The sequence below is a fragment of the Schistocerca americana genome, chromosome 2, assembly GCF_021461395.2.
Source record: "Schistocerca americana isolate TAMUIC-IGC-003095 chromosome 2, iqSchAmer2.1, whole genome shotgun sequence".
Taxonomy (NCBI): Eukaryota; Metazoa; Arthropoda; class Insecta; order Orthoptera; family Acrididae; genus Schistocerca; species Schistocerca americana.
The window spans coordinates 900,534,889-900,595,836 of NC_060120.1; the positions used below are offsets into that span (position 1 = coordinate 900,534,889).

The 60,948-nt window shown below is 41.9% G+C and overlaps 1 protein-coding gene across 1 annotated transcript; it reads left to right on the forward strand.

Moving 5' to 3' along the window:
• The first annotated feature begins 19,303 nt into the window (after window positions 1–19,303).
• Window positions 19,304–59,076, forward strand: LOC124594533 (farnesol dehydrogenase-like). Its single transcript, XM_047132906.1, has 5 exons — window positions 19,304–19,456; window positions 30,103–30,265; window positions 43,092–43,221; window positions 54,381–54,510; window positions 58,855–59,076. The coding sequence occupies exons 1-5, from the start codon at window positions 19,325–19,327 to the stop codon at window positions 59,074–59,076; spliced, it is 777 nt and encodes a 258-aa protein (XP_046988862.1). The 5' UTR covers window positions 19,304–19,324.
• Window positions 59,077–60,948: the final 1,872 nt, after the last annotated feature.

Sequence of the window (60,948 nt, forward strand, 5' to 3'; positions counted from 1 at the left end):
TATGCCTCTACAGCTATTGAAATTTTTAGTCGATCTGTGAACGAAAGGGGAGTGTGTTACACTAAGTCTTAGGTGATAGAGACTCAAGAGCATATAGCAGTGTGGTAGCCGCTCAGCCTTATGGTGAGAAGATTATCACAAAACTGGAATGTGTTGGTCATGTCCAGAAGAGCATGGGCACCAGGTTGAGGAAGTTGAAACAAAGTTTGAGAGACAAGAAACTTTCTGAAGTTAAAACCATAAGAGGCAGGCTGACAGACAGCAGCATTATGGGACGGCCAATACAAATAATACTGAGGATTTGTTGAAAATGAAGTAGACAGTATGGGCCACCTTCTTCCACAGACTGTCAACTGATGAAAAACCAGTACACCACCTTTGCCCTCCTGTACCTTATTCATGGTGCAATTACCGCAATGCGCAGTACTCAAACAGTTCATACAGCCATAAAAATTCCATCCCAGCAGCGGTCAAGGATATAATAAAACCTATTTACAGAGACCTGGCAAATGCTGAATTACTGAAAAAGTGTTTGCATGGTCAGACTCAGAATCCCAATGAGTGGTTCAGTAATCTTATAAGGACTCGCTTACCAAAAATGTTTTTGATGGAATGAAGACACTAAAGTGGCGGGGGGGGGGGGGGGTCAATGATACTGTTATTACTTTTAATGATGGCAACATTGATAGGGTGAAAGTGCTAAAGCATATGGGAATTAATCCTGGAACAAATTGCATTAGAGAACTTGAACGGATGGACAAGGTTCGCACTGATAAAGCAGAGTATGCAGCACAGTTGGCCACTAAGGAGTCCAGAAAGAAGAAAAGAAGAAAAAACTTGGAAAAAGATCAAGAGGACGATATGCAGTATGGTGCAGGGTGCTCTTGAGTGACCAAAAATAAAAAAAATTAAGCATATATTAAGTGAGTTACAGTCTCTTGAAACTTCAGAAGCCGTTCCTGAAAATTAACACTTTCGGTTGCATTTTTCCCCAAATCTCAGAAACCACTTTGAGTAGAGTATTCACATTTTCAGGGAGTAATAACATACGAGGGTCTCTCCAAAAGAAATGGTTCAAATGGCTCGGAGCACTATGGGACTTAACTGCTGAGGTCATCAGTCCCCTAGAACTTAAACCTAACTAACCTAAGGACATCACACACATCCATGCCCGAGGCAGCCCAAAAGAAATGCACACTATCTTTGTAAAAATACAGTTTTCGTTCTACATGTGTGAAAGTTTTACAGTGTCTGGATACATCCTTCCCACTTGTTGTCAAATTTAGTTCAACCTGATCCCGTGAGTAGCATGTCTGCTACACTTGACGTTCGTCAGAAGCAACGTGCTGTCATAGAATTCCTGTGCTGTGAAAACGAGACAGTGGGAAACATCCACAAGAGGTTGAAAAAGGTGTACGGAGATGCTACTGTCGGTCGCAGTACGGTTAGTTGGTCGGCAAACAGGTTACGTGATGAAAGGGAGCTCGGCAATATTGAGGATTGTCCTCGCAGTGGCAGGCCTCGTTCTGCACACACTCCAGACAATGTGCAGAGAGTTAACAAATTGGTGACTGCTGACAGGCGCATCACAGTGAACGAATTGTCACGCAACATTAGGATAGGGGAAGGAAGTGTTTGCAGAATACTGAAAGTGTTGGCGTTAAAAAAAGGTTTGTGCCAGGTGGGTTCCCAGGATATTGACAGTGGCTCACAAAGAAACGAGGAAAACGGTATGCAGCGAACTTTTGGAACAGTACGAGAATGGTGTAGATGAATTTCTTGGAAGAATTGTGACAGGTGATGAAACATGCATTCATCATTTTTCACCAGAGACCAAGAGGCAATCAATGGAGTGGCATCATGCAAATTCACCGAAGGAAAAAATTCAAAACCATACCTTCTGCTGGAAAAGTTATGGCTACGGTGTTTTTCGATTCCGAAGGACTCTTGCTTGTGGACATCATGCCAAGTGGAAGCGCCATAAATTCTGATGCATATATGACGACACTGACGAAATTTCAAGCTCGACTGAGTCGTGTTCGACCACATCGGCAAAAGCAGGATGTTTTGCTGTTGCACGACAATGAACGGCCACATGTCAGCCAAAAAACCATGGAACCGATCACAAAACTCGGATGGACAACACTGAAACACCCGCTTTACAGTCATGACCTGGCTCCATGTGACTATCATCTCTTTGGGGAACTGAAAGACTCTCTTCGTGGGACAAGGTTTGAAGATGATGACTCCCTTGTGCACACTGTCAAACAGTGGCTCCAACAGGTTGGTCCAGAATTTTACCGTGCGGGTATACAGGCGCTGGTTCCAAGATGGCGTAAGGCAGTTGAGAGGGATGGAAATTATGTGGAGAAATGAAAATATTGTTCCTAAAGGATGTATCTACACACTGTAAAACTTTCAAACATGTAGAATAAAAGATTGATTTTAAAAAAATAGTGTGCATTTCTTTTGGAGTGACCCTCGTACATATCCTGAGTCTTCTGAACTAAAAGAAGAATATAATGTTATGTATAATTAAAATTATTTCGGATAACGTACAAAAAAGTACACAACATTTTAACAGTGTGATTAAAAAATTTTATTTCTGTAAGCAGTGCCTGAAATGCAATTATTGTAGTTCAGTAGACTCAGAACATACAGATTAATGTCCTGTAAAAGTTTCATGTCAATGATTACAGTGGTTCTTGAAATACAGGGAAGGCGAGTCACTGAATTTAACATCGTCGGGATAGTGCTTCCCAACTCCCCTTAAGCTCTGTCGCGGCCGGGAGGCGCTCTGGAAGTCACGGGCGGTTGAGCGGTGTGTTTGACAGCGACTAGAGTAAACGCCGTGACGTCTTGGCTGACAATATGCTTGGACTGCTGCTATAAGTTGGCGTTTTCGGTCACTGTGGGTTCGCTGGGACTGAGTGTCGCCTGAGGACGTGAAGATTGCTCCTTGAAAAAGCTATCGCTGCGCGATGCACGTAACCCGACTTGTTCTCAGCATTTGAATTTGCAAGAAGCCTGTGTCCACTGTAGTGCCGGGTTTGGTTCCTGTCTGCCAGTTTTAAGAACCGGGTGCAGGGGCATCTGGCGGATAGCATCTGTTGGTTCATGATTCTTAGCGAACTCGCCATAACACCTACTTGATGGCACTTGGTGGCACTTGATGGCAGCCCTTGATCGGGAATTTGTCAACTTGCTCTTCGATCTGCGAGAAAGTATGGTGGCAGCTTCAACTCGCCATCCTGGTTATCCATCGTGACACGTAAACACCTTCTTTACGGATACTTCAAATGATCTCACTCAAGTCACGTTTCTTTGAATGTGTGTGACTAAACTAGTGGTGCTACGACTGTTTGAATAAGTTTGGTCGCACCTACAATAAAAATTTGTTTAAAAAAATGTTTATTTTGTAATCAGGTGCTTCATGCGCAACGTTCGCCTCTTTCAGATGTATTTATAGTGTCTGCTTGTGTTGTGAATCCAAATTGTTAATTAGTGGTTCATGGTTCGTATGTTAGATGATAGCTTGATGTATCTGTTGTTTATATTGTGGGTGCAGCTAAAGGGGCCTGGGTACGATAGACGCGTTTACTGAGACTGTCTGTCTCTCTAGTGGCGTTCGCCATCCACACTTAAATGAAGAATGAAGTATTGTTAAGCTCTGCAACTCCCGCTTATGTCGTACTTTGAACTTAAAGTTGTCAGGTTTCTCCGCTTTCTTGGAACCAGCGGTCTTCCTTCTATCTGCATACAGTCACGTGGTAGTAGACGTCTGACATTAATGACATGTTAGCTATTTTCAATGTGTTTTTGAAATTTGTGATGTCGTATATGCAAGTTAATTTTATAGTCCTGTGACCTGAGTAGACCCTGTGGTAAGAATCTATCAGTCTTTTCAAACTTAACTGTTGTTCTCAACAAATATTTTGTTTTTTAAGTTTTGAAACGTCCCCTTTGAACAATTATACATGACTGTGCTTAAACTGACATACAATATTTTTAGCGCAACGCAATCTGACTTTCAGAAATCCCTACAAAAGAATGGCCCTGACTAACATTAACCTATGCGTTTCACAAATCGCTTACCTCACAAAAATCTTGGTTACTCGAACTACTGCAATACAGCGAGCGCCACTACTGCCAGCTAAATAAAAGATTCAAACTACGGAAGGCACTAACTACTGATAGGCATAGTTAGCAAAATGAAAGATTTTAATAGAGAACAAACAATGTATTTACCTTAATAGTCATAATATATATAGCAGTTCATGACAAATTACAAAACTCCGCCATCTCTCTCCCCACATCCACCACTGCTGGCGGCTCACCCCCAACTGCGCAACGCTACGCGCTGTTCACATCCAGCTGCCGCTGCCCAACACTACAATGGCAGACAACAATGCAAACTAAACACAGACTGCACACAGCACAGCCAGTGATTTTTATACAGAGGTGGCGTTACCAATAAAAAAACCTAAACAGCCTACTTACATAGCCCCCATGCTCCCCACAAAAAATTTTACAAATTGTTTTGGTAAGTGGCCAATAATGATTTGATAAAATTTTTCATAATTACAATAACAAAGAAATCAAAGGCACACACTTATTGATGCAATGTTGGTCAAAAGCTAAAATTTTCTCACAGTCCATAAAGATAGTCCTGATCATTCGTCATAATAGTAATTACAGTTTTTTTACAAAGTCTCATTAGTAAAAGAAATTGCACACAGAAGTAGTGGATTTCCATGCAGTCTTGAAGAAGTAGTTTTGTCCTTCCAACGGAAAGACAGTGCTGACTCTTGACATGCAGACAGGTAATAGGCCACAACAGAGCAAACCCACCGCAGAGTCAGTCTAAGTTTTGAAGAATATTGGTAGGTAGGTCATCACAGAGCAGACCCACTGTAGTCCTGGTAGAGATTACAGTACTGGTGGGCCACCAGAGGTGCAGACCCACTGCAGTCCTTGTAGAAATAATGGTACTGGTGAGTCATCAAAGATGAAGACCCACTGTAGTCCTTGTAGAGATGGCCAGCAGCCATCTGTTGTGACTGTGCAGGTGCACAATCACCATCGAAGAGTCTTGCGGACAATATAGCAAGTCCATAACCACCACTTGTGCACTCACAAAGTTTTTGGAATTGTCCTTAGAACCAGCAATTCTGTTATCCTGTCCCTTGCTGAATTATTAACACACGTGCAAACACTAACAGTCCCTACTTCTCACATGTTGTCCATATACTATGACCAACAGAAACATGTGCAGTGAAATGACTTACAAGTTAATAATATGATGAACTGGTGTCAATTACAATTTTATAACATAAGAATACAATTACAAAGGTACAAAATACATCATTGAAGAACATAACAATACAGATAACATTTGTAGTAATACAGGCTTTACAAAAGAATCGAAATAACATATACAACAGTGTTACAGGAATTATGACATAAGTACATACATAAAAGATCAGAATAACTTTTGAAACATCAACTTCACACATGAGCATTAAAACAAAACAGAATAAATAATGTCTAAACATCTTTACAAAGAAAATAACATATTATAAATGCAAATTATATTTGAGGATAACAGTATTCCTCATCATAGTGAATGAAGCTTAGTACTAGAACAGAAAAAAATTTCTATGAAACAGTACACATAGACAGGAAGAAAAGAAATACACAAGGGTACACAAACACATAGTGGGATAACACAAGGAAAGGACAGGATTTGTTTTACTGCAGTATTTTGCAAACAAAACTTTCTTTACTTCTCAGAGATCTCCCTTCGTTCTTCATTATTTCCAAAACTCCTATCTATACCTGCTTTCCGTACTTTTCTCGTATAGCCTGTCAGTGCATTTCTTCAAATTCATCGCAACTCATTCTCTTATAGGCTACCCCCTCTTAAGCTAACTTAAATCTACTGAGCTCAGATGCTAAACTAAGGGACGAGGCAATGCAGCAGTACAAAACAATTAACAGAAACAGCAATGACAAAATATTCAAATTGGCCAAGCAAGCAGCAATATTACAACTAATATAACGCAATGAGCAGCAAACAAGAAAAATAAATCAGTAGTAAAACTGGCTTAACAGAGTAATGTAAAGTGAAATTTAATAACACTATGCCTGGCAAACAATAGCAGAAAATGAAATAACTTATACCTAAACATGAAAAAGCTCAAGCAGAAAAAATAGTACACTAAAAATGGCCATGTCTAATACCTATGTCACATCTTAACACTAGAGTGATGCATCACGAGAACTTACACTAGCAGATAAGTTACCAAATCGTAAAGAAATTATTTATGCAATTCCTGTGAAGGGAAATGTCTATTTATGTGCCCTCGTTTTCTTGGAAGTAGATCATTAATTTCGTATTGACTGGATCTGTAGGCATAAAATAACTGTATTAGTACATCTATAAAATTTTATTTTAACCAATGCTGCAGTGCAGCTAGAAACTAGATATTAAACAAAATGAGCAATTATGTGCAAAGGAAGGCATGAAACATCATTCATTAGCCATATGGCATTTCATAAGGTAGTACAGAAAATCTCTCAATTAGAAAGACAGTAGTCATAATCAGGTGTATAGACATAAAATATTTCTCGTCATTTCATTAGACATTTCAGTAAATACAATAAATTAAGAGCGCCACAGTGTTATCATACGTTTTCTAGTTTGAGCGTGACGTATTTGCGATGCTTTCGACAAAAAAATGTCAATAGCGAGGATAATGGCTTCTTTTTTTTTTTTTTTTGCACCTAATGGCTTTCTTTTGTCAGACGACTACCTCTCAGCTGGGCGTCCAAAACGCATTATGTCAAGGTCGCTTACCTTTCTTACTGAAATATTTATGACAGTAGTTTCCGCTACTGCGGCAGTCTCATATAAAAATATTTCACAGGTCAAGAATTTGGGTTACACATCTGTAGAAACAAAATCCTATATATATAACAGCGTCCAAAAAATTTTCGCCAGCATTGTGATACATTCACGCATATACACACATTTCGTAACTCTTAAAGTACGATTCTTGGTTTCCAACAACCTTTTTCACAAACCAGAGTCCCTAACCACTACTCATTATTCCTTACCTTATTCGTCGACACTTCTTCAATATTTCATCATAACAGATATGTAGCATAATCAAATAACTCATATAGCATCAGCTTATTGATCATAAACATACCTCAACAGCATAATACACATCGTCATCGTAAAACAACATCATAACACCTCAGTCAACTCTCAAAATCGTCGTAGCTTCCTCCAATAATTTCAAAACCTAAAAAATTCTCTGCTCATGTCAAAAGTGTCAGCTGCCTCAAACGTACTTTAAAAATCATAATCCCATACCAAATACATCATTCAAAGCTCTCATAGTATCACAATGGTTCCAAAAAAATATGAACAGTTCACAAAATACAGACGAAATACAATTTTATAAGTGTGAAGTTATCCAACTGTGTAATTACGTAAACATGTGTCACTGATGTAGTAAAAAAAATGTTTATCTCTCAGTTAAATGATCAAATAGCTGTGTAATTTGTGTGTTAGAGAAATATGGTACCGATGTGTAAAGTTGTATAAGCAAATACCATATTAGCTAGGGTTCCTTGTGCTTGCCAAACACATGGTACACAAAGTAGGCGTGTACTCCCTTGAGGATAAATGTAATTATATCCTCAAGTGTTACAGATTACAGCAATGGAATGAAATGTATCACGGAAAACTTTCTTTGTAATTCAAAAATCTTGAAAAATAAATGGTTTAAGTACAAAATTGATCACTCAAATGCGTGTCCTGTAGCGCTAAATGTGCGTCTTGCTGTAAGATAATTCTGTGGAAGTGTCGTAGTTATCGTCCTCTGTAAGCAAAGTTCTGCTGAAGTCAATGTACTTACCTCATCAAAAACGAAAGTGAAATGCTTTGCGAATAGATATCGTAGTTATTATGTTTATTGGCGTGATGAAGAAAGTACTGTACAATAACGTATTGTTGTGCCACGAAAAAGGCTGTCTCATTGTTGCTATACCACAAAAGTTACTACTAAAACATGTTTTACTTTCCAGAATAATTCAGAAAAACTGTGCAGATATAAAACAGAAACACCGCAAAAGCAACATTGTAAATTGTCACTCATTAGTAGCGTCGTGATAAAATCGTGTAGCTGTCACATAAACTAACCACTGTGTCATCTGGTATCTCACAGAAAGTACTTTAAATCTAGAATGTATTTTCAAGTAAACCAAAATGTTGCATTAAAATCTCATTAGCAGTACTGGTAAATGTTCTAAGTATGTGAGCCTTATAGTCGTTACGTAATTGTGCAACTAACAAGCAAGAATGTACACACACAATAACACTGTGTCGTCTGTTCGAAATAACAATGCATTCGTAATTTCTGTTTAAACAAGTTCTCTTGGTTCTTGACTGGATATTTAACTTCAAACATTGTTGCATTGTAACAGATTCTAAGTCTGACAAAGCATATTAGCAATGTAAAGTGAAAAGTTTTATACCAAAGACTAAGTTAAGAAGCAGATTATCTTTCAATAAACGGTTTTACATGTGAAATGTGGTGCAATCCTTTACTCTTCCTAGTACGTAGAGTTTCAACTGAAAAGCAATTGTCATGTTTTATACGTCGGTAAGGAATGTTAAATCTTTTCTCAAGGTTAGCGTCTGTCTTATTTTCCTCTAAGCCAGCCGGCGCAGGTGGCTGCCTGCGGTGCGAGTCATTGTCTGTTCCTTTGTTGGCGCGCGTCGTTATTGGGATTAGGAGACCTAGCTTCTACAAATTCACCGTGACGAGAGGGCCCTGCCCTGTTTAAATCCTGCCAGTTCTGATGCAATTCAGGTCTGTCGTTACGATCACATCGTCTGTCGTCATGTCGGTAGTTCCTGTAGTTTCTTTCTTGTCGGTTAAGTGGTGGAGAATTTCTCCCTGAATCGTAACTGCGCGCTGGACCGTTGCGTCTAAAGTTATTTTGTCTCCCTTGATAATAATTATTTTGGTTCCCAAATTGTCTGTTTCTCTGATTGTCTCTGTGATAGTCACTACCACGGAGAGGTGATCTTTCCCAGTAATTATTACTACTCTGCCAACGGTTGTCATACGGGTGGTGTCTGTTTTGGTCACGATATGTGTTGTGAGAATAGCCTTGTCGTGTCCAGTTATTATTTCTGTCGTCATGAAATTGTGACAGATGTGACCTGTAATTGTTGTGCTCATGTTTCCGCGTTCCCCGATTGTCAGTGTCAATTTCCAGTTCTTGTAACAGTCCCTGAAAAGCCTCAATGTCTTCTTTGCAACGTCCTGCTAAAATAATATGCCGTAAATGTTCAGGTAATTTGATTAAGCAAATGCGGATGAGTTCTGAGGGGCTGTATGGGTTTCAAAGATACTGATTCTTATGCAACATGTCTTCGAAATATTTCACAAGACTGGAAAATTCAGATTGTTCGAAATGTTTCATCATTATGATGCCATGTTTTACTCGGTCTTGTGTGGCTTGAGACCAATATGCTGAGAGGAAGGCATGGTAAAACTCTCCTTCACTGTGGCAATCGTGAATGATCGATCGCATTCTTACAGCTGGTTCATTCTCTAAGTAGCCACACATAAATTCTAATCTGTGCTCTAATGACCAGTTGGGAGGAAAACAATGAGAGAATTGATGGAGCCACGCTTGTGGATGAATGTCGTTGCCAGAATTCTTAAATGTTTTGAATTTACGTGTAGTAATGAACAGCTTATAGTCAAAGTCATCATGTCGGCGAGTCGCATATCGGTCATTGTTACGTCGTTTCGGCGGTTCCATTTCAAAATTCGTAGCATCTTGCCAATTTCTTTCATAATTTCCGAAATGCGCTGTGTTATTATTTTGTGGCTGTTCCGTATTTCTATGTCCCTCTTCCTGTATTGGGGCGCGAGTGTCCTCTGAAATATGTAATTCTTGTATTACCTGTGTCAGCTGATCTTGTACTTCCCGGATTTCTCTTTGGTGTTGCGTATTAATTAGATTCTGATTTTGTTTGAATTTCCTAATTTGTTCATACTCTTCTGTGTCAGTGAAGGCTACAGGTCTTGTGTCATTCAGATCATCATCTACCTTTGTAGATAAGTTAGTGACCTGATCCGAAAGTTCAACTACTTTCTCTGATAATGTACTAATTTCCTCCATGTGTCTTTCTACTGTGTCCTTTAAGTTTTCCTGAGTTTTTGCAAGTTGTGTAACCGAATCGGTAGATGCAACTGAGTCAATTTTAGCTTGCAAGGTCTCATGATTTTCATGAACAATAATTTGCAGTTCTTTTATGGCTGCTTCGTGATTCTGTAATGCATTTTCATGCCGCGAAAAAATAGGTTGAAAATGCTCACAAATTTGTGTTTTTACGTCGTTACAGACTTTTTGACATTTCGATTCGATTTTATGTAACTCAGTAGTCAAATCTTCACGTGTTTGTTCAAGCGTGGTGTGAAGATTTTGTTCCATTGCGTCTAATTTTTTAAGATTTTGTTCCACTGTGTCTAACTTTTTAAGATTTTGTTCCACTGTGTCTAACTTTTGAAGCTTATGCTGCTTTTGTCTCTGATTCTGTTCCATCGTGTCTAACTTTTGAAGATTTTGTTCCATTGTGTCTAACTTTTGCTGTGTTTGTCTCTGATTTTGTTCCATTGTGTCTAACTTTTGAAGATTTTGTTCCATTGTGTCTAATTTTTGTAGCCTTTGTCCCATTTGTTGCATTAACTGTAATAACAATGCACTGGTGTCTGAAACATGTTCCTCAGTGCTTTTCGGCAGTGAAGTTGCACCGGCAACATTCACATTTTGACAAGCAGAAAATGTTTCTTCACTCATTTGAGAAAACGGTGAGAACCCAAAACCTGAGTGTACAGTATTTGCAATATTGTGTTCTGTCATTCCCGATTCCTGAGGCGAGCTGTTGCCAACCGATCGATCGATAATGCTTCCCTGTTCACTACCTGTTTCACTGTCTACACCATTATTTGACGCCGCTCCATTTCCCTATGCACAGTTACCAAATTACTACTTTGAATGTCTGTTAATTCATTACACAGTGGTGCTGGTAAGCTACACTCGTCGTCACTATTATTTATCAGTTTACTTTGGAGCCTAGTGTTACGTTTTTCACACGCCATTATTGTCACAATATTTCACAGAAAAGCACAATTTGAAGAGCAGAAATAAGAGAACACATTAACATAGCACTGAAAATAATATGTAGTTAATTGCAAGCGCAGCTGCGAAATACTTGTTGCAAATCTACATGCATACCACAACTGTTTTACTGTACAACAATGAAAGACTGCAACTACAAAGGAGATTCTCTCTACAATTACGCGCTAGCAATAAACAATAGCTACACTAATTACACAAACTACAAGAAAAAAATCAGAAGATTCCAGTGAGGTATCTTCGGCTAAGGGTCGACATATGAAACGTCCCCTTTGAAAAATTGTACATGACTGAGCTTAAACTGACATACAATATTTTTAGCGCAACGCAATCTGACTTTCAGAAATCCCTACAAAAGAATGGCCCTGACTAACATTAACCTATGCGTTTCACAAATCGCTTACCTCACAAAAATCTTGGTTACTCGAACTACTGCAATACAGCGAGCGCCACTACTGCCAGCTAAATAAAAGATTCAAACTACGGAAGGCACTAACTACTGATAGGTATAGTTAGCAAAATGAAAGATTTTAATAGAGAACAAACAATGTATTTACCTTAATAGTCATAATATATATAGCAGTTCATGACAAATTGCAAAACTCCGCCATCTCTCTCCCCACATCCACCACTGCTGGCGGCTCACCTCCAACTGCGCAACGCTACGCGCTGTTCACATCCAGCTGCCGCTGCCCAACACTACAATGGCAGACAACAATGCAAACTAGACACAGACTGCACACAGCACAGCCAGTGATTTTTATACAGAGGTGGCGTTACCAATAAAAAAACCTAAACAGCCTACTTACAATTTTACTTAGTTATTCTGAAAGTAATGCAATATATACCAACAGTTGTGTTATCGAAATTAATTTGATTAATTCTGGCGGTAGCTGCTCAGATTATCTTGTATAATTTTCTGTGTTTCAATAAATTGGTTTCTGTTTTTAGTAAGTACGATAGTTAATTTGTGACCCAATATCCTTCCACTCAACACCATCTCCCTACCACATTGAAACATCCCAATATTTCCAGACTTTTCAATTAAAGTTTAGTTTCCCCGCTTGCCATTCCATTATTCACACTCTATCGAATTCTCGTTCGGGACAACGATTTCTATATTAGAACACCACTGGTAAGGATATCAGTAGCCACGCAGATTTTTATGAAGAAAGAAAGAGTACCTTTCTCATGGATGACGGTGAACTCAAAACGAGGAGATGGATATCTTTGAAGAAGAGATGATTAAAAATTAATGTCAGCAATACTGTTTTATTATACCCAACTCGATTACAAAAGCTATGGATGGAAGATAAAAATGATCGCTGGTGCAATATTATTTTACTGCAACATTGAGGAGATTTGGAATTGTTAGCAAAGTATCATATAAGTAAAGAGATAGTCCCATTAGTGAGCACAGAGTCAGAGAATGTCCTGTCACCATCCATTGATATTGTATGAGGGGCTTTGCGCTAAAGGAAAGAGTTGGTATGAAACTGTGCAAATTAATCAGCTATAGGGTCGCTACCAAACAATTCTATTTGGTTAATTACTGAAATATATTAGCATTTATTTGCATCTAATAAAAATGGAATGTGGTTACCTCCAGTCAAATAAGGGAAACGAATAGTTAATGATCAGTCCAATACGTGCCTCTTTTACTTCAATCCACACACTTTACACCTGCATTGATTCCAGAATCCGGCTTTCCATAGTCCGACTTCCCAATACCACTTGTCGTTGCTCACGTAAACACTCAATATCGATTCTGGAAACGTGGGAGTGATTGCCGGGTTATAGCTTCTAATATCGATTTTCAGTCCATGTCAGAGTTGACATATGAGTCGCGACTGGGTTGGCTGTCAGCTAATCGGTTTTTAAGAGATTGGTTAATGCGAAAATTGTCTGCTGTTATTCTACTTCTTTTTTTCAGTAATCAGACCTCTGACTCCTTTGATGCATCCCTCCACGAATTTCTCTCCTGTATCAATCTTTTCATCTCAAAGTAGCACTTGTAACATACTTCCTCGATTATTCGCTGGATGCATTCCAATCTCTGTCTTCCTCTACAGTTTTTGCCCTCTACAGCTCGCTCTAGTACCATGGAAGCTACTGTCCGATGTCTTGGAAGACGTCTTATATCCTGTCCCTTATTCTTATCATTCTTTTCCATATACTCCTTTCCTCGCTGATTCGGCAGAGAACTTCCTTATTTCGTACCTTATGAGTCCACCTGATTTTCAACATTCGTCTGTAGAACCACATCTCAAATGTTTCGATTCTCTTCTGTTCCGGTTTTCCCATAGTCCATGTCTCACTACCATACAATGCTGTGCTCCAAACATACATTCTCAGTAATTTCCTCCGCAAGTTAACACTCATGTTTGATACTAGAAGACTTCCCTTAGCTAGGAATGCCCTTTTTCCGGTGCTAGTTTTTTTTATGTCCTCCTTTCTCCGTCCCTCAGCTGCTATTTTGCTGTTTACGTAGCAGAATTCCTTAACTTCATCTACGAGGGCTGTTCAATAATGAACGATCATAATTTTTTTACAACATACCTTTACTCATCCTCATAATTTTGATGGTCCTTCTCAATGTAGTCTCCCATGAATGCGATGCAGTTGTCCCAGCGTTTCTGCCAGTCTTCAAATACATGCTGGAAACCATTTTTTGAGAGGTCCTACAAATCGCCTCCAGAGCCTTCACCACTACTTCTGATGAGTCATATAGGGCTCCCTGTAGTATTGTCCAGTTACTGATGTGTGTACAGGTAGGTACAAGATGCTGATAAACCATTCCATGAATATCAAAGAATGAGATGACCATAACTTTCCCAGCAGAAGCAACCACTTTTGTTTTTTTGGGGGTTGGTGATGAAGGATATTTCCACACTGAGCTTTGCTGTTTTCTCTCGGGATCAAAATGATGTAGCCAAGATTCTTCAGGAGTGATTACATTTGGAAGAAACTCCGGATCCTCTTCTATCTTCAACTTTAACTGCATGCAGACCTGCATGCGAATGTGGTTTTGTTCTGGAATCGACAGCCTTGGAACCCATCGCGCACAAACACGTGTCATGTGTAATTTTTCTGTCACTAACACGTGGGTGGCACCCAATGAAATTTTCAGTATTTCAGAAAGTGATCTTAAGGTAATTCGTCGATTTTCTCTTACAATGACAGCAGCAGTGTTGACGTTTTCTTCCGTAAGAGCAGCTACTGGAGCACTGGTCCACCTTCCTTTGAAATTGATTGTCTCCCCTCTTTAAACATTTTAACCACCTTCGAGATATACTGTAGGGAAGAACAGACTCTTCATAGGCCTTCTGTAAGTTTCAGCTGAAGCTTTGTTGAGACGAAAACAGAATTTCAAAGCCGCATATTGTTCCTCGCTTGTTACCTCAATTGCATCGATAGGCGATACTAGACTTGGCCACTGTTTCTATGTTTCGATACAGTGTATCGATACCTGGAACTGTTTCAGTGTTTCGGAACGGCTATGGTTCACTGTTTCGAAACAGTGGTGTTTCATTCCGCCCCTGTCTCGGATCTCGAGCCAGACACAGAAACTGTATCGTTGTTTCAAAATAAGACTGTTTCAGTCCACCTGTGCCTGGAACGGACTAATTGTATCGAAACAGTGATGTTTCATTCCGCTCTGTGTCGGACGAGATTCGGGCTCGGCACAGGTACTGAAACACAACATACCACTTCATGAAACACTTTCAAGAGTGTCGAAATCTTTTGACAAGCAATAGCATGAAGCTTAAGATATCCGAAAATAAAGCTTCGTTTCTAGCTGACTGTTCTATTCCGAAATGGCGTAACATCTGCTTTATAAACATTAACCAAACAATAAAACAACGCATACTATTCACATTCAAAATAATAAATATGTGAAAATCATTCAGTTAAATTACACTTTTTTTATAACATACGCTTCTCTGGTCATGTACAGAAATCGTATTAAGAAACGCAAGTAAGACTACAACATTTTAAATAAAAAAAGACGTAGAGTGACAGTTATTAGACGTGTACATAAATTTGATGTAGGTATAATTGCAAGCAATCTGTTTGATGATGATTATGATGATTATTAGTGTTTTAGGGCGCACAACAGCGGGGAATCTGTTTGACATATCACTGATAGTGTAATGGTGAACAGGAAGCATCGTAAATTTATAGTAACGGTTCGAAACACCTTGAAACACAAAAAAATTTTTCTGTTATATTTTGTTATTTATTCGAATTATTTGATGTTATTTGTGAGTCCATAGTCACTGTGTCTATTATCCACAATGATTCCCTTTGTGTGCATGGAAATTAGTAGGATGGGTATATTAGCCATACTAATGGAATGTGGGAATCCCAGTAGCATATCCGTTGTTTCTGCAGTTTGCTCCCACCTCCAGTTCCGTTCGTGGTGGTTCTTCTGTCTTCAGCTATGGCTGTCCTCAGCCAATTGAAAAGTATGAAAGTCACACGACACGAAAGCAGCGCATTTGCTGAAGGAAATACGAAACTGCCAAGACGCCTAAGTGATAGTTTCATACTTTCTACGATATGATTAGCGCTCTCGCACCTCATTTATGTTTATGTGGACATACTTATACAGTAGACATTCAAGATGATAAAATGTGTAGATTTATTAGATTACAAAACACAAACTGTTTCACTGTTTCGAAACAGTGTATCGAAACATTACATCGTACTGTTTCATTAGTTTCGAAACAGTTACGTGTTTCAGTTTGTCCATCTCTAGGCGATACTGAAAATATCTGACCTTGCTTGCCTCTCACAGGCGGGAACCAGGAGTCCCAACAATGAAACTATTACGGCGTGTTTGTTGCAAAATGTTCAAATGTTTGTGACTTCCTAAGGGACCAGACTGCTGAGGTCATCGGTCCCTAGTCTCAAACACTACTTTGACTAACCTATGCTAAGGACAACACACACACACATGCCCGAGGGAGGACTCGAACCTCCGGCGGGAGGAGCCGCGCGGTCAGTGACATGGCGCCTCTAACCTCGCGGCCACTCCACGCGGCGCGTTTGTTGCACATTAAGCTTACAGAATATCGTAAGATTAAATTTTAGGGCGAGAAATTATGACCATTAAAAAAAAATGATCATTCTTTATTCAATAGCCCTAGTACTCTGTGATCACCAATGCTAATGTTAAGAATCTCGCTGCTCTCATTTCTCCTACTTCTCGCAACTTTCGTATTTCTTTGTTTTTTCTCAATCCATATTCTGTACTCATAAGGCTTTTCATTTCGCTCAACGGATCCTGTAATTCTTCTTCACTTTCGCTGAGGATAGCAAAGTCATTGGCGAATCTTTTCATTGTTATCCGTTTACCTATGATTTTATTACCACTCTTAAACCTTTCCTTTATTTCCGTCATTGCTTCTTTCATGTATATATTGAACAGTACGAGCGAAAGACTACATTCATGCCTCACACCCTTTTAAATCCGAGCACTTCTTTCTAGGTCTTCCACTCTTATCGTTCCCACTTGGTTCTTGTGCATATTGTACATTACCCGTCTTTCCCTGTAAGTTACCCTATTTTTCTCAGAATTTCGTAGATCTTAAACCATTTCACATTGTCAAACTCTTTTTACATGCCGACAAATTCCATAAATGTGTCTTGATTTTTCTTCAGTCTTGGATTCCCAAAAGGATTACCAGGTAACGGACCCCAATTCATGCGAACGGCTTTCGAACGATTCTGCGCTTCAAACAGCATCAAACATCTATTGAACCGATGCGTTCTGTGACGATGGGCTTTCGCAAGACACTCAACGAAGGGGTGTCCCTACGTTACCAAGCTTAACGGCTGAGATCACGTCAGACACTCATCTACAGTCTGGACACAATCCGAACACCACTGAAATGATAGCCAGACACCCTGCTCCGGCGTGACCCAGTTTCAGCGACTCAAATAATCTCAATTACGCCAACAACAAGCGCATATATGACGAAGCTTAGGAAAATAAAGAGAATCCAAGTACTCTGCACTTAGCAAAGGTTGATGAAGTATTCTGATTCTATCAGTCGAAAGAAAAAAACTACAGTAGACGGGTGTGTGTTGTCCTTAGCATAAGTTGCTTTAAGTTAGTTAAGGTAGTGTGTAAGTCTAGGGACCGATGACCCCAGCAGTTTGGTTCCTTAGGAATTCACACACACATTTATGCTACGTACGTAAATAAGTTCATGAAGTTTACAGGAACATAATATGTTTGATTTGGTTTGCTTTACTGTTGTGTATTTCCTCGTGCAACTATAAATCATGTTGCAGGTCTCAGGAACCGTTTTAGAAAATAATTGTGGGGATACAACTACACTAAATTTGGGGTCCTCGTAACTTTATCCAGTGATTGGAAATCGTAATGTAGCTAACGTCCCTCCTCTAAACTAACAGCTTCTCTCATGACTATATGTTTTTCGTCAAATTTGGTTTGAGGAAGTTGGACACATCCGAAAAGAATATTTTATAGTCATTCTTAAGTAATTCCGAAAATAATCAGCTGCCAGTTTCTTAAGTAACAGAGCGTGGATGAATGTGTTTCTTTGTTTTGACCATTTCTCTCAACTTTCTTTGGCCTTGTTAGTTGTAAAAAAGCCAAAGCAAATCAAAACTTCTGTGTCCGTGTAACACCAAGCAGGATCTCGTAGAACACGCCCTCAATAGATGTAAGATGAACAAATCACAACCAGTGATAGGAACAGTGCGGCGCCGTAATGGCTGAGTGCAGTCAGTCGGGACGTGTCCAGTCTGGCACGAAATTAGTCGGTTGGTCGGCTGATAAATTTGTACGTCTGTAGGCCCCTTAAGGAGCTACATTTCAAAAAATAAGTTTGATCAAAGGCAACATTTGAGAGAAGTTCCTTTTTTTTCTTTACTGTGATTTTAATACCCGTATAAAAACAGGTAGGCTGGCAGCAGCACAATACGCCGCTCTTCAGCCAAAGATATTACAACGGTAAAACAGAGAAGACACATGAGTTGGAACAAAACGGCGGGGAAAAAACAATAGACACATGAACATAAAAAAGATGAAGCCGTTCACACTCGATGACAATCCACACTACAAACTGTTGACACGACGCACAAACACTGAAGATGTCGATGGCACTGGTGAATGATGGAGTGTGACGGTGAACACTAAACACGACGGCATACATGAGACACTAATGGCGATGATCCCCGGCGCGCGAATGTCCACGTAGCGTGTGTGAGTGCGGGGACCTGCCAAGAGGGGAAGAAGGGAAGGGGGGGGGGGAGAGGGGAGAGCAAAGATGCCAATGGCTGAGGAGATGGGAGGAGAAGTAGAGGGACAGGGGAGGGGAAGCCTGGGGGAGGAGTAGGGAGAAATGGAGGAGGGTGGGAAGGGGGAGAGAAGGGAGGGAGGGTGCCCAAAGGAGCAAACACAGGAAGAGGGTGGTAGGATCAAAGTTTGTAGGAAGGGTAGATGGAGGGGAGGAGGGCATCATCAGGGAGGGGGAGCTGGCGGAAGCCATCTTGGGAGAGGGTAAGGAGGGTGGAGATATGGAGACCGGGTGGGACGTGGGAAGAGAAGTTCCCTATTACATTACATCAAATATATCTGACAAATAAACTTTGTCAGAGAAATTTAATGTACTAAAGAACCCTAAAAACGCACCAAACGACCGACTGACTAATTTCGTGTGCACGTTCCTACCGACTTGACTCAGTGATTACATTGGCACAGTGACAAAAGACGAACTTCTGTCGAGCGGCTGGCACGACTGCCCTACAAACGGCACAATTTGTTGCGAGGAGTGGAAGGGGGGCCGGCTGTCGGGCTGGAAGCCTGACATTGCGACGACGAACGTTCGCCGGTCGGTCGGCCAAAAAGCCTACACACGTCCAGTTTTTCGGTCGGTCGGTCGGTTGGTGTGTGTGTTGGGGCCTTAAGCCAGCCGCCTGTTGACAAGTATGCATATAGGTGGCGCTCAGAGCGACAGCCTGTGGCCTTAACCGTAGCCGCCGCCGCACACTTCGGCAGTATAGTCTGTGGGCAGGAGCAGTGAGTGTTCAGTTTTCGTGCTTGCTGTGGTGTCCGAGCATGCAGAGATACGCGGATCGCGTTGCGCTGGTGACGGGGGCCAGCTGCGGCATAGGAGCCGCCATCACGCAGGAGCTGCTCAGGCAGGGACTCACTGTCGTTGGCTTGGCGCGGAGGGTCGACAGGGTCAAGGTCAGAGCTCATCCCATTTCACTGTGTGTCGCCGGCCGCGCTGAGGCAGCTCGATTAAGCATTCTTTACCCTTATGTGAACACACAACGAACGTGCGGAAGGGACGAGAACACTGATATAGACGCTACGCGGTAGTGAGAAAACTGCATTTGGTCGTGCTCGGTTCGCATTAGCTCGTGTTCCGGTGCTTGTTGGCTTTTCAGCAAACCATAAAAGGAATTTCGGGAACAATCTATTCCAGCTTTAGCTCTACAGAACGCTTTCGTCTATCTTGTCTATCTTCGTTAACATGAGTCGCATGAGTGATGGAATTGTCTGCAGAGAGCGTTGCATTGAGCTATGTATACGTGCATCTGAGCTCAAAAAGATCCACAGCACTCAAAGGTCCTAAGGGAGACGGGAGACGGACGTTAAATTAGCTGCTTGCAATTGTTCAGGTAATGGAATTAAAAAGAAAAAAGAAAAAGCAAAACAAAACTCCTTGAAAGTAAATTCCGAATATCTATCTAGAGCGCTGCTTAAAATTAAAGGCCTGTTCACTCTCGTTGTATACGTTCATGGTGTCTGTAATTACAGGTTTCATGGGTTAGTGTTAGAAATTTGATAGCGTGGCGTGCTTAAGACATTTATCAGGCATCAAACTATATAGCTAATTCTAAAACATAGCCTATGTGATAGGTCGTACACATCTCACATTTCAGTAATCCTGTTTCATTGCTTGATTTTATACATATTTTAATAAAATCCTTAAAGTGCTTCGCATGAAACTGGAGGCATCAGAAAATATGGTACACTGTGTAGCAGCTACTGAAGTGCGAAACGGTCACTCGCGTTACTTTCTCCAGCTGCTAATAATCAATGTGTAAATGCTAGACGTTCTTCAGGTTATATTGGTCTTGGCGAATGGTTTTAAATTTCCTCCCCGATCAAATGAGAAGCCAGTGAAAAGGCGGTAAGAGACGTATGCAGAAATTTTTGGACTAACGCCAAAGCTGGGACTGCAATTGAGGTGCATTACCTCCAGGTATTTCACGTTAACGTGCATGCTGACACACCCATAAATTCTTCCTTCCCAAAGTCATTTTGCTTGCTTCGTCCAAAACAGTGCTCCTGCCGTTCAAAATGATACTGACCATTAAAGATTCGCGTCGTGACTACATCTCTTTGTATATAGATAAAATTATTAGCGCCAAAAAACAGAGCAGCGTTCATAGACTGTGTTGGTTGTCTCGTATCCTCTGCAGTTTGGTGTATTATCTGCAACTGCGTGGTCGGGCGCAGAGTTGTTACTGGAAATAGGCACTACTTACTTTGTTACTACAATATGCATGATACAGTGAGACACGCGAAACTATTGAAAGACATTAGTTTTGCCGGTCACCATGTTGAATGTTCAATTGCTACAGTTCGTGTTTCAAATTCATTGGATAATCGCTTTGTGTCCCGTCATTGGTGCTATTGAGGTGTTTTGTCATACGTAGGTGCTGTGATACTGCGTGAGGCTACTTCGTTTCATGTAGGGAAATATGGACTCGGAAAACCATGAAAAGCAGCAAGAAATAGAATGCGCTTAGCATGCACTGTTTTTTCGTATATATGTTAAAAATTCGGTGGAATTTGAAATTGTAGCGTTTGCATTCTGTACATGCTTTTTTAAGCATAACATACACGGAAATTTGACCTTACCTCATTCGGCTGTTGCGATAAGTTCATGCTGCAGCTGTAGCCTAAAGGCTTGTCCATTAGCAAGTGTCATCCGTAAGTAATGATGTGCTTAGACTAAAAACTTGCTCAAGTTTGTTTATGCAAGTCGCTTGGTTACTTTAGTTTTAGGAACTCGCTAAAAGTACTGGCGTGTTTTTACGTAAGTCCTAACACGAGATAGGCAAATGGAACTTCAGCGTCGTGTTTAAAAACGAAAGCAGGCGCCATTGTTGCATTATTATTGAAGAGAAGTTGTGACAAAAGTTAAGAAAATACAAATACCTGTGTAAGAAATGGATAGGCATAAATATTTATCAAGCAATTACACAAAATCAAAGCACTTTTTTCAGATTAAAAACAATGAGAACGCGTGCAAATTTCGAACGTCAAACGATACCTTGTACTACAAAATATTCGGATATAGGTCACAAAAATTGCGGTAAGCTTTCACATGGAGATCGCTTTTGAATTAGTTTTTGGGAAACAGTATTTACTGCTTTTGTTAAAAATATTAATGCTAACATTAAAAAGTTAAAATTTAATGACTTCTTTACTGTCGGTTTACTTCCTTTCCTGGTCATACAAAGTAATCGCACATTCTTGGCTGTCGGTAACCAATTATGTCTGATTCCAATGGTACATCTGTTTCGGACCATCTGTCTTTGCTTTCTCCTTCTAGACGACCTTTCCGTGCCGGTATTGAATAAGGTTCTGCAGGTCTGACACTTCCAATAAGTGGCAAATATTTGCCGCAAGATGCTTGAAACTGCTTCCATTAGCTTGCGGAAATACACTTCCTGGGGGTTTCCTCGTCAAAGAAGTTTCAGAAGTAGCTTCTAGAAATGGGCTACTGGATCTACGCCCTGTACCTCACCTAGTACGGACATCGTAGCGAGGAGGGGTGTGTTGTGCAGTTTAAAGTTATATGCAGAATCCCGTAAGGCGATGTGCGAGTAGCGACGCCGCGCAACAACTGTGATGATAGCACGCTGCTGTACTCTGGTGTTAACTAGAGGAAAAATAATGAACATGGCGTAGTGTTTATTTCCGTGTTAAATTTCCAATGAACAGAGTAAAGTCAGGGACCACTTGAAAGGAATTCTTATGAAATAGCTTCGTTAACTCCAGTTTTTTTTTTTTTTCGAAAAAGGGTTATTGTTATGAAGTAATTTCTGGTTAAAGAGAGGTGAAATCACAATAATTTATCTATTTTACTAGCTGTAGAGCTTAGTGGCTGTGTATATTTTAATCAGTACAGCAACCAGTCACTATTTTTTTATATAGGTTATTACGCGTATCAGGCTTTCGCCTGTCTTCAGTTAGAGTAGTTAAAATAGACAAATTAGAAAGCCAGCTACAGCATCCAATCTCCTTGATGTTCAGATTTCCATCCCTACGAATGCGGCGCAGACTGGAATAGTTAGAATGGTCAAACCAGGACATTTTATTAATACGACAGCTCTGAAGCCTAAGCTTGTGAGAAATCTAACTATGGTTTCGGTTCGTTGAAATGGAGTGATGGTACGGCATTACCGGCCGGCAGACAACGTCTGGGGCCGGGCGGATGTCTGGTAAGTCTTCCTGTTCGACGCCCATTTCTGGGACGTGTGCGTCGGTGAAGCTGAGATGAAAATGCTGAGGACAATGAAAATGCCCAATCTCCGGCAGAAGGAAACTCCGAACCGGGCGGGAATAGATCCAGAGATCCTGCGATGAAGGGCTAGCGACGCTGAGCCCTAAGCACGAGATGTGGAGTTGTCGGTGTGTTGAACATAAACTTCAGGAGGAAACCTGTTACTGCTAACGTAGGTGACCAGTTACAAAAGCAAAATATGGGACACGGATTAGATATTGAAGTGAAGAAACATTTTCTAGAAACTTTCGTTAGTTCTGTACAGTATAATTCGTAGCAGATTGGTGTTAAAATTGTTTATGCTACGATGCACGTAAAGTGCCCTCCGCCACACACCGTTGGGTGGCTTGCGGAGTATAAATGCCGATCGATAGGAAATACGGAAGCGTCCGATCCCACCCGTCTGCTTTGACCCATGACGTCACAAATATGGCGGAAACAAAAACACACACACTTTCCACAAGAAGCCTAATGACACTAACAGGACAAGCGCGGGAAATGGGGTGTTTTGGGTGGGGGGCAAACTAAATATAAACAAATTTAGACGCCTTGCGTAGCTACAACGTGTAAGTGAAGACAGCCATGCATGAATACCCACCCACCTCCCCAGGGGTCGTAACCCCTGCAACCCATAGAAGATAAAGATGCTTCAGTAGCTGATTAGTGTTTTTTGTCTTTTTTTAAAAAAAATCTCACGGGATAGAACGAACAGATCAGAAAGATAAATATAATAAACTAAAACAGAAATTCGAGGAAACATAATTAAAATAAGTAATAAGTGTTTTTAAATTTTAAAAAAATCTCAAGAGATAGAACGAACAGATCAGAAAAGTAAATAAAATAAAACAGAACTGGAGACAGCCACACTCAAACCAAACTCCGCGCCGTCATGTCACACACAACAGCCTTACGTCACGGGTCAAAGCCGATGCGTGGGATCGGACGCTTCTGTCGACCCCGATCGATATATATCAACGGGGACAGGAGAAAATGTGCCCCCCGCCGTCCGGGACTCGAACCAAGGATCTCCTTACATGGCAGACGCTCTGTCCATTTTTTTTTGCATTTTTTCATTTTGTTCGTTGTTGATCGTTGTTTGGTCGTTGCGGACGGCATGACATGCGTTAAGTTCATTTCGTTGATCCTTCCACTGTTTCTTATTACAGAGGCCAACCGGCTCTCTGGCCGAACACGCTGCGCTACCGTGCTGGCATCCGAGCCACCGAGGGCACAGAGGATAGCACGACTGCAGGGACTATCTCGCGCACGCCTTCTGCGAGACCCACATGCTCACCTTGTATGTCCAGACACATTCGTAGTGTCCCACCCCAACACACTCATTACTCGTGGAAGACATTCTTACCAAGTCCCGTAAGAGTTCGGGGAATGTGTGCATCCGCACAGGAGGAGATCATGGCCGGTGTTGCCAGAACTATATACTTATATGGATATGGTGCCCTTTCGGACAAGTCCGAATATATAGTTCTGACAATACCGGCCATGACGCATCTGTGCGGATGCACACACATTCCCCGAACTCTTACGGGACTTAGTAAGAATGTCTCCCACGAGTGTGTTGGGGTGGGACACTACGAATGTAGTGTGTGGACATCCAAGGTGAGAATGTGGGTCTTGCGGGAGGCGTGCGCGAGACAGTCCCTGCAGTTGCCCTATCCTCTGTGCCCTCATGGCTCAGATGGATAGAGCGTCTGCCATGTAAGCAGGAGATCCAGGGTTAGTCCTGGTCGGGGCACACATTTCACCTGTCCCCGTTGATATATATATCAACGTCTGTTAGCAGCTGAAGGTATTGATTCTAATTTCGTTCTAGACGGCTGCAGGTCATAAATTGTCTGTTCTTTCGGACGTGTCTGAAGTATAAATATAACGAGGTCTTTAACTAGGGTAGACATAAATTATTTGCATCGGTTACTTATTTTTCACTCAACTGCCACGGAAGTTTCACGGTTGGTAGTTTCTGATATTTTTCGTATTTTATAGAAAAAGTATGCATTCAGCAGTTTAATATTTTCAAATAGAATTTTATAAAAATAAATTCATCAAGTATCCTGAAAATGAGTTTATAAGTATTTCCTTAACCGTTTCCACACTGCACCTATTATTTTCATCACTCCAGAACGCATTTGTGATAGACAACATACTTTGTGCAGCAGCATTGGTGGCAACTAGTTATCACAAACGCAGTCATGAGTTTCAAATTTTTGCAGCAGATATCCTGAGACGCAACACAGTTGGAAATGCTAGACTATTTCTAACCAACAAACTTAATTCCTTAGTAATGGTTCTTCACTTTACATTCATTTTTAACATGGTTAACTTCACCAAAAAGTTCTTAAATAGGTAAATTTCTTCTCAAACAGCTTCCTTATGGTTGTAGCAGTGCAGTCCATTGATCTGAGAGAATGATTGTCCCGTTGCGTGGAAAGCTAACGAACTTTCCTCAACAGCAAGACGCTTTACTTGATCATATCACTATACGCACGTTTCGGAAAAAGACAGTTCGTGACGTTTTGGGTGAAACACCTAGCCTGCTTGATGGTATAAAATAACTTCTTGCTTTCTGTTATTGTTTCAGATATGGGAATTCAACTTTAATTTCATTAGTAAATACATTCATTTTGCCATTTCTCTGAAAAGTTTGCAATATATCGTATCAAGTGATTTATCATCTCTCTAACCGTCTAAAACCACACTTCTAAACCTAGCGAACTGAAGCAATAGGAAATGTAAAAAGAAAGTGGAAGAGACAAACTGCTAGCCATGTTAAAGCATTAAAACTACCAAACAAAGGATTTAAAATCGCATAACGTCGTTTGTGTATTTTTTCATTATTTGTACATGATCACATTCGTTCCCAATTTGCTTATGCTACAAGTTACTTGAAAACAGTATCTTCGAAATTTATCGGACCGTTAACGAAAAACGGGACAATAAGCTTCCCCTATGTATTTTGTCGGACAACGGGATGCAAGCCAAATAAGGAACGATGCCATAAAATACGGAACGTCTGGACGAATGTTACAAGGCCTGCGTTCTAATCAATAAACTTCCACGCGCATGGTTTTGCACCGCAATTTTGCGTTGTGCATACTCATTCTTGTGCATGTGAACCTGAGTGACCAAAAACGCTAAGCAGAAGGATGTTAAGCAATGACTGCTAGAAACGATATAAAATTGAAGATATGTGCATGCGATATGTCGTAAGACTTTACCAATGTACGTATGAGCCCTTAAGAGCACAGGTAGTGTGGCTCAGATTATTTTTGTTCAGAGATATTGCAGGGCTTAGCTATCAACAGGTGTCCTTACTGCAGAAACTTGATACATACAGACTGTATGCGATCGCTGTGAGAGTTTCGAATTGCACCAGTGCTACGTTACCAGAATGCCACTTGCTGAGAAAGATTTCGACTTTCCTTAAAGGGTAAAGTTGTTAGACCAGTGGGCTTAAAGGGACTCGTATGAAAGTATTTCCTTCCACAAAATAAACATTCGTGAAGTTTCTTTACGATAACAATATATAAACTATACATCTGTCTTGCCAAAGAGTAAAAAATATTGCAAAAAGTGCAACTCCAGTGTAAGAGCACAGAAGATGGCTGATTTGAAAGCAGCCCGTTACGCCACTTGCTCGTCGACCTAATTACCGGCTGTCTGCGGTATATATGCATATGATTAGATTCCTGCGTAAGCATGATTACAGAAGTGAGATGTACAAATTTCCTAAGGATTCAAACTAATCCAAAACAGATCCAGTCATGACCTTACAATTCATTTCTTTTCGTAAACGGAATTGTGATGTAAACAAACAAGACTGAATTTACTGCCCCATTCCCCCTACTAGTATGTCGAAACTGGTCGTATTTGTGGGTCACAGGGTCTGCCCTCGCCTTGTCACTCCGTCCTGACTTTCTCCATAATTAGGTTTTTAAGGATATCCCTTTCAACGCTAAAGGCTTTGTACAGAAACTTTACATAGCTCTCATAGCTATGTAAATGGGAAAAATTCAGTTAACAAATTGACAAGCGTTAAGTAATGTTATGTTCTTCAGTAAGTTCACTGTTTTTCATATTACCTTATACAACAAATAATTTTGAGAATTATGCGTTGAAAAATTAATGTTTATCGACCTATACATAGTTTTATCAGTACGAAACATAATTTTGAGTGAAAATATGTAACAGTCAAGAACTGTTTAAACGAAAAGTTTAGCAACGTGTTTGGTTCTTCAGATTGCTGGAAAACTAGTATTTCCTTGTATTCGACAACTGTTCAGGAATTTTTAAACTCTTGCCGAATGAAAAATTTGCGCTAAACGACCATGGGTGACAACGGGAAAATATTGTTTTTTCTCAAAGTATAGCGTCGTAACACGTCAAATATTTAACACAATTTATCGCACAATCTTAAATTTTCTTCTTAACACTAGAACGACGGCGTTTCACATGCCTAAAACGGCGGAAAAGGGTCATTTTGACCCTACATAAAATATTTTCGTATTTGACTGAAACAAGTATTTCTAGTTTTGGACAATCCTTACCTTTTCAAGTAATCATAATAAATACAATAACTGATAATTATTTCAGCAACAAAGTATCTTACAAATTCATTGTTGCTAATGCTAACAAGTATCCTAAAATGCGAATTTTCATTTTTAACTATCCGTACAACTTCCTAGACACATTTCGTATTTTAGTCCATATTACTCTCGTACGCGTTCTACGCACGTCTTTATATTACTTTCCACTCAAATCATTGGAATCTGTTAGATGGACTTAGCACAGGTGATTTGTTTTATGCGCACATTTTTCCCCCCCTCACACCTTTGTGGCACTTCAGTTTTCACTGGTCTTGTTGCCTTCGCAGAGGATAATTTGCCACTTCCTCCGTTTCTTAGGTGATTTCTGTCCAGTATCCTCGTCCTTTGCCTTATGTTCTTGCTCTTTCGTTCCTAGAGTTCGTTAGACAGGAGTATAAACTACTTGCTTTCGATTTTCTTGTTACTATGTTGTTACCATCAGTTACTTCCGCCATGTCAAAGATGTTGTGGATAAACAAACTTCGTTGTATATATACGGGTCATTTGATGAAACCAGTCAACCCTATACTCAGTTGCGTTGTAAAATGTTATGATTTGAGGTTTTATTTTCATCCTTGCTTACTGCTGCTTCAGCATGCAGTGCCGGCAGGCGAAAGACGTTCTTATTCTTCTTTCCGTGGTATACAGTCATCGTGCAGTCTTTGTTGCCACTATGATGCAGGATGGTGCCGTACTGTATTTAAACACTGGACTTCCTTACTTAAGCGGAGATTTCACGACGGATGTCGTATCAAGTAATGTTTTCTTTTAACAGTCTGAAGAGAGGTAAAGAAGTTGTCTGCCATCACATTCTTCCTTGGCGTACAAATGGCTCCATGAGCCGCAGAACGATGTACTCTCAAAGTGGTTGCTTCTTTGGGTGTTCTCTTTGCCGAGGTATGGGAAAGCGTTAGACATATTTTGTCGTTAAATCGACAGTCAACCAGAATTGAAAATGTTTGTTAGGAATGAACTGAGTGAATAACTGTTTTGCTTGGTAATAGTTGCCCGTCAACCGTTAAATCTTCTCCTGGGCGGTAAGAACGAATACGGTTTTCAATTAACTTCCCCAAATTTCAGATAAGAGCGAATTTGTTGGCTACCAGACGTTCAGCTCTGATTTTTCATCGAAACGAAGAAATCTTGAAGCTCCTGTAATCAGTCCCTTGGCGTGATGTCCTTGGATAAAATTAGCCCCCCCCCCCCCTCCCACGAGAGTGCGACCAGAGATCCAGACATACTTCTCTACAAATGACACCCCTGAGCATACATGTTTTTCCCAGTTCCTTAATGAGTCCAGTCAGTTTTTCTAACATTTGATTCCCTGTATTTCTTAATGACGTAGTATGGCTTAGTCAAAATAAGACGGAAGGCACTGGTGGCAGTATTCTACTCCTTGGCAAGCGTAAACAGTGGGACCACCTCTCTCGTTCACAACGTTCCCAGCCGACCTCCTTCCAGAAGATGGGAAGCTGGCAATCTCCCAAACGGTTCCATCCCTAGCAAGCATCTTCGTAGAGGCTGCCTGCTGTGAGGAAAGTGATGATTAACGTAGATCAGCATATGAATTCCCTTCAGGTAATCGCTCACAATCGTTCACAATGTCTTCAGTTCTCAGGTCCATAATCATCACCAGTTAAGTTAATTTCCAATTCAGCTCCGCAATTACCTGAGATGAAACACAGCAGAACTTCCTCGCAGACGGTATATGTTTACCTGAGTGATATAACATGAAATGTTAGATTGGGCCTTACACGCGCTAAGTTGCAACAATAAGCAGAACTGCTGACCGCTCATTGTTGCCGCTTCGTTACTGGATAATCTATTCAAAAGAGAAACTGAGATGAAACTGCCACCTTCCGCCATTCTAGGTATATCGAATGAAATGTAAGACGATAAAAACATTTTGCAAATCTTAATGCGTCACTGCAGAGAGGAGGAAAAATTATGAACGGCCATAAGATTTCATTAACGAAGTAAATTGTATATGACGATGAAGGAAAGAAGTGACTGTCATTTTGACAACTTCCGCTGTTCTAGTGTTCACTACTGTATGGCACTAAATACAGCTGCAGTGGAAATTTGCGTTGATGTTATTGCCCAGCCCTCTCCATACCCACACCTAAATTTGATTTTTGACGAAATACTAGTACGCAACGTATACCGAGGTCTAAGTTCACTGCTCCCCATATTTAGTGTCTCACTGACACGTGAACACTTGTTTCGTTCAACCATTTCTGATTTTGGAAAAAACCATATATATTATTCATTCCTTACGTAAAACATTTTATTATAACAAACTGAAAGGTGAATACAAGAACTCTGAATTACCTAATACAGAAATTGGAATATGTTAGTGTAATTTCCGGTACTAACATGGAAACCTGGCGTTGCCCAGGTATTCATTTGTAGCTGTGCGTCCATGTACGTGCCGCGAAGCGTTAGGCCATGTCTTTGACGTTATATCTCCTCGAAGTGTGTGTCTTACCATGATATAATTTGCAGTTACATAAGGGCACAATAAATTACACACAAATTACAACAAAACAAATTATATCAGGACGAGGTTATAACAAAGCTAGAGATCTACCCCTATGTTGAATATCATATTTAATCCATAGTATATCGTAATTTGTCAACTGACACTAAATTTATAAAAATCTCACTGTCCATTAATGATTATTCGATGTATTCTTTCATGTACGTAGGCGTTGGAGTTGCCAAATGCCCCAGGAAAGCTGCACGCAATCCAAGGGGACGTCAGCGATGAAGAAAGCATTCTCGCAGCCTTCAAGTGGATAAAGGATAACTTGTCGGGTGTTGATGTCTTGGTCAATAACGCTGGTATCATTGAAGAGAGCGAGCTGACATGTGAGTACACAATTCTCGTTAGGCAGCGTTGATACAATAGTGGTGCCATTCCTGAGAGTTTTGTGACTGAATTTTTTACTGGCCAAAGATAAGAGGTAGTGGTCAAGAGCCATGATCTAAAATTGAGAGGACAATATCTAATAGTGGCGTCGTTATTTCGTCTGCATGTGATCTTTTTGATCTACGGACATTGCCTGAAAAAGATCCGTTCAGTAAGTAATGATTCACCTTCCTTTTTGTGAAAGCAGTTTGGTTTTCAGGATTCCAATACAGCACACTAGTCCCCACTCTTTGACTACAAAACCCTATTTTTCAATATAATCTCCGTTCAGTGCGACGGCCTTAGGCTACTTCAGTGGGAAGAACTGTGTACACGCTTGGTAGCACTCTACTGATAGATTTCGGGGCCAACATCTTGCTGCATCAGTAATCTCATCTTCCATGTGCTGCTTCCCGCGGAGTGCATCTTTCATTAGGACAAAGTCGGAATTCAGAAGGTGAGAGGACCGGTATTCAGGGTGGATGAGCAAGAAGAGTCCACTGAAGTTTTGAGAGCTGCTGTCGGGTCCCTAGCGTTGTCATGGAGAAGTTTGCATTTTTGGGGCTACGAACACGCTGAAATCGTGTCTTAAATTTCTTAAGGGTAGCACAATACATTAAAGTTAATGGTTTCACCGTGAGGGACATGAAATACAATAGTCGGTCCTAGATCTTCGCCATAACTTTACCAGCAGAGGATGTGTGGTTTTGATCTTTTGCTTCAGGGAAGGGTTGATGCGGCGCCACTTAATTGCCGTTCTGTTTCCAGTCCGAAGCGATAAACCCACGTTTCATCGCCTGCGACGATATTCGTTGAAGCTGTCAGCCGCGTAACGCGCAAGCAGCTCGGTTCAATGATCCTTCATTGCTCTTCATGATCTCCTGTTACGGCGGCTAGGAACACTATTGTCCCAACTGGTGGATGATTGTCATCACTAACAGACGTCTGTGCAGAGAGGTGTTAGAGGTTCGTCGATCAACTCGAATGTGTCCGCACCTTCCAACACAGGAGTCAAAGCTGGGTGAGGTCGGCCGGCACGCAGGAGATTGGACAGGTTTGCGCGACCTTGAGATAGTGAGACGCCTCGTCCAAAGACAGTGCATTTCTTCACTGCCTGGTCTCCGTAGACATTTTGCAGGCGGGTATGAATATTTGCGATGCTCTGGTTTTCCGCCGCACGATACGTCGTGACAGCTCTCTGCCTGGAACGCACCTCCGTTACAGATGGTTTTGAAGGCAACGCATAGCGACGCCACCTGTATGAACTTCATGAAACACGGGCTGAAGCAGCAATATTACACGCTGTCTCACAACAAATTAGGCATATTTTCAACAGAAACTGGCCGAGAAAGAGCTGTGCTGCTTACTGAAGGCCCGTCGTCCTTTGATAGTTTCATTAAATACTCTGAAAACCTGAATACTTCTGTCGGCTGAATGAGAATATGGTATAGTAAAGTTGGTAACACTGAGATATGTGTATCTAAAGTGTTCCTGTATCAGCTTATTGAAAGCTGTTAGTGTTTGCAATGTAGTGCTGTGCGAATCTCTAATAGGCCGCATTGGTCTGACGCATGTAGGGCTGCCTGCATGGTAGTGGCACAGGGTCATATTTATTTATTTTTGATAACTGTAACGATACAGGTTTTGTGGAAGTGATAAGTCTTCGTTCCACATTGGTCGACTTGGGTGTTAACCCGCTACTGTCAGATCTTTTCTGGACCTGGCAGAACAGGATCCTACCAGTGAAGTTTGACTCGTTACCTACATAGCCTGCACGCCAGGACACTCAATCACATCAAGCCAGATAAGAGGAAGTTAAGAAATATATCATATTGCTAGGGACGAATGTGAAAGTGCTAGCTGCGAAAGACACTAAACCAGGTGAGTTTGAAACACTTGCCAAGGCAAGCACGAATATCTTGGTCTTAGACAGTCTGTACAGCTAGTGTCAGGGCCTAACCAACGGACAGATGAAGAAAAGACATGGAACGGCGGCAGAGATGAAACCATGACTAACTGGAACGTATGTGTGGGATCTGACGTAACCCATCCTACAGACTGATTCGCATAGTTTCGTACCGTTCAGATTCTGTTCTGGCAGTTTCAAGAATTTCATCGCTCGCGGTACAATGTCTCACTTGAAACATTCAACCTGATAATTACTTTCAACGGTTTGCTTGTTGCAAAAATTTCTGCATCACAATAAATCATGACAAATATCGCAAGTTACACAAAAATTCTTATCTGGTTTCTTGTTTAAATGGGTGGGAATTGCTAATCTTCGCACAGATAATACAAGGTAGTGAATTTCCATGAGGTACAGAGCTGTGAAAGTTTCTCACCTTGGGACATGTCGTTTTAAGAATAAAATTTACACTGACGGAAAAATCTCAAAACAGAAAAATAATGTAGAGTGATGAAATTTCTGGAATAAATTTGTCTAGGTAATACACTAGAGATAATTATTGCACGATCCCAGATTAGTGTAAGCGCGAGATCATACATTGCAAATGTGAAATGTTGGTACATTAACAGCCAATGTAAACCCCGGAATGTTGAATGCAAGCATTCAAACGTGTGTGCATTGCTGTACAGGTGTCGGCTGTCTATGGGATGGAGTTCCATGCCTGTTGGACTTGGTCAGTACAGGGACGGTTGATGTTGGTTGTGGATGCCGCTGGAGTTGCTGTCTGATGTCCCATAAGTGCTTGATTGGAGAGATCTGATGGTCGAGCACGCTAACGCAACATATAGACACCCTACAACAAAGTATATATGCGAGCGAGATTCTGTTGAAAATGCTGTCTAGAATGATTCTCCTGAATGGTTGCACAACAGGTCCAGTACCAGACTGACGCACAAATTTTGTCAGTGTATCTGAGGTAACGAAGAGAGTGCTTCTACAGTCATGAGATTGCGCCCCACACCATAAATTCAGGTGTAGGTCCAGTGTGTCTAGCACCGAGACAGGTTGTTTGTAGGCCCTCAACTGGCCTTCTAACATGTGGGCATCACCAGCTTTCATCAGAAAACACAACTCTATCCTGGGCTCACTCTTTCATATGTGCTTGGCTACCACAGATCCCCAGCCTTCGCAACATTACTTCAGGTGTGTGCTAAAAGCTTATATTGTGCCTATCCTAATATGCCTCTCCATCACATGGTTTCCTTAGTCCAGACCCTACTTGGACCTCGTTTATTACTGGGACTCGACTTTCCACTTCCAGCATTCTCTAAAACTTTTGATTAAATACACACATGGTCCCCCATTATTGGGTTGGACTTGCCACCACTTTTCAAAATTCTCTAAAACTGCAAATCATGCAGGGAAGGTCACTCAAAGTAGCATCCTGTGACTCATCCCATTGCTTGGTGAGTCTTAAAGTAACTGCAGGGCGTTAGTCCCTGACCACACGGGGATTTCACTGTTTGTGCCAGAGTTGAGAACCTCTCATCTATGCTGGGAATAGATGACCATTGCGATTGGGCACAGGCACTCAGAGCAATGGATTGACCAAATAGCCACTGCTGAGACTGGGTGGCACCCCACCCTCTCAAGTGTGACACACAGAACTTTCTCGATCAGACATTCATATTTGCAGCCCTTGTCTCCCAACTGTACAGTTCTTGATGAACCATGTGGTAGTGAACACTTCCCGATTTTCCTGTCCCTCCCTCCCTCCCTCAGTCAGCATTATTCCCCTGAACAGCTGCCCAGATAGGCTCTCGAGTCTTGACAAGGGTGCTTTCACTTCTGCTGCCGCCCTTGGTTCCCTGCTGAATGGAGATAACGATGAGGCAGTCCAGATTAAAATTACAGGCATGCTTTCAGCGATCACACTATTCCTGAGGCCTGTCTAAATATCACATTACCTTGGTGATAATCAGAAATTGCTGAGGCCATTACATAGGCAGGCTCTCCAATGCCAAGAGTGGCACCAATTGATGGAGCACCTCATTGCCTTCAAGCAGCTCTGTCCCTGGTTGCACCAACTAAAAAAAATTGAAGTGAGAATCCTGGGAACAGTACATGTCAATCATCAGACCACACACCTCGCCTTAGCAGGTCTGGGCTAAGATTCCATGTCTATGGGTATCAGATACCTGCAGATATATCTAGTATCACCTTTAATGCCACCATCTACACTACTTCAGACGCCATTTTGTTCTTGATTATGCTTGATCCTCAGTATCTAAAAATAATCAACCTGCATTTTGTGTTCTAAAACTGCAGATGGAGCCAAAACCATTCTTTGGCTACACACAACCTGGTGCCATATGATGCTAACTTAAGAGTCCCCAGGATGCTTGCCACTCTTCAGCAGGTTCATGCTTGGCTGCCATGGGGTCCCAGCCTCAGCAGCATTTTCCCCCTTCTGCCCTGTGAGTCCTTTCGATATTCGCGAAGTCTCACCTTCGTTTTTTGCTCCCTTTTCTTTGTTTCCCATGTCCTCTTGTTCCTCCATTTCGGCGTTTGGGGTTAATCTTTATTTCTCCCTGTGTGCTCCTGAAGGCTGATGTGTAACAGGTGACTGGGTAACACGTAATTCCCAGCCGCCGCCGCCCCCCCCCCCCCATCGACAGGTAGGGTTCACATGTACACCCTGGTAAAGACCAGGCCCAGGGCGGGTTGACTGCCTGAGCTGCAACCTTCACAAGTTGCCAATTGTTCCCTCCATCGGGTGTTTGTTCCCTCCATTGGGTGTCACCTCCCAATCACATAAGGCAGGAGAGCCCCTTGTTAAGGGGCTCCTGGTTGGAAGGAGCGCGACATCGGAGACACTGGCAATCATGGGGATTTTCCTGCAATGAGCCAATGATCTTCAGTCAACGTCTACAAAACGTAAACGTAATGAAGTTAATGATCAAGACACTTCCTGCTGCACCATGGTTCTTCGTGGTCTCATGTACTGAAATTGGTCAGTCCTTCACCACAATAAATCCGTTTGTTATTCAGTAGGGTGTTAATGCAATTGCCGGCCCTGTGAAATCCTGCTCTCGGTTATGGAATGGCATTTTGCTTTTGGATACTAGGTTCTTCTGCTTGTCTAGCACAACTGCTTGCTGTCTAGCTTCTCTAGAGCTATCCTGTTCGTGTTGCAGCCCATATAACTCTGAATTCTTCACGTGGTGTCATTTACTCTAGGCTGGTCGACGGTCTGAGGCCAAAATCTAACCTTCCCTCTCTGATCAAGGTGTCATTGCCGTCCATCGTGTAATGAAAAAGGTAGATTCTTCCTTAGTGCCCACTCACACTTTTCTCCCCTTTGATAAAGTGGTGCTTCTGTCAAAGATCAAAGCAAGCTATGAAATTATCAAAGTCCAGCCATACATTCCAAACCCGATGAGCCTCTACCAGTGTCACTGTTTCAACCATACTATAGCGTCTTGTCGACTCCCAGCCAAATGTGTAACCATTGATAGGGATGTGCACAAGGGCGATAATCCGCCTCCTTCTCCCTGCGATATAAACTGCAATGGCGGCCATGCCGCTGCATCTCAGTATTGTCCCATGTATCTTGATGGGTGGGCTGTTAGAGATTCGGGTGAAGGAAAAAGTGCCTTACCCAGTCACTTGCAAGTTACTGGCTAGGTGCAAACTCTGCATTTTGTCTGACTGCTATAGTTCTGTTCTTGTCACCCCCTCGCTCTATGAAGGACATGGCCATGCAGACATGAGACCTCCAATTCAGCTCTGAGGTTGTGAAATCGCCCAGTGTCAAGGTAGCAAACAGCTGTCAGTCTTGCCTCAAGGGGCGCAGCCACCAGCTACACAACCTAGGTCGGAAAGGGTGGTGGTGGTGGTAGTAGTAGTAGTAGTAGTAGTAGTAGTAGTAGTAGTAGTACACCCATGAAGATTTCCTGTCCCACCAGCCAAACGCGTCATCCTCTAACCAGAAGGCCTCGAAGTCAACCAAAGGCAAACTGTCTTCTCCTTTGCTAACTCGAAGATCATCATAGACGATGTCACCATATGATACATTAGCCCGGCTGGCCCTTGTCGCTGTTAAACACCAACTGTTTTTCAGCGTTGGACTCCACAGGCCGACAGGACAAGCAAGCTGATGCTTCTGTGGTCCCCATGGAGCAGGATACTCCTGCTTCTGTCCTGTAGTAGCGACTCTAAATAGGCAGTCACTCAGCAGCTGCCGAGGTGATACCCCTACATCTCATGATGACTCTCCTCCAATGGGACGTTCGTGGCCTTCGGTCCCACAAATAGAATTTATAGCTCCATTTAGCATCAGAGCATTCCCTTTTACTCTGCCTTAAGAAAAGGAAATTGCGCCCTCGCTATCGCTTTGAACTTTAACATTTTGTACCAATTCGTGTTGACCTCCCCTTGAGGTCGGAATTCCATCCCATAGGGGCGTCATGCTGCTCTTGTGGGATGACATTCATAGTCAGCCCATCTCCCTGACTACCTGTCTTCAAACTGTTGCAGTCTGCCTTTTTCTTCCCTGCTGGACTTTTTCCCTCTGTAGCATATATGTCCCATCATTTGCTGTCACCAGGGCGGATTCCTTCAGCTTCTTAGGCAGCTACCGCCCCCATTTCTGCTACTCAGTGACTTCAATGCGCATCATCCGCTTTGGGGTTCTCACAGAACCTGTCAGAGGTGCCCGCTTAGCTGATACCCTTCATCAACTCAACCTCTTCTGCCTTAACACAGGAGCACCCACTTTCCTTTCTGACTCCTTGCACACCTATTTCCATTTGGACCTATCCTTCTGCACTGCCCAGCTTGCCCATCATCTCGAGTGGTCCGTTCTTTGACGCCTACTCGAGCGACCATTACCCATGTGCTGTCTGTCTGCTGACGACTCCTACCCCACCTGTGTGCTCACCCAAATGGCAGCTAAGGCTGGCTGGCAGCTTTACTCCACCCTGGCAACCTTCGAAGAACAGAATTTACCCAGCTGAGATGACAAAGTGGAATATCACAAACTGTATCCGTCCTGCTGCAGAACATTCCATTCCTCACACTTCCTCTTCACAAAGTCGCGTCACAGTCCCTTGGTGAACTGAGGTGCGTCGTGACGCAATTCGCGTAGGGAGACATGTTCTCCGCGTTTTTAACCTTCAACCTACGCTGGTGAACTGCAGTCATTGTAAACAAATGCTAGCAAAGTGTCGTCGCATTCTTCAGTACAACAAAAAAGCTAGCTGGATTTGATTCACTAGTTCTTTTAATAGTTCCACTCCTTCCCCTGTCGTGAGGGCCAACCTCAGCTTTTGGGGACCAAGATCCAGTCCCCTATTTCCGGCCTGACAACAGCAGACGATATCATTGTGGACCCTATTGCTATCTCAAACACCTTAGGCCGCCATTCTGCAGAAGTTTCAAGCTCTTCTCACTATCACCCTGCCTTCCTCCATCAGAAATGAGCGGAGGCGGCTCAGGCGACTCCCTTCTCTTCTTAGAACTGGGAGTCCTATAATGCAACCTTTACTATGAAGGAGCTAGATCATGATCTCACCTCTGCCCCAGCGCCAGATTCAGATAGTGCAGCGCCTTTCTCTTGTGGGCAAGCACTTTAACATGAACAACCACATCTAGGCAGTGGGCAAATTTCCCAGATTCTGACGTGAAGCCAGTCATACTCAAGCCTGGTAAGGACAGGAACCTTCCTTCTAGCTACCACCCCATCTCTCTAAGCAGTTGTTTTCAAGGTGATAGAACATATGATTCGTACCCAGTTGGCATGCCTGGCTGGTGTGGTGGCTAGGGTCTCGTGATTTACTCACAAAAGCATGGTGTGGATTTAGAGTGCAGCGTTCTGCAGTTGACCATCTTGTTACTTTGTCTACCCATGTCATGAATGGGTTTCTGCGAAAATCCCAGACTGTGGCCGTGTTTTTCGATTTGGAGAAGGCCTAAGACACCTGCTGGAGAACTGGTATCCTCTGTACTCCTTACAAGTGGGGCTTCCATGGGCGCCTGCCATGTTTCCTTCAGACATTTTTACAGTGTTTGCAAGGTGCGTATGGGTTGTGCCTTGTCAGACACCTTAATTCAGGAAAATGGTGCGCCTCAGGCTTTCGTCCTGAGCGTCATCCTCTTTGCTATCGCCATTAACCCTATTAAGACCTCTCCCCTGCCAGGCATCTCTGGCTCCCTTTTTGTAGATGATTTTGCCATCTATTGTTTCTCCACGGACCTGTCTCATTGAGCAGCGTCTTTAGCGCTGTCTTCGTCGTCTTCACTCTTGTAGCATCGCCAATGGCTTTCGCTTTTCCACTGACAAGTCTTTATTAATTTCTGGTGGCGCAAATGGTTTCTTCCACCATCTGTTCATCTTGTGCCTGTTACCTTTTCGTTCACTGACACTACGAAATTATTGGGGCTCATGCTCGATGGGAAACTATCTTGGTCCTTCCATGTCTTACCTGGCAGCCTGCTGTAGGCAGCCCAATGTCCTTAGTGTCCCCAAAGGTACTTATCCAGAACCTCCTGTCGCACTGTACATTCCAGTTTAAAGTGGGTTTCCCACAGTATCCTTCATATCTAAGAGAATGTGGTCCTGCAGGACTCTATACTCAGTCCTTGTCTTTCTAGTAGCCATCGAAGGTGTAGCAGCAGCTGTGGGGTCCTCAGTGTCACCCTCCTTGTATGCTAACGACTTTTGCCTTTACTGTTTCTCCTAAAGTGTGGGCGTCGCTGTACATACTGCAAGGTGTCATCCAAAGGCGCAGTGGTGGGCACTCACCCATGGTTTTCGATTTTCCACTAAGACTCAAGCCATGCACTTCGATAGACTTTGTTCCATTCACCCACATCCAGAACTTTACCTTGACGACCAACAACTCATTGTGGTGGATACTTCCTCCATTTTAGGATTAGATGCTTGTTTTACCTGGATTCCCTATCTTCGCCAGCTTAAGCGAAAGTGCTGGCTTTACCCTCACACTTTGCTTCCTGAGTAACACTACTGTTCCGCTTACTTGTGGAGGCTGGGGCCAACAGCAGCTTGTCAGTTATGCTACATACAGTTACAGCTTCCCCAAACATCCAAAATACCGTCTCCTTTTTCCAGCCATGGAAATCTGTCTCCTGCAACAGCGGCAGAGATCAGGTAATAAGATCGCAATCCACATCTGATCCCTCTCTGAACACCCGCTGTTTCCTCCATCTCTCCTCTGGGCCCACTCGCATACACCCTTGTGATGCATTCCTTCACCACAGCTTTGTCCATCTGAAAGACTTAGGTCATCCTGAGGCTTTCTTCCACTAATTTTTCTTCATCCTCGGCGCATCCCAGAGCTTAGAACTAGTCTAAACAGTAGTAGTCTATACTAATGGCTCGATGGTTGCTTATGCTTAAGTGGGACATACTGAACTGCGCTCCTTGCTGGATGGCTAGTGTTTTCACTGTGGAGTTGGTAGCCATCTCTCACGCTCTTCATCGTATCCATTCCTACAATGGTGAGTCCTTTGTCATATGCAGCGACTCCTTGAGCAGTCTGGAAGCTCTCGACCAGTGTTACTCTTGCCATCCCTTGGTCATGGTTATCCAAGTTTTCCTGTATGCCCTTGAACAATGTGGAAACTGACTGTATAGACCCCAGGCCACGTTGGGATTCCAGGAAATGAAATCTGATTGGCTAAAGTGACTACCATTAAGCGAATTCTTGATATCTGTATTCTGGAAACAGAACTCGGATTGCTATTATGCCATAAAGTTTCAGGAATCAGTAACATGGAATGGCTTACTTTTTCACTTAACTACCTACAGGAAATGGAGACTACAAGTGTGTGGTGGTCCTCCATGCAGACAGCTGGAAACGATTCTATTGTCGTTTTCCAGCTCTGCATGAGTCATACTTACCTGATTCACGTTCATTGGGGGGGATGAACGTGAATCAGGTAAGTATGACTCATGCCTCTGTTCTCGTTGTTCCCGTTTGACAGTGGTCACATTTTACTGGACTGTCCCAACCTAGCTGTCCTGCATCAGGCTCTTAATCTCCCTGACTTCCTACACTTGATATTAGGAGGCAATACCTCAGCAGTAGACTTAATTTTACTTTTTATTTGGTAAGGGGTCTTTCACCACTCTTTTTGATGGCCACTTAACAATATTTGGCCACTGAAGTGTTGTCGAACACTCTACTGCCTTCTCTGTCCATACAGGGCTTGGTGGTCCAGCCTGGCCCTCACCCTACCTGCTCTTTTACTCTTCTCCCCACTGTCTCACATGGTCTGTTAGACTTGTTCACCATATGACTGTTCGTGCTTCTTGCACTTGACAATTTGAATGGAGTGCCCCTGGTAAGTGGTGAGGCTGGGGATCTACTTCTCATTGCATTTTGCTTTGGGGGCCTTCTGACTGCTCCCTAGACAGGACCTCTCGCTTGCCTTTCTTCCTATATCCCCACTTCTTCCTTTTTGTCCTTCAGTCTTCATTGAACTGACAGACGTTGGGGTTTCTTTCCCTGGGTTTTGTGTGCTAGGGCATCTCTTGCATGTAGTCACACCTGTGTGGTCGAGATAAAAGGGACTGATGACCTAATATTTTGGCCTGTTTATTCACCCAACCACTACACTGCCCTCCAATGAACTCTCGCTCGACACCATTGAAGTCGCAAATAGTGGTTTGGGGGTCAGTGGAATGCTCCCTACAGGGCGTCTGGCTCGGAGCTGTCCTCGAAGTAGACTCATAAGTTTGTTGCTGTGGACAAAGTGCTACTCAAATTACTTTTGCATATGCAACATAATACAGAGCTGTACACCTAACCATTGCTTCCAGCAATCATGTACAGTGGCTACACTCCTGCCAGTCTTTCTGCAGTGTTGCAGAAGGAACATCCAGCTCCTCGTAGCCCTGTTGAACGACCTCGTTCAAACTCTAACGAGTTTATAATGGCATCTGTGTCGCCTTAAAGGCGTTCTTCATAAACATGAACTCACCACGTCGTCTCAAATGTAACTAACCCTCACGACCGTTACAAAGTGTATTTAAAGCAAACCTGATTTGGGAGTGACGCAAAATATGAATAGACTTCTTTAGAGGTAGAAACATTTCTACCACCTTTCGTTTTGTCTCAAATCTTCTCCTTGCTGATGCAATTTTTTTCCGTCAGCATGTACATGTAATCTCAAAACGTTTGTACACTCAATACACTTTTGCGCCTCAAGGCAACCTGCTAAAACCCTTAGTCTCCCTTCCTCTTTCTTTAATGCAACTAAAAATCCGAAGGGCCGACAGAATAAAAAAAATTATCTAACGAGTATCTCGTAAGCGACCTCTTTCACGTGTGAATTGCATTTCCTTAGCATTGTTCCAACAAATAAGTATGACATCTGTGTTGGCACACGTTTCGTCGATCAGGAACTAAGATAGGTGGCTATAAAAATTCCTTTCCTAGTCATAAATATCGCAGCAAGAAGTTTTTAGAAGCAAGTGCTTCGGGTATATTATTTATGGCATGACATTGTGAACCTGTCTGAGACACGTTAACAAAGCGGTGTACAGTGTCAGTTGAGACTATTTAAAAAGTTACACACATTGCAGAGAAACGAATTTTCACATGTTTTAATCAGAATTCATAAGTGAGACATATTTTACACAACGCCTATTGTCAGAGTGCGAAATGAACCATATTGTGCCTCGTTGCGCTTACAGGTTATTAATTACATTGATTTATAAGCTCCGGTCGTCCAAGGCCACATTCAGCTGTTCAGTCTTTTGATCTGTCTAAAATTTCGGACCCGCCTTGGTGTGGGTTTGTTAACGAGATGCGCGCCCTCTTCTGAAATGCGTTGCCCTATCTCGCAACTGCTGAAAAGAGCCCTTATAGACACTCATTTTCGTATGAATTTTGATTCGCGAGAAATTTTTGAAAACAGGGATTTCGTTATAGTGCGTTGTTCTTCCGTCCGAACGGATCAAGATCATTTCATTAATAAGTCGTGTATACAAACTTCTATAGATGAAGTTAATTTATTTTCGGTGACTCGGTTGCGCACCAATAACCGCAGGACTTTCAAGCTGTTACTGTTTTATTCCATCGAGTCTGTTTCCTTGCAGCTGCATTTTTGTTTCCCTTGTATTACCTTAGATTTAAAAACCATCTTCAGGGAGGACATTTCGTAAGGCATTAGATTTATGGAGCATGCCTTAAGTACGGTAGCTTTCCTTCCAAGGAATGCGCCTGTAATGTGTGTAGCTACTACAGTTGGATAATTCGTTATACAAAAATTGCAGGCCTTCTCTAGCTGCAACATAGTTTGCTTGCTCCAGACACCTTTCGCCTTGTACGTTAAGGAACTTAAGTTACTCGTTTTTCGGGCGAAAATTTCCGTTACCTCTCAACTGGTCATCGCTTGGAGGTTCCACTGTCACTTATGAAAGATTTTTGACTTAATGACATTTTTGTTTAAGAGTTTTCGCTTCTCTTAGGCCAACTACTGTGGAACACAACTAGCTTGGCACTAACTGCAGATTTTCCATTTTCTTGCAAGCACTCCGATTTGTCGTAACTGTTCACTTGATGTCTCTCTGCGACCAAACGTCTGTGTTAATCTCGTCAGTGACCAGTGTGTTGAACCGCCCATATTTTCAAAGCGCTTAAGTTATCAGGCCTGCTCCTGAGGAAGTTGGAAGTAACTGTAGACTTAACTGTACTGAAGTTATTCTATGGGATGAGGATGATAATGAAAGCGTTGTCAGTGCATGTCTTCGTTTCTTTAATGCTGTTTCCATTATACTGGAAACTGCCATTTATTGATGCATGGTGTTATATTGTCATGGTTTCTTTAAGAGTAGAACCCTTTTTTTGCAGCTGCACCTACGGATTCCTGGAGACGCGTCCTGGACGTGAATGTGCTGGGTCTGAGCATCTGCACCAGAGAAGCAGTGCAGGACATGTTGGCCAGAGGCGTCGACGACGGCTTCATCATCCACATCAGCAGGTAGGCGCTTCATCATGCACTGTTGTTAGATCATGCAGCAGATGACACCTCTCAAGTCAATAAATAAGTCAGACGGAACACTCGGTTTGTTAGTCACTAATGAAAAACTATTAAGAACAGTGTTGGTGCGAATGTTCGTAACAGTTTTATTAACTTTAATAAACATAAGGTACAATAATCAATAATATATTCGACTATTAATTCTGTCAATGCTGTGGTAACTTTTAGATTCAGCAACTGTAGAAAACACGTTCTGAGGGGAACAACTAGTCGATCCATGTTCGGAGAGCGTTTTCATCCGGAAAGACAGTGCATTGGTTGTTAGACAACGAAAAGAATTTGGGGGGGGGGGGGGGGGGCGCAAGATCTTCTGAATATGGAGTGGGTGTGAAATGACTTCCAGACTCCTATGTAGTGTTTTTTGCCAAGCAGCATGGGGGCGGCACTATTATGGCTTACCATCACTTCACACAAGCTTCCTGGTCGTTGTTCTCGGACTGAGTCTGAAAAACGTCTTAATGGTTGATGCATAACGTTGTTGTGTGGATGCGCACAGAGCTTTTTACGGTGAGTTGCTGCTCTTTTGCGCTCCCATTCCTTTCTCTTTCTTCTGATAGCATAAAAGACTCAGTTTGTCATCAGTAACAATGCAGGATAGAAATGGTAGGTATTGTTCACGAGCCTATTTATGACTAGCAAGACGAGATGCACATACTGCCACCTGCTGATTTATGTGATTTTGGCTTGGAGTGTAAGGTACCCATACATCCAATTTTTGAACCTTGCCCACTGCATACAAATGTCGTACTACGGTAGAACGAACAGTTACCACATTCGTCAGTTATCGAGCTCACTGACGTGGGCATCGAGGATTAATGCATTCCAACGATCATCAAACCCCGAAGATATTACTGAACGTGGAGTCACTAATGTCAAAACAATACTCACTAAAACGAGAAAACGATTTTCTTGCAGTGCTCTGCCCAATGGCATCATCCCCATACACGGCGCAAATGTTTCTGGCGGCCTCCTCTGCTGTCACCCTCCTACTGAGCTCAAACAGAAGAATATGTTGTAAATGTTAAGATTTCTTCACTTGGCACTACATTTTCTAGAGTCCATAGCTCCAGTCAGTATCTCCAAATGACAATATGTACACTCAAACAGCAACAGTAAAAAAAATAAAAAATCACGATCGATAAATAAACCCATATCAACCCGAATAGACATCCGAAAAACGCTAAGAACTTAAGCAGCAGTCTAATATGTAGGGCTTCTCTCTGAGGCTCTGAATCCTTGTACAGCTTCAAAAGGCAGCACCGATACTGAATTTAAACGGTGCACTTCATCCACTGATTAAAGTAAATGTACACTACGAATAAACTGTAATGCTTGATGTACGAGGGACTTAATAAAGTAAATTTCATATTATTACGGGGACAGCTTAATTATACTGAATGCTGCGCTACACTTTAGTGACACAGAAACATGACTGTTTTTTCAACGTTGCCACAAACTTAAAACGCTCGGAACATTCTACCAATCGTTCAGTTCCTCGAAAACAGAAATCAGCTCCTTGGTCAGGCAGCCATTAAAGACCCACTGTATGAACGTCATAATTGTTGAAAAACTTGCATCACTCAAGATGTTTTTCAGCTTGCCTAAAAAATTGAGTGGCGTCGTCAAAGAGCTAAATTTTAAGATTAGCATCTCCTATGTCTGCGCGAGCTTGATTTTCTGCACCATTTGACTACGGTTGGACGCGATATTGGATAGGATCAATATACCGCCAGTCTTCTACGATGAATCTGTATGCAAATTATACACGCTTTACCCACAAGACTCGTAAGTTTCCGTTCAGCTTCGGAATATGCTTCCAGTTGGCGCTCCATTTCAGTCGCGCACTGTGAGGCAACTGTTACCTCTGACGCAGCAGACCTTTCTGCATGAAACATGAAACATGGAACATGTAGTCTCTTCTGACAGTACGACACAATTATTGCGTCTTAGCGTGGGGTGACATGTGTAACTTCCTTCCAGAAGTCCCTATGAATGTGGGTTAAGTGAATTTTGAGGAGTTAATTTTTATTGATTCTCACAGTATTAGCGCCCTATTTAACTTGACACCTTTACGTTTCCATACCTAACCACAACTTGTTACATTCCAGTTTAACTAACACCATGTTGCAAGTCAACTGGTGTAACTGTAGAATATGACAAACATAATCTTGTTATTGTATAATAGGATCATATCTACTCTTATCCTTCGAAAATAGTCCTGTTACTTTCAAAATCCAGGGACAGTAGACACATTTTCTTAACATATAGTAATTGGAGAATTTTAAGTTAAATTTTCGTACCATGAGGTACAGTAAACATACTTCAATAACGTTATTGCTCTATGCTACTAAAAACACCTCAGAAATATTAACAGGTAAATACATAATCAAAGATGACATCGGTTTGAGGAAGGCCGGCGTGTACCAGATTCCGTGTCAGTGGCAAGTCGTATATTGGTCAGACGATGCGTACTGTCGAGGATCGATGCCGTGAACACCAGAGGCACACTCGACTGATGTATCCGAGCAAGTCGGCGGTCGCTGAACATTGTTTGTCGGAAAATCACGCTATGAAGTATGAACGCACGAGGATTCTGGTACAGACGTAGAGATACTGGGACAGCGTTGTTCGCGGCCTTCGAAATTCGCACCAATGACCACCTCATAAACCGTGACTGGCTATAATCTTAGCAAGGCTTGGGAACCAGCGAGTGGGTTAATAGAGTAAATCGAGCAAACGTGTAGTTGTGACGACCACGGCGGACAGAGCCATCACACAGACATCTCAGACGCCGTCGCAATCTGTTCCACCGCGCGACCGTGGCGCGGGGAGCGGACAGCGGAGGGAGCGCGCCGCGGGCGGAGGGTATTTAAATCGGACGCCGCCGCGACCGAACCCAGTTCCCCCTGAGCAGCCGTAGCGTACGGATCTCCTCGCCGGTACGTTCACAGGAGCTGTCAGTCAGTTCACCTGATGATGGCGACATGTATGATCGACGACATATTGTGCCCGTTGGATACTGTAGACCGGCAGTACACCCATAGATATTTTGATTATCAAATACGCCGGGAGAAACTCAAGAATCACAGGTAAATAGAGGTCAGCAGACTAAGTACATTTATACAGCACACATTGTGAATGCAGTCCGTTAGAAGTCAAAGCGAAATAACCACTCACAGACGGCATGTGGTAGCAGTAGCAGTGGAGGGTATATATAGCGTATCAAGTGGGGGGAGGAGGGCTAACTGGACGCGAAAACAGTGCAGTTACTGTCGTAAATTCGAAAACGGTGCGATTTATCTGACATCCACTCAGGCATGATTGAGGTACAAATCGAAAGTTTCCGATTAAGTCTCCCTCTAACTGCACTCATTTCACCGGAACGTTTAGCCAACATCGTCAGAGATGGAAAAGTCCAGCGGGGCCTGTATCGTGACCTTCACGCTCACTTGACCTCGACCCTCTTAATTTTTCTGCCTTAGGTCATGTCTAAAGTGAAGTGCTTAGCATTCCAGTTGAAATGGTAGAAGTGGAGCAGTAAACTGTACAGTTTTGTCTAGTTTAATGAGATTATCACGGTGTGCTGGAAGAATTCGTGACTCACTGGAGAGAACAGTGCACTAATGTTTACAAATGTCAAGACGCCACATGAAATGCCTCCTTTAACCGGTACGAATGTAAGTTGTGATTTGTAATGTGTTGTAGCAGTGTTGTATTTCTTGTTCAAGTAGATCTAGTGTGAAAGTGAGCTAAATTCTATGGGGTGTAAATCGAAAAACATGAGATTCAAATAAATTTATAATACTAAAGTCATTATTTGATACTGAAGTCAGTGACGGCTTGTAACTACACTCTCATTTACGCACCCATCTGGGGGGTGGGGGGGGGGGGGGAGGGAGGGAGGGACGTGAAGTTTCCCTTGTCAGGGGTATGAGCTGTGTAGTCAGTCTCCATTTCAGCCCTGAAAATCCTTTCATCCTTGAATGCAGGTTAAACAAAATCACTCTCTGTCCCTGAATAGAATACTTAAAAGTTGTCTACAGGCTGATTATTATTAAAACCAACACTGCAGACACACATTCCTGATTAGAAACGAAGAGAAAAATGTCCTATGAACATGTCGGGAAATCCATCGTTACCATGGTAATGGTGTTGATAAATCAGTTTCTCTGATAACATACCGTGTGTTCTTTCTGTATTGCCGGCCGTGTGATTGACGCAGCGTACTATAAGCAGCAGAATGGTCCGGTATTCATGTCGGGAACAAGCCGAGATGGTGCTTGCGTACGGCAAAGCAAATGGAAACGAGCACACAAACGTAAAACACGGCTTGAAATGTTGTGTGAGGAGATTGGTGTCTGTGAGGGTACTTGTTTTGGTATAGCCGTGCTGCGTCTCGACCGTTTCCATCTGCTTGGCCTCACATAAACAGTTTCGGTTCGTTCCAGGCATTCTGCTGCTTACAGTACACTGCAACAATCAAACACCCAAGGAACACACAGTACGTGGTCAGAAGGAACGTCATTAGTCAGCAACATCCACCGTGGCAAAGACAAATTTCCGCACACATGTTCATGGGACCTTTCCTCCTCCATTTGCAGTCATGAATCCCTCCCTGCAGTTTGTCGGTTTGATTAATGTTCGCCCTCCTTATTGTGGGCCACCTAAGATAGCCCACTCCAAATACAGTCAGAACGGGCAAATACAGTTTGCTTTCGCTAAGTTATAGTAGACACTGGAGAATTTTCTGGTGTAAAAACCAACTCTGAACTTTTATAGCTGCTGATTTGATACAGATTTTTTAAACATAGAAAATTTTTCATAGAAAAATCTTCCATTGCGTCTTATGCAAGATATTTTCTGCACTTTACGTACCTGCTTCAGTGGGCTTTCTTCATTCCGAAAAATTATTGTACGTTAAACTCTGGTATATGTTAACTTTTAGCCAAAAGTAGTAGTACTAGATGTTAAATGTTTTACGTTAGACTGTCAGTTTAGACATTACGAGCTGTAAAACTAAGCTATGGTGAAAGGTTTAGGTCTAGAATAATTTGGAATACCGTTAAATTTGTTCACATACGGGTACATAACATGACTATTAGTTGTGATGCTGAAAATCGTCATCCAGTCTGCATGTAACGAAATGTTTACTATTTTTGTTGTCTATTTCAAACTGAAGAGCGCTATAAATACTTACCGTGTTACCTTAAAGTAACAGAAAACTATAAAACATTTTGTTGTATGCAGAATGCATGGTAGCTGTAAAGTTACCATCATAGCGCGCATCATGTGAGGTACCGGTATCCCGACAAATATGTAGCCATGTTCCCAAGTTGGTATCCTAAAAACAAATCTTTCACTCTAGTGTAAGTGTGAAACATAAAAATTCAACTCTGACATGCCTTTAATTGTATATGCAAATTGTCAGTTTCAGGAAAAGTGTCCCTGCTCTACTAACTGTAAGCAAATACGTAACTCAAGTTAATGTTTACCTATACGTTTGAAGTCGCCAGTCTGTCTTCTGCTGCTGTGGCTATCAGAGATACTATTAGCGGAGCCATTCGGTCTTTCACAACGTAAAACACATTAAAAATACTCCGCTGCAGGGTGAAAATTTCATTCTGGGAACCAATGATCTTGTTGCCCGCTAGCTGCCACAATGTGACCACCTGACATTACTATGGCCAATAGCCACTGGCAAATGCAATTGCAATCAGTCCAGACACGTCCATGCAGCCGCTATGGTATTCTGCCTCGTTCTACCGCTATACGCTATAATTTGATCACATCTCTATTGGTTGCCCTCACCTAGGTGTTCCACTTTTTGTCCTTTAAAAACTTGTGTGCGGTTTTTCTTGACTGACGGAGCATTATCTCCCAGACCTACAAGCACTATCTTGCCCCAGGCTCTTTTGCTACAGTCCTCAGTGCCTTTTTCAGTGTATGAATTCCATTATATCAACTGTGGTTTTCTTTTCAGATGATAGATGTTTCTCTGCAGTAGATTATAATAAGGTTGTTACCTGTTTCCATCCTTGATTTATCAAATCAGTTCGTCTCCCATTATTCCGTGGAAAAGTTACTCTCATGTTGTAGGAAATGAATTGCGAGGATGAGTCAAATGGAAACCTTAAATATTTTTTAAATATTGTTTATTGTGCAGAAGTTGTACAAAGCTGTATCACTTTTCAACATAATCTCCCCCCACGCTCAATGCAAGTCCTCCAGCGCTTACAAAGTGCATAAATTCCTTTACAAAAATTTCTTTTGGTAGTCCGCGCAACCACTCATGCACCGCGTGGCGTACCTCTTCATCAGAACGGAACTTTTTTCCTCCCATTGCGTCTTTGAGTGGTCCAAACATACGGAAATCACTTGGGACAGGGTCTGGTGAGTAGGTGGATGAGGAAGACAGTCAAAATGCAGGTCTGTGATTGTTGCAACTGTTGTACGGGCAGTGTGGGGCCTTGCATTGTCATGTTGCAAAAGGACACCTGCTGACAGCAATCCACATCGCTTTGATTTGATTGCAGGCCACAGATGATTTATTAGGAAATCTGTGTATGATGCGCTGGTGACAGTGGTCCCTCTAGGCATGTAATGCTCCATAATGACGCCTTTTTTCGTCCCAAAAGAGTCAGGATGGCCTTCCTTGCTGATGGTTCTGTTCGAAACTTCTTTGGTTTTGGTGATGAGGAATGGCGCCATTCCTTGCTCGCTCTCTTCGTTTCCGGTTGGTGGAAGTGAGCCCAGGTTTCGTCCCCAGTAACGATTCTTGCAAGGAATCCATCACCGCCTCGTTCAAAGAGCCGAAGTAGTTCTTCACAAGTATCAACACGTCGTTCTCTAATTTCAGGAGTCAGCTGCTGTGGTACCCATCTTGCAGGCACTTTGTGAAACTGGAACACATCATGCACAATGTGGTGTGCTGACCCATGACTAATCTGTAAACATGCTGCAATGTCATTCAGTGTCACTCGGCGGTTTTCCTTCACTATGGCTTCAAATGCTGCAATGTTCTGTGGAGTCACAACTCTTTGTGCCTGACCTGGACGAGGAGCATCTTCCACTGACGTCATACCATTTGCGAACTTCCTAGTCCATTCGTAGACTGGCTGCTGTGACAAACATGCATCACTGTACTGAACCTTCATTCGTCGATGAATTGATGAATTTCAATAGGTGTCACACCTTCACTACGCAAAAACCGAATAACAGAACGCTGTTCTTCCCTGGTGCAAGTCGCAAGTGGGGTGGCCATCTTTATACTGATACTGAGACAGTATGTGTGCATCTGCACTATGCTGCCACCTACAGGCCATTCTGCACTTTGTTTGTGGCACGCTTACCAACTTACAGGATAACGACGCGAAATTTCGATTTGTTATTTCAAATTTAAGGTTTTCATTTGACTCACCCTCGTAGATGCTTCAGGCCCGGTCTTGACGGAAAGGGAGCTGATAGTTGGCTGTTTCCAAGACACACAGTTGCAAACTGTGTGTGTGTGTGTGTGTGTGTGTGTGTGTGTGTGTGTGTGTGTGTGTGTGTTCCACATACTTCATTAAAGTATCATTTGGGAAGTTATTTTTCACTGTATTCTATGCTCCTGGATTTTCCACATGTTGTCTTGCGGTTGGGTGTGTAGAAGATACAAGAATACAGGTCGGTTTTCATCTGTGAAATTCTTTGCCTTCATAAAAAATGGAAAAGTTAAACCTGAATAGGAGTAGCATATTTCACAGAAGGAAATGTTGGTTGTAAAACGGCTGAGATATTCTGGCATAGTTAGTTCAGTAGTAGGTGGAATTAAGAATACTGGAAATGGAAGAGGTATTGTAGGGGCTATTTAGATCTTCATAGATCTTGTTGGCAGTGGGTTTAGGAAGGTAGCATGGACATCCGCAGAAATTTTTCCAAAAGGGGAAAGAGACAAAACTTGTCTTTAACGTAATTGAATTTGAGAGACTGAAAAACATATCCTGGCCCAAGAAGTAATTTGACAAGGTGCACACAGAATCAATCCCCAAAGATTGATAGTTACCTGTTTATTACTTATATGGTGGGTTACTTCAGTACCTAAATAGTAAGTACATTTCAAGATAACATGCAAAGTATGTTCATGTTGTATTAATACGAATATGGCTGCCACTTCTTGATTCAAAGATCTGAAACTACATCCTCTTATGATTAAATCTGATATCCAATGAGTTATGAAATAAAGCTAGGAAATGTTCGTAACACATTTTTTTCTAACTTGTGAATGTTAGTTTGAAACTGGAAATTAAAAACCTGAAGTAAGAAAGTCAGAATAACTGAGGAAACCCTGCTGCCTGCAGAGTGACGTTAATACCCCTTGAAGAGGAGAAACGAGGAATAATTTTTAAGAGACTTATTCAACTTTCATTTGTAATACTTGGTTTGCTTATAAAAATCACCTGTTCACATTAAGACGTTTGTGTCTGGTGAAATATATGAACAAAATGTTCTTTTTGGTGTAGGTTAGGTAAACTGTAGCCCTGGGCCAGTACAGGACCAGATGAATGTGACAGACCTCCTAAAGCCATCCTCAAATTTGTCAGAATAAATGTTCAGCAGTGTATGGCAGCATCAACATGTAAGGTGTCCGGATTTTACAGACCTTACACGAAAATAAATTACATCAACAAAAGGCCATTTCAGTTAATCTCGTGTACTGAAAACTAACAAAACAATATCAATATATGAACTGGCATGAACAAACAAGTTAAAGTGAAACTCATTTTGGAGGTAAACCAAGCAGGTGGCTAACACCATAAAACTCCCAGTTAGCAAGAGAAGGGTGAGCCACAATAATATTCTTTTTCAACGCAAAGGCTGGGACTGAGGGTAAATGGCTGCACGTCATCAGCCTCGCTAGGCTGCGACCCAGCAAGAAAAATTAAATGTATTCACCTTAAGCGAGATGGTGATTGGGTGAAGCCATACTTGGTGAGGCAGACTCGACACGGAGGGGAGATCCCCATTACATAAAAACATTTAGAGACCTAAAATTAAGGCTGGCGTTCTCTCTCTCTCTCTCTCTCTCTCTCTCTCTCTCTCTCTCGTGGCAGACTACACAAGTGTGTGAAAGTAAGTGAGGGTGTTAAAGAGCTTTGCTTTCTGCAAAGTGACGACGATATTCTTCACATATCATGGTGAAAGATAGCAAAGCGGTAGTGAATTATTCCGGTGGGAATTTCTGTGGGCAAAGAATTTGTGCACATCGCTCCAACCCACAGTGAATGTGCAATAGCCGTTATTTCGACTAGGGAAAGATTAACTTTCTATGGAATGCAGGAAAGTTGCGACTGAATTCAGTCAAGGGCAGAGTAGGGAATTAGCGTTTCAGATCCATCATGTCAACAACACAGTTGCAGATGCCACTTGGTAAAGTACCATTGCTCAATAGGCCACAGTAAATGTTGTCTGGATTTTGCTGACTCCAACTTGTGCATGCTTTGATCACTGAATATCAAAAGCGAGGATACTAACATACCCTCACAGAGTATGAGTTTTTTCGTTAGTTCAAAAAAGTAAATTTATTCTCCACCAACTCAATGAACTGACCAGCTACGACAATGTAGATTTAAATGAGCTGATGAGTGATTTTTAATAATCACTTTCTTGTGATAAAAAATTTCCATGTGTAGAGATGACGATTTTTAGTAATTATTTCAATATGTCCAAGAATCAAATATTTGTTATGGAGTGTCAAAAGTAATTGAACATGATTATCACCTGACCCTTGAAAACAGTTGATAAATTATATGTGGAATAAAAAAGGAATAGCTGTTCTGTCTTTCTAGAATAGATCCCAAACTTTCACTTTTATCAACTCATGCATTCTAATTCTAGGTATGTGACAGCAGCATATCTAACAATTTTATGATCTGCACCTGGTATTAGCTGACTTACAGGGCCAAGGTTATGTTTATTTAGAATGCTCGTTTGACACCCTCGACTTTACGACAGCTCAGATGTTTTGTCCATTTGCGTGCTAACTGGTAAACAGTTTGCACACATTAGTACACTCAGTGTGCAGATACAAAGGTCAGATGTACGAAAAAGGTAATCTTCATATCTCCAGTTCCACATTGTGCAACATGCAGACAGGAACGCAGAAATCGTAACACTGAAACTCCATGTGGCCCAGTGTTGCACCCACAGACAAGGTGCCATTCCATGAAAATACATTCTTTTCGACCTGGAAATTCCCGTCTCTTCTAGCACAGAAAATGGTATTCCCTTTTGCTTTTTTTCTTCGACTGTCATACTAAGTACAGAGGGAAAAACAATATAGCATAACTGTTCTTCAGAGATAATTAAGAGGTCTGTTACATAAAACTAATGCAGAATCAGTGTCGTGAGACTTTTCTCGACAGACCAGTGGTAAACTACTGCTGTGATTCCATTGTGCATCAAGGGGACAGGATGTCCTAATGGGAACTGGACGGTTCAGTGGCATACATACTTCCGCCATGTTTATTGGGAATCGACAATGGAATTCGTGGTCCATGCTGTGAAACTGGTTCCTTTCTGCAGCTCGCAAGGGCTGACAAGAAGCTACAGAAAAGTAGTGAAGACATTATTTCGGCGTGGTTCTGTAACCACAGCTGGCATTGGCATAATTTTTGGCATACTTTTGCGTGAACAGTATCAGGTTATTGATAAAACTGCAATATTTTCCGTTTTGGCGATGTTAAGTGTGCAGTTTAATGTAGCTGAGGAGAACTCCTAAAGATCAGAGAATTCTGTAACCCAAGTCTGTACTTAGATTCCAGGAAGGGCAAGTGTGCAAGCACTATGGTAGGTAGATAGGCGTCAAAAGAAAGCGAAATAGCACATTATCAAGCCAATTGAAGTAACGAAAGTCGTAAGACAAGGCAGTCTGTTTCTGCTGTGTTTCTACATTTCCATCGCATCTTCAATTTTAGTGGATACCGAAGCTCTGTCTTTTAGGGGATGCCTGAGAAAAATGCTACGTCTGTTGATAGAAAATAGAATTCTCTACATATAACAATGCGAGAATACGTGTAGTTTAATTTTTGTCGATCTACTTACATATCTTCCGGCTTTTTCAGCTTGGCTGCTCACACTCCGCCGTACAACAGTGACCTGGCGATGTATTACGCAAGCAAACACGCAGTCAATACGCTGTTGGAAGGCTTACGTAAAGATTTGGTCGCCAGGGGCAGCAAGATACGCGTTGGGGTAAGTTCGCTGCATCGGCTACCACTGCTCCTTGCAGTTTACAATTTTTGAAGTTTTGTACAAAGTGCTTATTTTTGCTGTTTACACGTTCGGGTGATAGTGTAGCACTCCCACGGACCTGGATACAGGTGCCAGTGCCATTTCAAACCGTTGTCTGAAACTATTATATCTGAAAATGAGTTATGGGCTTAGACGAGATCAGCTAGAGCACTAGAAAGTTTACTTTGTTCTTGGCCACTCCGGCCGGCAACGTCTTTCCGGATGACTGAGTGGTTCTAGGTGCTACAGTCTGGAACCGCGTGACCGCTACGGTCGCAGGTTCGAATCCTGCCTCGGGCATGGATGTGTGCCATGTCCTTAGGTTGGTTAGGTTTAAGTAGTTCTAAGTTCTAGGGGACTGATGACCTCAGCAGTTAACTCCTATAGTGCTCAGAGCCATTTGAAAGCCGTGAGCAAAACCCTTCAACTGCAATTCCAAAACAGTAGTAGGGTAAAGCGAGGCTATTCAACTCGTTTAAACTTCGTTGCATGTACCAATCAGAGAAGAGTACCTGAGCAGGGAAATCAGCTGCTAATAGTGCCTGTACACACGGTAAATTGTATGGATACAGCTAGTCCTCATGTAACACTCCACAGATTGTCATGTGGTAAAGATTGTTGCAAATGACACTAGGGTCGCCGTTAGCTGCCTCCTCCCGTTGCGGTGCCCTCGCCCTTCTAGGCCTCTTCCGGTCGCGAGTATCAGGTTTAAATGCTCCATGTTCCCTTAGTCAACGATCAATGGATTCAAAAGATCTTGTTGGCACCTTCTTCCTGGAAATCTCCCGGTACAAACGTTGAGCGCGAGTGCCATTGCTGTCAGCTGAAACATACATCAAATGGGCAGCTGCCTTCTCTGAATTTCTGTAGACTGTAATTACACGAGTCAAGTATGTGATTAACTCTACGTAGTAACCAGTGTGCTTGTAAAAATTAACTGATCTAGCCATCAGTACGAACGTTACATGTAAATAAGAAATGACGTAAGTCGCATGGTAACAGGGACATGAAAAACAGGTGGCGGTGCCCAACGAAACCAGATGTCAGCAATAGTGCATGTTCCCCATGATTCTAACGTCCTGTTCAGTGTTTCCCATCATTGAGTTGGAGAAAACTAGTTATAACCGCACACACCTGTTCATGTAAATTTATTCCTCTGTTCGGAAGGTGTCTTGCAATTTCTGTCGTACATTTGATACACCCTGTATAATATGACAAACATTTTAAGGATCTGCCAGTACGATAAGTTAGGTACACATCTGAACACATTCCAGTATATAACAGGTCGAAATTCCTTCACACGGACAAAGTATTAAACACTTGAAGGCAATTATGACAATATATAAAAATGGTCGTACTAATAGAAAGGCTATACCGCCCATTGTATTTGTCAGTCACAAGCATTTATCCCAAATAAACCTTTTTCGTCCTTTCGCACCCCCACACACTTCTTGAAACCATGTAGCACATTGCTGGCACTTCATCTAGAGGAGCTGCCTGTAAAAACTATATATTGCTTGATTTATATCTTCCTCGGACCATGAACCACTTGGCTTTTTGTATGCTCAGTCCATCTGAAAAGAAGCCAAGAAAACTTTCTATAGAATTTCGCAGTGAAACATCAGTTAAACTAATAATTTGACAGTGGAAATAGCCCCATTGGCACATATTTCGAAAGGTGTGGCAAATCAGTTCTGTGGAAAACGCCAGCGATAGTTGAGAGGCACGCGCACGCGCACGCACGCGCACGACCTACATTATTACACAAGTAACAAGAGTTTAAAATTTAACATTTTGTGCATGGTGCGCCTTATTTTGTTAGGCATAATGCTTTAATTATGGCACTAATCCATCACAGTTTGCTTACCTCTGGAGTTTGTTGTTCTGTCCCGTCAATTTAACGGAAAACACTTTCACTACAACCACATGACAGATGCTGGCACACGCTGAAGGCAAAACTACCTCGCATCTGTGAGGAACTAGCGCACTCTTGCGACATTTATTTCAGCTGAATTAGCCCTGTGAGTGGGTAGTGCCTCTATACCCTAAGTGAATCGGTCCATAGTTTACGGGCCTCAGTCCATTTGAGTGCACTCACAGCAAAATAAAGTTTAAATCCTTTAGAATGCCTTGCCAATTTATTAAAAAAATTGTCCATTGTTAGTCATATGTATGCTAAATATTATTTTGTAACCTCTATTTGATGTCCAGACGTCTAGTGTGACTAAATAGATGTTAAACTGACGCCTTTCTGCATGAATTTATTAACTGTTGACTATAGTTCCGTCAGAATACACAGAAATACTTAATACAAATTGACAGTACAGAATAAATTACGATGTTGTATACTTCTTAGCCATCATTGTTCAGGAAGGCTTAATCATGTAGCCCTAGCAGTAACTTTCTCAATATTATCACCTACGTGATAACTCCATTCCCAATAAAATGCCTGGCAGAGGGTTCAGTAAACCACCTTCAAGCCGTCTCTCTACCATCCACTTTCGAACGGCGCGCGCGAAAAACGAGTACTTAAATTTTTCTGTGCGAGCCCTGATTTCTCTTACTGTATCGTGATTATTTCTCCCTATGTAGGTGGGTGCCAACAAAGTTTTCGCAATCGTAGGAGAAAACTGGTGGTTGAAATTTCATGAGATCATCCCGTCGCGACTAAAAACTCCTTTGTTTTAAAGATGGCCACTCCAATTGACATACCACGTCTGGGGCACTATCTCCCCTACTTCGTGATAATACGAAACGAGCTGTCTTTCTCTGTACTTTCTCGATGTCATCAATCAGTCCCACCAGATGCGGATCCCACACCGCACAGCAATACTCCAGAATAAGGCGGACAAGCATGGTGTAAGCAGTCTCTTTAGTAGATCTGTTGCACTTCCTAAGTGTTCTGCCAGTGAATAGCAGTCTGGTTTGCTCTACCCACAACATGATCTAAGTGATCGTTCCAATTTAGATTTGTAATTGTAATCCCTAAGTATTGAGTTCAATTTACAGCCACTTTTCGCTCCATACAGATATCTTATCTAAATAATTTTGCAATTCGTTTTGGTCAACCGACTTTACATGACGGTAAATAACAGCATCATCTGCAAATAATCTAAGATGGCTAATCAAATTGTCTCATACGTCATATAGATCAGGAACAATAGAGGGCCTATAACACTTCCTTTGGGAACACCGGATTACTTCCGCTTTACTTGATGACTTTCTATTACTACGAAATGTGATCTTTCTGATAGGATATCACGAATCCAGTCGCCCAATCGAGGCGATATTCCATGGGCGCACAGGTCTGTTAGAAGACGGTTGCGATGAACGGTGTCGAAAGCCTTCTGGAAATCTAAAAATATGGACTCAATTTGACATCCCCTGTCGATAGCACTCATTACTTCATGAGTATAAGGAGCTAGTTGTTTCACGAAAACGATATTTTATGAATCCGCGCTAATTGAGTGAATAAATTGTTTTCTTAGAGGTAATTCATAATGTTCGAATTAAGTATATGTTCCAAAACCCTACTGCAAGTCGACGTGATATGGGCGTATAATTCAGCGGATTACTCCTATTTCCCTTTTTGGGTATTGGTGTGACTTGAGCAGTTTTCCAGTCTTTAGGTACGGATCTTTCTGTGAGCGAGCGATTGTATATAATAGCTAAATATGGAGCTATTGTATCGGCATACTCTGAGATGATCCTGATTGGTATAAAATCTGGACCGAGGCCCTTGGCTTAAGTGATATATGGTTTTCTAGAGCTTGGTCAGCTATCGTTTAAATATGTAGTTATTCTACATGTTAACGACAGGAATCAAATGGTTCTAGCACTGTCGGAGAAATGAGAACCTCTGTTGGTAAAACTGATAAGTAGTTAACTTCCCTTTTTTTTTTTTTTTTAAGCTCTGCATAGCTTGGCGCCCATTATTGCTTAAACTGGTTCAGTATCTGATCTGGCTGCTCTCTATGTGAATATCGGGAAAGTTCAGATCTGTCCATTGCCCACATTTCTATCCATGATGCAAAAAATACGTACTGCCAAACCATGTGCTGCTCCTAGGTAATTTCCAGAGATAGTTTTTATAGCTGATTAATAGTTCTGTTTTCGATAAGTACAAAAAATGAACGTTCTTCAGTTGAGGACTAAGAGGGCATCTGTCGAAATAATTTGGAAAAGCACCTAAACTGGGCTGAAATCTCGCAAGTTTAGAAACCATCAGTTTTGCCAACAATGCTATCGGTTTCATTTTGATTTTTTATCTTTGTGATAAAATTCTCAAACTTATTTAATTTGCAGGCGATTTCTCCTGGGCTGGTGAAGACTGAGATTTTCTCTCATTCAAAGAAAATAACTTCTGACATCTTCAACGTAGCGCCTTGTCTTGAAGCAGAAGATGTCGCAAATGCCGTAGTTTACATGTTGTCTCAACATCCGCGTGTACAGGTAAATGATAGAAATAGAGTATTTGTAGCTTCTATTACTGTGCTAATGTCCATATCTTCCACAAACTGTCTTTAAATTTTAATAAGCTCATCGTCCTTGGTGCCTTAGCATATCAGGCGTTAAATATGAGCACAAGAAACTTTAATTATGAGTAACATAACTGTGAATTGTAAATGGTATATAGTGACAAAATATTTGCATCCCATGCACATTTGAAATGTTAATCTCCAATAGCAGTGCAGTGCTATTAAGTTTTGAGACTAGTCATTCTTTCTCGTCACATTGTACTGCAATATGATCACATCAGACACTTGACTGACTTTGATACTGTCTTCATTTCTTAAATAAAACATAAATCACGTGTATTTGATGTGATGTGAAACACGGGTCTGAAGGAGCATAATGGCCACCCTACTGTCATGGAAAAAGCATTGCATCTTTAAGTGACATGTGACATGTCACAAAATCTGTACTAGAAATATGCACACTGCCATGCTGATTTTGATGAGAATGCTACAAATTCCAACTACAGTAGGAAAGAAATGGTGTTTCGTGGACTGAGAACATATAGCATGGAGAGGGTGAGCCTCTACATATACCGACGTTCAGATGGTTAGCACATGTATATGCCAAAAGCAATGGCAAGCTGCCTCTGTTGGAAGCTTGTGATGATCCAAGAGCATAAATTCTGATGGCAAGTTCCAGAAAAGAGAAACAAAAGTACATATGTAAGACAAATTACACAGAAATATTCTGCTAACCATTACTGAAAGCAGTATAGTGTTTCCATTTATTTTATAGCAGACTATTGATAATCCATGAACAGTGCCCTGAATCCAAAACCATGCATTTTAATAACTGTCCAATACTGGTAAACTGCATGCTCAATTACTGTAGTAAAGTCAATTATCTTCAATTACAGCAGTTATTTTTTGCAGATGTAATGCAAGAGCTTATGCACGATCTAACCTGAGGGGAGGGGGACTCGTATTACTGTTACAGAAGAGGGGTGGAAGGAACAAAACATGATTTCTTATAAAATAAAAATCAGAACTGTGGATACACTGTTTTGTTAAGCACCAGGCATACTGTTACCAGTTCAGATTAGGTTCCTACCTCATACAGTGTACTCCAGTACATGTTTTTCAGGTTTATACATATTATTTTGCTGCCAGGCATGTAACTGATATACACGTCCAGTACTTTGACATTGGCTGATAACATTATAAGAAACATCATAAATTGAGGATACAACCATATTGAAAGCATGTAGAATCCACAACCATCTAGCATTTTCAGTTGCAAGAATAGTGGCAAATAGCAATACATCCTGACTTTTCACAAACAACAGCTCTGGTACACTGACTACAAGTCAATATTTGTGACATGTTCTGGCTTTCTTCCAGTGACACTGGATTTAGTCTGTTAATTGGGGCAGGAGAATTCTGTATGTGAAGGTAATAAAATTTAGCATCTCCTGCAGTGGGAGATACGGAGGGCAGCTGGCAGCTGTTGAGTGTACTCTTGCATTATTACCTGATTAGATGAGAAGGTATACTTAATGCACAGTAGCAATGTTTATATCGAACTGTACAGTCCTCGTGTAAAATATTCACTGGAGACAGGCAGCAAACATGCCATCACACCTGTGAAAGGCTGTCGAAATGTGGAAGGCATCAAACTAAGTATCTACAGATTTGGTGCTCTTGTGGAACACATCAAAAGAAGTGGTGGTAGGTTAACATTTCATACAGCTAGTTGCATTCATTACTGAAGTCTGTAACTAGTGGTAGTAGTTACCATCAGTGAAACATTTGAAAAAGAAATGAAGATTTACTTCTGTAGCTATGCTCAGCAAGCCACAGTAAGTGTCGGAGGATACATCTGGTACACTGCATGTTTCTCACTTTACTGTTACTCACAAATGGTGTGTAAGAATGACGGTCA

Excerpts from the sequence above, each read along its gene's own strand:
- LOC124594533 (XM_047132906.1), top strand. The coding sequence starts at position 19,325 with ATGCAGAGATACGCGGATCGCGTTGCGCTGGTGACGGGGGCCAGCTGC. Across the intron at positions 30,266-43,091 it reads TGAAGAGAGCGAGCTGACAT|CTGCACCTACGGATTCCTGG; the intron begins GTGAGTACACAA and ends CTTTTTTTGCAG. Across the intron at positions 43,222-54,380 it reads TTCATCATCCACATCAGCAG|CTTGGCTGCTCACACTCCGC; the intron begins GTAGGCGCTTCA and ends CGGCTTTTTCAG.